This window comes from Budorcas taxicolor, chromosome 6 (genome assembly GCF_023091745.1).
Source record: "Budorcas taxicolor isolate Tak-1 chromosome 6, Takin1.1, whole genome shotgun sequence".
NCBI lineage: Eukaryota > Metazoa > Chordata > Mammalia > Artiodactyla > Bovidae > Budorcas > Budorcas taxicolor.
The window spans coordinates 52,581,398-52,653,486 of record NC_068915.1 but is presented as its reverse complement, the minus strand read 5'-3'; positions in this window follow the sequence as shown (position 1 = coordinate 52,653,486).

Below are 72,089 nucleotides of genomic sequence, written 5' to 3'. Positions count from 1 at the left end.
TTTTAAGGCCAGTATATCTGAATGCATTCTTTGTATCAAACAATATAATCATAATTTCTGGCCAGAATTATGATACTAAAAATGATGAAAAAATAAATGATACATATATTTTACAAGTTCTATGCACTGTTTGAACTCTCTATTTACTGTAACTTCTTTACTCCTGACAATAGCCATTTAAGACAGATATCATTATATTATCTCCATTTTAATAAATGTCAAAAATTAGATATATTTGGCCCATAGTCTAACTGTATAATTAGCTAGATAGTTATAATTTCTTTGATTCTTTGCAACATCTAACAAAAGTATATTTTTCCTAAATCATTATTAACTGTAAACATTTCACAATGCTTCCTTGGGCTCTGTAACTTATTTGGAACTTTTGTACACAATACTACCACTGATTAGAGCAATTTGACTCTTAGATTAGTGAACAAAACATTTTCTTATACTTAAAAAAATTTGTGCTGCAATTAAGAAAATGACTTTCAAATTAATTTGAAAAAAGTTATACTAAACAAGCAAGAAAGAGAAAATTAGCATTCATTCTAAAGAAATAACACAGATTTCTATTAAATGTTTTCAGCTAGATTGCAAATGCTTCTTTGAGAAAATTAATCTTATTCAGAATATACATTTAAAAAATGTAAGCACAGAACCTCAAATACATGGAGAGTTATTGATGTTCTGCATGCTTTATAAAGTTTATTTCTCATATCTGTCTGCTAATATAAAAGAATTATACATTAAAAATATAGAGAGGATTTTAAGATCCTTTAAAATTCATTAAAAGCTGAAATAGCATTATAATTAATTTCTGCTGAGATGAGAATTCAGAACCTTGAAATAACTTGCAGATGGCCATTGTCATCATGAAGAGAACCTTTGTCATCTTCCAATAATTATTTTACTTCCAAGTAAGAATTCAAGGTACATTTATGTCTCACAATCAGGTGAGATTGGTGGCCTGGTTCTTGGAAGAAAGGATGAGTGGCTCCCCAAGTTATTTAATTTCAGTGGCATTGATTGAACTTCAAATGTCTTTCTCATGTTAGTTTCTTCTTTTTAAATGTAAATACTTCTTGGAAAGTGGGTGAGGTTTCTCTAGTTGTGGAGAGCATGGACTATTCTCTAGGCATGGTGTGTGACCTTCTCATTGTAGTGGCTTCCTTGTTGTGGAGTATGGACTCTAGGGCTTCAGTAGTTTAAGCAGCACAAGGGCTCAGTAATTGTGGCTCACAGACCCTAGAGCATGCAGCCTGCAGTAATTGCAGCACACTGACTCGGTAGTTGTGCTGCACAGGCCTAGTTGCTCCTCAGCATGTGAAATCTTCTCAGAGCAGAGATTGAACCCATGTCCCCTGCATTGGTGGGGAGATTCCTATCAACTGTACCACCAGGGAAGACATGTTTTTTGTACCTTGGTTCTTTTTCTAATCATTAAAATAGTGGTAGAGGGCAAGACAATTTAATTCTCTTATAATAACAATTAGGAAAAAAGTTTTATCATGACACATCATGATGAATGTTGTCCTAACATTATACATTTTTTCATTAAAACCATGCATTCAGTTCAGTTCAGTTCAGTCACTCAGTCGTGTTCAACTCTTTGTGATCCCATTAACCACAGTATGCCAGGCCTCCCTGTCCATCACCAGTTCCTGGAGTCCACCCAAATCCATGTCCATCGAGTCAAAGATGCCATCCAACCATCTCATCCTCTGTTGTCCCCTTCTCCTCCTGACCTCAATCTTTCCCAGCAACAGGGTCTTTTCCAATGAGTCAGCTCTTCGCCTAAGGTAGCCAAAATATTGGAGTTTCAGCTTCAACATCAGTCCTTTCAATGAACATCCAGGACTGATTTCCTTTAGGATGGACTGGTTGGATCTCCTTGCAGTCCAAGGGATTCTGAAGAGTCTTCTCCAACACCACAGTTCAAACGCATCAATTCTTCAGGATTCAGCTTTCTTTGCAGTCCAACTCTCATATCCATACATGACTACTGGAAAAACCATAGCCTTGACAAGATGAATCTTTGTTGCCAAAGTAATGTCTCTGCTTTTTAATATGCTATCTAGGTTGATCATAACTTTCCTTCCAAGAAGTAAGCGTCTTTTAATTTCATGGCTGCAGTCACCATCTGCAGTGATTTTGGAGCCCAGATAAATAAAGTCAGCCACTGTTTCTACTCTTTCCCCATCTATCTGCCATAAAGTGATGGGACCAGATGCCATGATCTTAGTTTTCTGAATGTTGAGCCTTAAGCCAACTTTTTGACTCTTCTCTTTCACTTTCATCAAGAGGATCTTTAGTTCTTCTTCACTTTCTGTCATAAGGGTGGTGTCATCTGGATATCTGAGTTTACCAATGTTTCTCCCAGCAATCTTAGTCATTTATTGTTATGAAACAAATTACCCCAAAATTTACAGGCATAAAATAACACATTTATTTATATCACAGTTTCTCTGAGCCAAGAATCTGTGCACAGCTTATCTGCAGTTATCACAAGGTCCCCTCTTTCCGTTTATGCACCTGACTTTTGGCAGAACTTAACTCCTTCCATGGTTTTGAACTGTGTCTTCAGTTCCTTACAAGCCCTTATATGAAAGCTTTCTTTGGTTCCTTGCCACATGGGTCTCTCCGTAAAGAAGTTTATGACATGGAAGCTTGCAACATCATGGTATGAGAGAGGGCAAGAGACAGAAGGCTGGCAAACAGAAGTCACAGCCCTTCATAACCTAATTATGGAAGTTATATCATATATGGCACATTTGTGGAGCATATGGCACATTCTGTTCATCAGAGGCAAGTTGCTAGGTCCAATACACACTAACAAAGCAAAGAATGCAAGGAGAAAAATTCATTATTAAGAGTTATTTGGAGCCGCCTACTGTAGTCTTGCACATTTTCTGTCCCATTAGATGGTTTGTGAGAATTTCATCAAACGTTAACACATACCTTGTCTTTGACAAAAATAACACATACTGCCAGAAATAACTTTATCACCAAATGCTGATTTTAGTACTACTGCCAAGCACATTAGTTGTAAAATTACACACATTCTACTAACTACTATTTTGGGGCCATATTATTGGAAACAGATGATTACTGAAGGTGTTGTGATTTTTCTAGCATATTGTTTACTCAATATTTGATGTGTTACCTATACCTACCTGGAACAGAAACAATGAAGACAGGTATGCAATATTTGGCAAAATTTTGTGATAACATGTGAAATATTTTGACAGGAACTAACTATAGAGAGAAAGCTATAGCGACAAAAAACAGGATCTTCTAGTCAGAAACTATTGTGATAAATGAAGCTATTTTTTTACTTTAAACAGCTAGATAACCTGAATATATTTTCAAGTTCTGGTCAGAACCTTGATCTCTATTTATCCTGAGGACATCATTTTGGGTACTGAAATAGTAATTTCAAAATATTAATAGGAGTGGCTTTTGAATTCCTTTCTGTGAAACAGTTTTCATATACACAGCATTTCATCAGTATTTTCTGGTAACATATAACACACTATCCTTTGTAATATTCTTTTGTTATTTTTTATATACATGTTTTTTCTTTTCTTCCTCTCTAGCAAAGAATCAGGATTTTGAGGTCACAACATTCACCTTATAAGGAATTCTCCGATCCTCAGTTTCCTGATCTCTGAATGTGGATGTTGGATTCAATGACCTATAACTTCCCTTACAGATGTATATATTCATTATAGTATAAGCATCAGTCCTTTCAAAGAAAAATCTCTATAATTCTTATGTTTATTCTCTAATGGGGATTTAGTATGTAATAGTACCAAATAAACATCTGAATAAGAAGGATTAAATTTAATATGCATTAACATTATTTTGATTTGGATTCATTGTTTTAGAAATTTAATTAATCATATACTTCAACAGGTTTCCTGTTTCATAAATTTTGTGTTCTCTATTATTTTGGCTTGAACTTATTTCATTTAGGTAATTTTAAGCCCAGAAATATATTTTCATTCTTATGATAACTTTTATTCTCAGATTTAGTTTTTTTTTTAAAAAGCAAAACCAAAAAAAGAAGCCTTATTTTAGCCTGGTTTTATATTCTACTTCAGGAAATTGATATTTGTGTTTTCCAAAACTGACTTCATTGTTGGTGGCTAATTACCATTTCTTTAGGACTAAGGTTGTGATAGATGCCAGCAACTAGAAAGGTTTCAAATTCACAATTCTCATAACATATTCTAATCAATCAGTAAAATAACAGATGCACGAAACATGTTCCTACACAAGCATATGGTAAGTATCACAGTTGTCTTAACCTCATGTTGAAAACAGTTTTTAAAATTAAAAAAACAAAATTAAAAACAAATTTACCTGCTGTTAGATGTTTTGAAGTTCCTCAGGAAATTTTAATTCCTGCTCATCAAATATTTAATTAAAAATTACTGCCAAGGCAATGTTGCAAACCATAATCTCTCTTTTCAAGCATATAGAGAGGAAGAACATTAACTAGTGAAAAGTTGAAAATATAATTTAGAACTCCAGTTTCAGCTCCAACATATAAAGAACCTGGAATTCATCATTTTCATGCCTACAATTTTGAGAATTCCTAATCAAAAACGAGGAAACAAAGAAGTCTAAGAAATTGTCACTGCCAAGAGGAGCCTAAGGAGACATCAGTACTAAAAGTGATGTGGTACTTTAGGTCAGATCCTGGAAGAGAACAGAGACATTACATATAAACTAAGTAAACCTAAGTAAACTAGATACTTTAATAATACTGTATTTGTTCATTAATTGTGGCAAATGTATCATATTTTATAAGATGTTCATACTAGAGGAGACAGGGTGAGGGTATATGGGAGATCTATTAACCTTTCAGTTTTTCTAGGAATCAAAAACTCTTCCAAAATTTAAAGCTTACTGAAAAGCAAGCAAAATCTTTTATTTTATTCATTTAGTTATGAAGAATGTCCTTTGCTTAACCTTTCTTTTTCAAATAATTTTTAAATTTTATAAATTCATTCATCTTGAGTAAAACTTGTTAGGAAATATTTCAACAGTAGAAAATTAACCTTTTTTCTCTGAAATAAGTACATTTGAGAGGTATGAGTTTATCATATGAAACTTCAGTCTTTTTTTTTTTTTAACTTTTCCTCAGCTAGAGAACAAAATCAAAAAACAAACCCTGTTCTTACATATTTCTCCACATCAGCACATTCTTTTTTCTTGTACTCACAGACATGTCACAATTATAAAACATCAAATGGTATAAAAGGCAAATCAGCAATCAAGACAAATTCTTCCTTTCCACAAAACTGAACACAAGTGTCACTTTATAGAACTGCCTTAAGAATTCACGGTCAAAACATGGTGTCTTTAATTGATAAGTGCTGTCCAACATGATTAAATAAAAATTACGTCTAAAATTATAAAAACATCCTTCAGATGCAAGCAACATAACCTCCCCAGAGATGCTGGTTTTGCAAGTGACTTCAGTTTTTCTGAAAAGTAAGAAGCAGTGATTTCCACGATTTTCACAAATTTTTCCAATTTTTAGTAATATTTGTGTTAATCTCACCCAGTTAAGTTGTTTTCTTTCAAGAATCACATTTTCTCTAGTCTGAACATATACCTCTACAGTGATGCTGATAATATGAATACACTATGTGGCATAACACTGCATGAACACTCACAAAATATAATATCTTTCTAAGTTATTTGTAAACATTCTTTGCAATAAAGGATGCACCACTATAATTCCTATTTTATACACTGTGGAAAGAGAAGATAAAAACATGGCACAGACGCAGTGAAATAACAAACATCAACATTTTATAGTGTCCTAGATAAGGTGGAGGACTAGAATCTGAGAATGTAGCAGATCTAATGCTCAAAATTCTCCAAGCCAGGCTTCAGCAATATGTGAACTGTGAACTCCCTGATGTTCAAGCTGGTTTTAGAAAAGGCAGAGGAACCAGAGATCAAATTGCCAACATCCACTGGATCATGGAAAAAGCAAGAGAGTTCCAGAAAAAACATCTATTTCTGCTTTATTGACTATACCAAAACCTTTGACTGTGTGGATCACAATCAACTGTGGAAAATTCTGAGAGAGATGGGAATACCAGACCACCTGACCTGCCTCTTGAGAAACCTATATGCAAGTCAGGAAGCAACAGTTAGAACTGAACATGGAACAACAGACTGGTTCCAAATAGGTAAAGGAGTACGTCAAGGCTGTATATTGTCACTCTGCTTATTTAACTTATATGTAGAGTACATCATGAGAAATGCTGGACTGGAAGAAACACAAGCTGGAATCAAGATTGCCAGGAGAAATATCAATAACCTCAGATATGCAGATGACACCCCTCTTATGACAGAAAGTGAAGAAGAACTAAAAAGCCTCTTGATGGAAGTGAAAGAGGAGAGTGAAAAAGTTGGCTTAAAGCTCAACATTCAGAAAATCAAGATTATGGCATCACTTCATGGGAAATAGATGGGGAAACAGTGTCAGACTTTATTTTGGGGGGGCTCCAAAATCACTGCAGATGGTGACTGCAGCCATGAAATTAAAAGACGCTTACTCCTTGGAAGGAAAGTTATGACCTACCTAGATAGCATATTACAAAACAGAGATATTACTTTGCCAACAAAGGTCCACCTAGTCAAGGCTATGATTTTTCCAGTAGTCACATATGGATGTGAGAGTTGAACTGTGAAGAAAGCTGAGCGCTGAAGAATTGATGCTTTTGAACTGTGGTGTTGGAGAAGACTCTTGAGAGTCCCTTGGACTGCAAGGAGATCCAACCAGTCCATCCTAAAGGAGACCAGTCCTAGGTGTTCATTGGAAGGACTGATGCTGAGGCTGAAATTCCCAATACTTTGGCCACCTCATGTGAAGAGCTGATTCATTGGAAAAGACTTTGATGCTGGGAGGGATTGGGGGCAGGAGGAGAGGGGGATCACAGAGGATGAGATGGCTGGATGGCATCACCGACTCAATGCGCAAGAGTTTGGGTGAACTCCGGGAGTTGACGATGGACAGGGAGACCTGGCATGCTGTGATTCATGGGGTCGCAAAGAGTCGGACACGACTGAGAGACTGAACTGAACTGAATTGAACTGATGATAAGAAAAAGATCTTCTACTGAAAGAACTAGGTCATAATTGGAATTTCATGTCAAATATCTACACATATGGGCTTCCCTGATAGCTCAGTTGTAAGGAATCTGTCTACCAATGCAGGAGACATTGGTTTGATCCCTGGATCAGGAAATGACAACCCACTCCAGTATTCTTGCCTGGGAAATCCCATGGACGGTGGAGCCTGGCGGACTACTGTCCATGTGGTCATAAACAGTCAGACATGAACTATGGACTAAGCAAAAACAATCCATCCTTATGAGAATAACATGAAGACCATGTGGACCTGGTATAAGTACGGGCCTGGTTACCTGACTGATGTCAAGTTGCTAGAATTAAAGGACTAGATGAAAATAGAAATTCAATGGTTTCGAAAACTTTGAATCAACAAATAGTGGTGAGATTTCAACAACTGGAAGTTAAGTTGCCCTAAGTGAGAACAATGAAAGGGTGTGGAGGCTGTTAGTTTTATGATTTATTTCTTGAAAGAAACCATTTTCATGAAAAAAAGATACATTTGGATAGACACAAAATCAATTTCAAGTAGTTAAATATAAATCTTGATATTTTACCTGAAACCAGGAAGAAGTAAATGATTCTGAGTGAGTGAAAGTTGCTCAGTCGTGTCCGAGTCTTTGCAGCCCCATGGACTATACACTACATGGAATTCTCCAGGCCAGAATACTGGAGTGGGTAGCCTTTCCCTTCTCCAGGGGATCTTCCCAATCCAGGGTAGAACCCAGGTCTCCCACATTGCAGGTGGATTCTTTACCAGCTGAACCACAAGGGAAGCCTTAAATGATTCTAGTTAGTTACAAATTAGAATCTATTTATTAGTGAAGGTTACAATACTTTTATCAATGAAGAAAAATTAAAATGTGTAATGTCTAAGTATAGGATGATAAAGCACCATTAATCAAAGACATAATTAAATAGAATAAATGGTTAAAACACCTTGTTAAGTAAAATGGAAACAAAAAGTAAATGCATCTATAATGTGATGTAACGCTTGTTTGTGGATTATTAAGCAATCTAATTTTTAAAAAATTAGAATCATTAAACACTGGGTACAACAAAAAGAATTAAGTAAACTTGCTCCTAAACTTTAGCTGAAATTAATCAGTTTCAAATGTCATGGGGAGTTTATAGTAAATAAACAACGTCTAGAGTCTCATAATAAGACATGCATTTATATAAAATAATTATTATGTAGATAGGCATTTTGGTAAACCATGCAATTTTAAATTATGCTACATATTTAATTGTATTTATAAACAAAGAAGCATAGGGCAGGTAAGACAAAAACATGTTTTTCAGAGAACTGAAAATATTAAAGGTATAGTAAAATGTGTACAAATATGTGTTATACTGGCTATGTTTATAGTATAAATTCATTTCTAATATGCATGCTATATATATATATGATATTTGTTATTTAATCTAAAACATACTATGTGTTTTTTGTTCCAAGTTTTTAAAGATTTTTTTAAGTCTGAAATAATCATTTGGATAACTGCTATAAATAGTTTACTTTAATGTAATGGCAGTAAATTACATTGGCATTGTAATTATTCTTTCATACTCTAGTTTACAATACTTTAAAAGTGCTGTGCACATAATAGATCAATAAATATATGCTGTGTGAATGAATGAATGGATGAATGAATGGTTTGATGAGGTACTAAGGCTGCTTTCTCTATGTATAATACACTTCTAATTGCTAGTAACTAAGTCCTCATCCATTTTTTAAGGTTCATCTTTACTGGCCATTTTTCTCTGAAAATTTTTCTCTTCCTTCGTATACCACCTCACTGTTTTTAAGCTTTATAACCCTTTGTATCTTTCTTACATAACTCATATATCTCTGTTTCATATGTTCATTCCAATCTATTTTGGTCACTCATCTTTTAAAGAACTTGGCTTATTTGGGTTCACTACTGCTGCTAAGTCACTTCAGTCATATCCAACTCTGTGTGACCCCATAGACGGCATCTCACCAGGCTCCCCCATCCCTGAGATTCTCCAGGCAAGAACACTGGAGTGGGTTGCCATTTCCTTCTCCAATGCATGAAAGTAAACAGTGAAAGTGAAGTCGCTCAGTTATGTCCGACCCTCAGCGACCCCATGGACTGCAGCCTTCCAGGCTCCTCTGTCCATGGGATTTTCCAGGCAAAAGTACTGAAGTGGGGTGCCATTGCCTTCTCTGAAATGTTCAGTAGCAATATTGAAAAATAAATAGCAGCCTCAAGTATCCATTTATAAACTTTGATTGACACACAGTTCTCAATTCTTGCATTTCCTTTTTAACTCCATCCTTTTTTATCTCTGTATTCCATTCTTGTTCCAATACGAGTGCATCCATCTTGTTTTGATCATTCAACAATTTCTTCTGACTTGGCTCTGGTATCCTCAACTTACTTCCTTAGCAGAAACTTTGAGAAGAGTTCTTTAGTCATATGACACTCAGCAATGGGTGTAACACTTCACAGCACCCACTCACTGACATTACTCAACACCTTGAATGCAATAGACACTTTCTACCATCATTTCATATTTGTGTGCTCATTTCAGAGTCTAAATCATTTCTACTCTTAGCTCTGCTGTATAAACTTGGGAAATTCTAATTTCTACATTTCAGTTTTTTCCTTAGCAAAATGGTAAACAATACACATACTGATGCAAGGACCTATCCATTTCAAGTAGTATCTGGTACAGGTTAAGTGCTCTGTAAATGTTTGCTGTTATTAACATTTAAAATCAACTCAAAAGCTCACTTCTATTTTAAAGAAAACCTGTATCCAGTGTCAGAGTCAAATGAAATATCTACAAATAATTTCCAAAAGACTTCAAGCATAATCAGTTAGGTGCTTGGAAACTGCCAAACTATATCCATTTCACAGTGACGTTTCTGGAAAAATATGGTTATAGCCCACATTTTTCCATACTAAGCCAACTCCAAGAGGACTCTCTTCTATGTAGTTTCATTGAGACAGGTTGTTGGTGGCTGTCCTCATGCTTAAGCTGATAGCCAATAACTTGTGTGTGTGTGTGTGTGTGTGTGTGTGTGTGTGTGTGTGTGTTTTCCAAGTAGGCTATTTTTAAGAGTCAATTTAGGTTCATAGCAATGTTAAGTCACAGGTACAAAGATTTCTGCACACCCTCTGTTGTCAGGTATGCATCAGTTCAGTTCAGTTCAGTTCAGTCACTCAGTCGTGTCCGACTCTTTGCAACTCCATGAATCACAGCACGCCAGACCTCCCTGTCCATCAACAACTCCCGGACTTCACTCAGACTCACGTCCATCTAGTCAGTGATGCCATCCAGCCATCTCATCCTCTGTCGTCCCCTTCTCCTCCTGCCCCCAATCCCTCCCAACATCAGAGTCTTTTCCAATGAGTCAACTCTTCGCATGAAGTGGCCAAAGTACTGGAGTACCTTCCAAAGAAATTCCAGGGCTGATCTCCTTCAGAATGGACTGGTTGGATCTCCTTGCAGTCCAAGGGACTCTCAAGAGTCTTCTCCAACAGCACAGTTCAAAAGCATCAATAATTTGGCGCCCAGCCTTCTTTACAGTCCAACTCTCACATCCATACATGATTACTGGAAAAACCACAGCCTTGACTAGATGGAACTTAGTTGGCAAATAATGTCTCTGCTTTTGAATATGCTGTCTAGGTTGGTCATAACTTTTCTTCCAAGGAGTAAGCGTCTTTTCATTTCATGGCTGCAGTCAACATCTGCAGTGATTTTGGAGCCCCCCCACTGACACTGTTTACCCTGTTTCCCCATCTATTCCCATGAAGTGATGGGACCGGATGCCATGATCTTCGTTTTCTGAATGTTGAGCTTTAAGCCAACTTTTTCACTCTCCTCTTTCACTTCTGTCAAAAGGATTTTTAGTTCCTCTTCACTTTCTGCCACAAGGGTAATGTCATCTGCATATCTGAGGTTATTGACATTTCTCCCAGCAATCTTGATTCCAGCTTGTGTTTCTTCCAACCCAGCATTTCTCACGATGTACTCTGCATAGAAGTTAAATAAGCAGGGTGACAATATACAGCCTTGACATACTGCTTTTCCTATTTGGAACCAGTCTGTTGTTCCATGTCCAGTTTTAACTGTTGCTTCCTGACCCGCATACAGATTTCTCAAGAGGCAGGTCAGGTGGTCTGGTATTCCCATCTCTTTCAGAATTTTCCATAGTGTATTATGATCCAAACAGTCAAAGGCTTTGGCATAGGCAATAAAGCAGAAATAGATGTTTTTCTGGAACTCTCTTGCTTTTTCCATGATCCAGCAGATGTTGGCAATTTAATCTCTGGTCCCTCTGCCTTTTCTAAAACCAGCTTGAACATCAGGGAGTTCACGGTTCACATATTGCTGAAGCCTGGCTTGGAGAATTTTGAGCATTACTTTACTAGCATGTGAGATGAGTACAATTGTGTGGTAGTTTGGGCATTCTTTGGCATTGCCTTTCTTTGGGATTGGAATGAAAACTGAACTTTTTCAGTCCTGTGGCCACTGCTGAGTTTTCCAAATTAGCTGGCATATTGAGTGCAGCACTTTCACAGCATCACCTTTCAGGATTTGAAATAGCTCAACTGGAATTCCATCACCTCCACTAGCTTTGTTCATAGTGATGCTTTCTAAGGCCCACTTGACCTCACGTTCCAGGATGTCTGGTTCTAGATGAGTGATCACACCATCGTGATTATCCGGGTCATGAAGACCTTTTTTGTACAGTTCTTCTGTGTATTCTTACCACCTCTTCTTAATATCTTCTGCTTCTGTTAGGTCCATACCATTTTTGTCCTTTATCGAGCCCATCTTTGCATGAAATGTTCCCTTGGTATCTCTAATTTTCTTGAAGAAATCTCTAGTCTTTCCTATTCTGTTGTTTTCCTCTATTTCTTTGCATTGATCTCTGAAGAAGGCTTTCTTATCTCTTCTTGTATGCATAGCCTACCTGGTTATCAACATCCTCTTCCAAAACAGTAGATCTATGACAGTTACTGAACCTACATTGACACATCATCATCACCCATAGTTTATATTACAGTACACTCTTGGTGTTGTGCAATCTATGAGTTTGGGCAAATGTATAATAACAACCATTGTAGTACCACTGCTGCTGCTGCTAAGTGGCTTCACTCATGTCCGACTCTGTGCTACCCCATAGACGGCAGCCCACCAGGCTCCTCTGTCCCTGGGATTCTCAAGGCAAGAACACTGGAGTGAGCTGCCATTTCCTTCTCCAATTCATGCTTGCTCAGTCGCTTTAGTCGTGTCCGACTCTGTGCAACCCTATGGACAGCAGCCCATCAGGCTCCTCTGTCCACGGAATTCTCTAGGCAAGAATACTGGAGTGGGGTGCCAATTCCTCCTCCATATAATACCACACAGCATCCTAAAAACTTGCTCCCATTCTTCCCTTCAGAAACAGTTTTCTTTGTCTTTTGTGATACTGTCAATACATAGCTTAATTTCCCCCCCTATGTCATTACCCTCCTTCAGTTTTCTTTGCTGGCATTCACTTCTTCATTAATCACCAAATTTCTGCCTTCATATTATTTTTATGTTTATCACTAATAAATACCTTCAAATTGCCATATGCAAAAGGTACTATTGATTTCCTTTAAAAAAATGCTTCCACCAAAATACAGTCTACCTATGTCTTCTCCAACTCATTAAATGTAGAGTCTATTCAGTTTAATAACTAAATCCTGACATCATCTTTGATTCCTCTACATCCTTTGTATCCTCTCTAATTTCAAAATACATCTCTAATCTGACCAGCCCCCACTGCTAATATTCAACACATTCTGGTCCCAGTCTACCCTCCAAATGCATCTCCTTCTAAACTAACCCTATGATTTTATGTATCACAGCAATTGTGACCTTTGTTTGTTTCTGAATAGTCCAAATATTTCTTATTTTTTGTCTCGTAATTCACACTTTATGGCTCTTTCTTCTAGGAATACTCTGTCTGCAAAATTAAATAGTTTAATTTCTTATATTTGGGTCTCAAATCAAGCATCTTCTTAGAGAAAATACTTTCAGACTACTAACTCACACAGCTCTACAACTACTGTCATCCATGTTATATATCTTATCCTCCTCACAACATTCTCAAAGTCAGAATATTATGTTTTCTTTTTTTTCCAAATAAGTATTATTTATCTGATCTATCTGGAGTATGGGCTTCCCAGGTGGGACTAGTGGTAAAGAACCTGCATACCAATGCAGGAGACATAAGAGACATAGGTTCAATCCTTTGGTACAGAAGATTCCCTGGAGAAAGAAATGGCAACCCATTCCAGTATTCCTGCCTGGAGAATCCCATGAACAGAGGGGCTTGGTGGTCTACAGTCTGTAGGGTCACAAAGAGTCAGACACAACAAAAGCGACTTAGCATGCACACATCAGAAATTGTGTCTGACACATAACAGGCGTTTGATAAATATTTGCTGACTGACGAAAATGAGTAGGAAGTGGATTAGAATGAGATGTTAATGGAAAGGTTTTAGTATGAGCAGCTTTCTTCTTGAAACCAATTATTTCTAAATCAAGTACTTATTTTAAAAACATTTAGCAATAATATTCTATTACCTTAAAGAATGGTGAGGAAAAAAATTTCCTATAGAAAATTGGATTTAAAGATACAAACCTGGCAAAATAGGTGCTGAATAAATGCTGGGTGTTTTTTGTTTTTTTTTTTTTTTTTTCTCCTCAGATCCTGTCTACTTTCCCAAAAATGTACCTGTAATCCAGATTGCTTCTACCTCCTACTAGACTTCATATTATTAATCAGTTTATTTTTACTATCTCTTTAAATTTTCTCTCTTCCTTCCTTTCTTTCTACAGACACTTTCAAAAGTCTCTCATGCTAAAAACAGAATGATAATCTATCTTCTCTTTGAATATACCCTTCCTTCTTCTGTTCTTCTTCACTGTGCTCCTTGAAAGAAGAAACTACACTAGTTCCATCATTATCCTTCATAATAACTCTCTTTTTTAATATTTATTTTATTTTATTTATTTGACTGTGCCAGGTCTTAGTTGTAACACATCAGTTCTTTTAGTTGTGGCATGCAAGCTCTTAGTTATAGTGTGTAGGATCTAGTTCCTTGATGAGGGATTAAACCCTGGCCCCTTGCATTTGGAGTGTGGAGTCTTAGCCACTGGCCCACTAGGGAAGTCCTGTAATCAGTTCTTACATAGTCAAAATATCTGTAATTTAACCTGTCTATTTAAATCCCAGTTGCTTCATTGTCAAAAACCATTTGTTCTCTGTGGCCAACCTACTTCTAACTCTGTCATATTTAACACCATGGATTCCTCTCTATGCACATACATTTTATTCTATACTGAGATTTGTAAAAATTCTCTCTTTCCTTGGCTTCGTTTTATACTCATTTTCTTATTACTCCCTTTTGTCTCAAATTCAGCAAACTTTATAGCTTGACTTTGCTCTGACTGTACATTCTGGGGATCCCCTGATGTATTTATCACCTGTTTTCTTCTTTTCTTGGCTCATATGCCATATATTTCCATGGAAGAAATGGATATACAAGGTCTAAACTCTGAGTCATAAATCTTTATTTCCCATTTCAGTAGCTGCTGCATACACAAACTCCCAAATCCCAAGTGGATATCTTTCCTTGGATGGAAAAAAATCAGACGTTTAAAATGCCATACCCAGTTTTTTGTGACTCCATGTTTTTTTTTTTTTTTTTTTCCTAAGTCTATGGATTTTCTTTTGGAATCCATAAAAGACTTCAATATTTACTTTCCCAGTTTATATTCAATAACTTTTATTATAACATCTAATTGAAAATTATATATGCTTTGAATATTAACCATACCCATGACTGAAAAGGCTGTAAGAAATTTGAAGATACTGAAGACTTTATTTCAACCCCAATTAGTTTCTAACATCATAGCTTGCCATAAGCCACCAAGGAGTAAATTTCCTGAAGTGGAACATGGCTAATTATTTTTGCTGTATCTTCTATATCCATTAAATTTTGCCACAACAAAGTCTAAGAATTCTACACAATTAAAGCATTTTAGAATAATCTGGCCTAAGATAATATCAATGGAATTCTCTAATGATTTCGATCCAGAAAAATGAGACATGACAATGTCACAGTAAAGTAATATCCCAAATTCATACAACATTAGGTTTTTACAAGTGTTTTCATAATATGTATTTCAAGTCAGAATAATTTCAGATAATGTATTTCAGGTCAGAATCATTAACTAAATCAATATTTCAAAGCATTCTATTGCATTCTGAATCATGATCAGCAGTCTCTCTGATTTTAAAGACATAATATATCTTTAACATATAATATGTTGAAAAGTTGTTCCATCTATAGCATGGGTTACTGTTCACTAAGGTAATGCACAAAACATGTCAGTGTGCCAATTTATAATGGAAAAGTGTGGGTAAGACAAAAAGAACTCTATGCAACTATTGTCGCATGCTTTTACCTCTTCCAGTATTCCATAACGTGCCTGATGTTTACCTGCAGAGAGGAATTGTGTTTCTGATAATAGTAATCATGTCCTTGGGATCAGGTTAAAAACTGATCACATACCAGGGGAACAAAAGCACTTTTTGGAAGTAGAGTTCATTTCTTCACATTATTGACACGATAATGAGACTTTTAGGGTGATATTTGGGCTTATTTTGCTTTACAAATTCAGTACACTGTGGCCTCCTTGCCTTCATTAGGACCTTTTTTAACACTGGTAACATTGCAACAAAAAGTCAGTTATTTTTTCATTAAGAAGTATTAATAAAATTCATGGTCCAAAACTGCAATTGTGTTTGCACCAACCTAATAAATGAAAGAAGTTCCAGTATATGTTGATCATTAAAGACATGCTTCATAATATTCATGTGCAGAAATCAGTTTGTCAATAATTGACTGACAGATACCTCAAGGCTGAGACATAGCTTCCTTCAAGAAAGTATGTGATTACTTATTCATTTATCACTTTTTATTATTAACTGGGGATGCTAATTGATTTTGCCTCTAGGTAAATACAAAGAAATAAACTCAGTGTAACCACTCACTCCTCTGCCTGGTTGATCCTTTTATGTCCTTAAGACAAAAGACTAAATAAAAGGAAGATTTTATGCTTTGATTCATAGGTCAAGTCTCACGTTCTTATTCTCTGAAAAGCAATTTCAAAGCTATGAAGTCATCAGTAGAGACAACTCTGCCTCCCTATAGAATGCACCTGCCAATGCAAGAGATGTAAGAGACATGGGTTCAATCCCTGGGAAGATCCTTGGAGGAGGAAATGGCAACCCACTCCAGAATGCTTGTCTGGAGAATCCCATGAATAGAGAAGCCTGGTGGGCTATCCTTACGGTGTGGTAAAGAGTCAGACACCACTGAAGCAACAACACAGTTACATTGAAGAATTTACCACGTGCTAAATACTGCTCTAAGCTATTTTTCAAGCTTAAATGATTTAATCTCCAAGGCAATCTCATGAAGCACTGTTGTTCCCATTTTAAGAATAAGGAAACTGAGACACAGAAAGGGCATGTGACTTTTCCAGCATTGCTTCCCTAATAGAGTGAAAGGCTCAATTGGTACTCACATAGGCTGCTTACAGATCTTATAATAATCAATATCAAATTTTAGTTTCAAATGTCCCTGAGATGTTTCAGGGCACTATGTATGTCCTGTATGGAACATAGAGTTAGTGCCTATAACTAATCCATTTGTTTTCCATACATGATTATTTGGTTCAGTCTGACTTCAATGCCTTTCTTTGGATCAAAATGAATATTCTGACATCTTAAATCAAAGGCCATTGGCATTAAATTTTACTCTTCTTCAACTCTCTGACAGAGAAAATTACATGAATTTTATCAGGAATTATACAAGCAACTATTGGCTTGGTTATGTTCATGTTACAATATAAACTTCCTAAATTATCTTACAAAAAAATAACATTTGTGTTTAACTATCAATTAAGCAACAAGTTTTTTCTCATTATTCTCATGAAGACTTATGAATGCAGAAGAGTTACAAAATTGAAAGTACACATTAATTTTCAAACATACATGATAGTATACATGATAGAATGCCATTCTCCCAAATCATCCCACCCTCTCCCTCTCCCTTATGTCTGACGCAGGGAGCAGAATGCTTGGGGCTGGTGCATGGGGATGACCCACAGAGATGTTATGGGGAGGGAGGTGGGAGGGGGGTTCATGTTTGGGAACACATGTAAGAATTAAAGATTTTAAAATTAAAAAAATAAAATTAAAAAAAATAAAAATAAAAAAAAATTTCAAACATATATAGGGTGTATTTGAAAACTTTAATTTCATTGTATAAAAGCAAAAGAGACACAGATGTATAGAACAGACTTTTGGACTCTGTGGTACAGGGAGAAGGAGGGATGATTAGGGAGAATGGCATTGAAACGTATACTATCATGTAAGAAATGAATCGCCAATCTATGTTCGATACAGGATACAGGATACTTGGGGCTGGTGCACTGGGATGACCCAGAGAGATGATATGGGGAGGGAGGTGAGAGGGGGGTTCAGGATTGGGAACTCATGTACACCTGTGGCAGATTCATGTCAATGTATGGCAAAACCAATACAGAATTGTAAAGTAAAATTTAAAAAAAAAAAAAAAAAAAGTGAAACCGGAAAAATAAATAAATAAATAAAGGAAGTGATTATTCTTGGGAAAAAAAAATAAAACAGATCTTCACTTTCAAATTTTGAGAAGTTTGTGATTTAGAAATAGGAAATTTAATGATATTTATAGTTAATATATCAATTATGCTTTAAATTGCAATGTAGTTAGTTTTAGGATGTGAAGACTAAATAAAATTTTCAAAACTATATATAGTTTCCTTGCAAGATGGAGTCCCTCACAAGATGACAGAGTAGAAGGACGTGTGCTCACCTTCTCCTGTGAGAACTCCAAAATTGCAACTAGCTGTTGAACAACCATCAACATGAGAATGTTGGATCCCACCAAAAAAATAATAGCCCATATCCAAGACAAAGGAGAAGCCCTAACAAGATGGTTAGGAGTAGTGAAATCATGTTTAGAATCAAACCCCAAACCTCCCAGAGATGCTCAGAGGGCACAAACAAAACCTTGTACACACCAGTACCCAGAGGCCCCCACAGAGACTGATACAGATCTGCCTTTGAGTATTTGAAGATCTCTTGTTGAGGCATGGGTCAGCAGTGGCCTGACATGGGGACAGGGGCTCTGGTTTCAGGAGACCTGGGACATGCAGCATATGGCATAAACTCTCTTGGAGAAGGTCGTAATTAGCCCCACAATAAAGCCACCAAGCAGACAATCCACAAACTGCAGAACAATTATACCAAAGAGATCCTCACACTGTTAATAAAATTCTAGGACCCACAACTCATTTCCTAACCTGGGGATCCTGGAAAGGGACTGAGAACCCCCCAGGGAATTTGACTTTGGAGGCCAGTGGGATTTGATTACAGAACTTCCACATACTGGGAAAACAGACTGTTGGAGGGCACAAACAAAACCTTGTGCACACCAGGAGCCAAGAAAAAGGAGCAGTGACCCCACAAGATACTGAACCAAACTTGCCTGTGAGTGTCCAGGAGTCTCCAGTGGAGGCATGGGTCAACAGTGGCCTGCTGCAGGGTCAGGGGCACTGAATGCAACAGTGTGGGGCAAAGTCCTTTTGAAGGAGATCTCCATTACCTTACTGTTATTACCCCAACTATACATAGCTTGTCCTCAGGCCAAATAACATGGAGGGAACACATCCCCACCCATCAAAAGAAAATTGGATTAAAGATTTACTGAGCATCAGAACAAGACCCAGATTCCGCCACAGTCAGTCCCTACCATCAAGAAGCTTCCACACGCCTCTTATCCTTATCTATCAGAGGGCAGACAGAATGAAAACCATAATCACAGAAAAATAATGAAATTGATCACATAGATCACAGCTGTCTCTAACTCAATGAAACCATGAGCCATGTCATATATGGCCACTCAAGATAGATGGGTCATGTTGGACAGTTCTGACCAAATGTGATCCACTGCAGAAGGAAATGGCAAACCACTTCAGTGTTATTGCCTTGAGAACCACATGAACAGTATGAAAAGGCAAACAGATAGGGCACTGAAAGATGAACTCCCCAGGTCAGTAGGTGCCTAATATGCTACTGGAGATCAGTGGAGAAATAACTCCAGAAAGAATGAAGAGATGCAACCAAAGCAAAAGAACATCCAGTTGTGGATGTGACTGGTGATAGAAAGAAAGTCCAATGCTGTAAAGAACAATATTGTAAAGGAACTTGGAATGTTAGGTCCATGAATCAAGGTGAGTTGGAAGTGGTCAAACATAAGATGGCAAATAAGAACATCGACATTTTAGAAATTAGGGAACTGAAATGGACTGGAATGGGTGAATTTAATTCATGTGAGTGTTTTATCTACTACTGTGGGCAAGAATCCCTTAGAAGAAATGGAGTAGCCCTCATAGTCAACAAAAGAGTCTGAAATGCAGTACTTGGGTACAATCTCAAAAACGACAGAAAGATCTCTCTTCATTTCCAGGGCAAATCATTCAATATCACAGTAACCCAAATCTATGTCTCAACCACTAATGCCAAAGAAACTGAAGTTGAACAGTTCTATAATGACATACAAGACCTTCTAGAACTAACACCAAAAAAAAAAAAAAAAAAAAAAGTCCTTTTCATCATAGGGGACTAGAATGCAAGAGGTTGAAATGAAGAAATACTTGAAGTGACAGGCAAGTTTGGCCTTGGAGTACAAAATGAAGCAGGGAAAAGGCTAACAGTTTTGCCAAAAGAATGCATGATCATAGCCAACACCCTGTTCCAAAAACACAAGAGAAGACTCTACACATGGACATCACCAGATGGTCAATACTGAAATCAGGTTGATTATATTCTTTGCAGCTGAAGATGGAGAAGCTCTATCCAGTTAGCAAAAACAAGACCAAGAGCTGACTGTGGCTCAGATCATGAACCCCTTATTGCCAAATTCAGACTTAAATTGAAGAAAGTAGGGAAAACCCCTAGACCATTCAGGTACGGCCTAAATAAAATCCATTACGATTATACACTGGAAGTGACAAATAGATTCAAGGGATTAGATCTGATAGAGTGTTTGAAAAACTATGGAAAGAGGTTTGTGACATTGTACAGGAGGCAGTGATCAAGACCATCCTGAAGAAAAAGAAATGTAAAAAGGCAAAGGGATTGTCTAAGGAGTCTTTACAAATAGCTGAGAAAAGAAGAGAAGTGAAAGGCAAAGGAGAAAAGGAAAGACTTACCCATCTGAATGCAGAGTTCTAAAGAATAGCAAGGAGAGATAAGAAATACTTCCTCAGTGATCAATGCAAAGAAATAGAGGAAAATAATAGAATGAGAATGACTAGAGATCTCTTCAAGAAAGTTAGAGATACCAAGGGAATATTTCATGAAAAGACGAGAATAAAGGACAGAAACGATATGGACCTAACTGAAGCAGAAGATATTAAGAACAGGTGGTAAGAATACACAGAAGAACTATACAATAAAGATCTTCATAACCCAGATAACCACGATGGTGTGATCACTCACCTAGAGCCAGACATCCTGGAATTCGATGTCAAGTGGGTCTTAGGAAGCATCACTACAAACAAAGCTAGTGGAGGTGATGGAATTTCAGTTGAGCTATTTCAAGTCCTAAAAGATGATCTTGTGAAAGTGCTGCACTCAATATGCCAGCAAATTTGGAAAACTCAGCAGTGGACTGAAAAAGGTCAGTTTTCATTCCAGTCCCAAAGAAAGGAGGTGCCAATGAATTTTCAACTATTGCACAATTTCACTCATCTCAAAAACTAGCAGCAAAGTAATGCTCAAAATTCTCCTTGTGAGTCCCCAAAGTACGTGAACTGCTTGATTTAGAATAGGCAGAGGAACCAGAAATCAAATTGCCAACATCCATTGGATCACAGAGAAAGCAAGAGAGTTCCAGAAAAAAATATTTATTTCTGCTTTACTGATTACAACAAAGCTTTTCGTTGTGTGGATGAGAGCAAACAGTGGAAAATTCTTAAAGAGATGGGAATACCAGAGCACCTGACCTACCTCTTGAGAAATCTGTATGCAGGTCAAGATGCAACAGTTAGAATGAGACATGGAACAACAAACTGGTTCCAAATTGGGAAAGGAGTATGTCCAGGCTGTTTATTGTCACCTGCTTATTTAACTTATATGCAGAGTACATCATGAGAAATGATGGGCTGGAGGAAGCACAAGCTGGAATCAAGATTGCCAGGAGAAATATCAATAACCTCAGATATGCAGATGACACCACCCTTATGGCAGAAAGTAAAGAGGAACTAAAGAGCCCTCTTGATGAAAGTGAAAGAGGAGAATGAAAAAGCTGGCTTAAAACTCAATATTCAAAAAACAAAGATGATGGCATCCTGCCCCTTCTGTTCATGGCAAATTGATGGGGAAATGGTGAAAACAGTGACAACTTTATTTTCTTGGGCTCCAAAATCACTGCAGATGGTGACTCAGCCATGAAATTAAAAGACGTTTACTCCTTGGAAGGAAAGCTATGGCAAACCTAGACAGCATATTAAAAAGCAGAGACATTACTTTGTCCTCAAAGTTCTGTCTAGTCAAAGCTATGGTTTTTCCAGTATTCATGTAAGGATGTGAGATTTGGACCATAAAGAAAGCTGAAGGCTGAAGAATTGATGCTTTTGAACTATGGTGCTGGAGAAGACTCTTAAGAGTCCCTTGAACTGCAAGGAGATCAAACCAGTCAATCCCGAAGGAAATCAGTCCGGAATATTCACTGGAAGGACTGATGCTGAAGCTGAAACTCCAGTACTTTGGCCACCTGATGTGAAGGACTGACTCCTTGGAAAATAACCTAATGCTGGGAAAGATTGAAGGCAGGAGGAGAAGGGGACAATAAAGAATGAGATGGTTAGTTGGCATTAGTGACTCGATGGACATGAGGTGAGCAAGACCCAGGAGTTGGTGATGCATAGGGAAGCCTGGCATGCTGCAGTCCATGGGGTCCCAAAGAATCGGACACAATTGAGCAACAGAACTGAAAGTATAGTTCCACCCCCTTACATGCATAATCTCCCCATTATCAACATCCACCACCAGAGTGGTACCTTTATATGATTGATAAACCTACTTTAGCACATCATAGTCATCCAAAGTCCTTAGTTTACATTATTGTTCACCTTGGTTTTGTATCTTCTATGTTTTTACTGTGGGAACCTGGTCAAGGTCCTTTAGATAAATCCCTAGTATTCTTCCTAGAGGAAGCTTCTCTAGGTCTTGGTCTCCATAAACTTTTGTTTTAAATTAGTTTATTTTGGGCTGTGCTGAGTCTTTGTTGCTGCATGTGGATGTCTCTAATTGCAGTGAGTGGGGCTTACTCTCTAGGGGTGGTGCACACACTTCTCACTGCAGGAGCCTTCTCTTGTGGAGCATGGACTCAAGGTGCACAGCCTTCAGTAGTTGCAGTTCCCAGGCTCTGGAGCATGGGCTCTATAGTTGTAGTTCATTGGCTTAGTTGCCCTGTGGTGTGTGGGAGCTTTCCAGACCAGGGATCATACCTGTGGCCCCTACTTTTGCAGGCAGATTTTTAACCACTGGACCACCAGGGAAGTCCTCCAAATAGAATTTTAACTGTCAGAGTTGTCTAAAATAATTCCCTAGCAGTTCATCCATTACAGTTTAAATTGTCCTGTCCTGACACTGGTTGCTATTATGTCTCCCTCTTGAGTCTCTGATCCACTAAGCTGTGATTCCCTGAATTTACCTTTCTATCCAGTCTTGGGGACAGTGGTCTGCCCTGTATTCTCCCTTATTTTACAGCTATTGGAAAAATTGTTAATTTTTTAGTGAAAGTGTTACTCACTCAGTCGTGCCCAACTGTTTGCAATCCCATCGATTGCAGCCAACCAGGCTCCTCTGCCATCAGGCTTCTCTGTCCACTGGACTCTCCAGGCAAGAATATTTCAGGGTTAGCCATTTCTTTCTCCAGGGGATCTTCTTGACCCATGGATCAAACGCGGGTCTCCTGCACTGCAGGCAGATTCCTTACCAACTGAGCTAGTTTTTTAGTTGTCTTTAGAGCAGCGTGGTGGTTTCCAAGCTTTTTACATCTGGGACCAGAAACCACAAGTTTTCCCAAACTTTTGGCAAAGGAATTGAAATATAAAATATCCTGTATTTTCTCAGGCTAAATGTGAAGGATAGAAATGAAGGAAAGCTTTTTAAACCCTTTCATGGAGAACTGGAAACCAGAGATCTCCCAACTAGATTTTTCAGTGCAGATCTTTTGATACTTGTACACTATTCTGGTTTCATTTCCATTTGTGTTTCAGCTCACTCAGTTCAGTAGCTTAGTCATGTCCAACACTTTGTGACCCCATGGAATGGAGAGCTCCAGGCCTCCCTGTCTATCACCTACTCCCAGAGTTTGCTCAAACTCATGCCAATCGAGGTGGTGATGCCATCCAACCATCTCATCCTCTGTTGTTCCCTTCTCCTCCTGCCTTCAATCTTTCCCAGCCAGCATCAGTGTCTTTCCAATGAGTCAACTCTTCACATCAGGTGGCCAAAGTATTGGAGTTTCAGCTTCAGCATCAGTCCTTCCAATGAATATTCTGGACTGATCTCCTTTAGGATGGACTGGTTGGATCTCCTTGCAGTCCAAGGGACTCTCAAGAGTCTTCTCCAACACCACAGTTCAAAAACATCAATTCTTCTGTGCTCAGCTTTCTTTATAGGTGCAACTCTCACACCCACACACGATTACTGGAAAAACCATAGCTTGACCAGATGGACCTCTGTTGGCAAGATAATGTCTCTGCTTTTTAATATTCTGTCTAGGTTGGTAATAAATTTTCTTTCAAGAAGCACGCATCTTTTAATTTCATGGCTGCAGTCACCATCTGCAGTGATTTTGAAGTCCCCAAAAACAAACTCTGTCACTGTTTCCCCATCTATTTGCCATGAAGTGATGGGACCAGATGCTATGATTTTAGTTTTCTGAATGTTGAGCTTTAAGCCAACATTTTCCATTTGTGTTTATCTTGTTATTCATTCTGTAAATATTGACCAGATGCTAAAGTATAATTCTGCTGATATTTATATAGGCTATGTAACTGTATAGGATATGCATCTCATTTGACCAGTCCTAATTTTGATACCATGGAGAGCCTTTACATTATGTAACGTCCAGTCCTCAATTCTGGCTCTAATTATATACCAACTTTGCTTTTCAGCTCTTAAGAAAACATTCCTTGTTTTTTGCATGTTTTTGCACATTTGCATTTTTCTACTGTCAAGACACTGAGTTGAATCTAAAAACTTATTGAGAGCTATTTAATGTTTGACATTAAACATCTTTTCTAGTTTAGCATTAAAATATTCCCCTGCTACTTGTATTAAGTGCAGATCATTTGTTTCTTTGCCTTGAATCCATCTCATTAAATAGCTATTCCTAGGGAAACTCTCAAAACAAGGTTCCTTTGAGTCATTTATTCTTTGATCTTTATTATTCCAGGTCAAATATGAACTAAAAGTATGTCTGTATACTTTTTTTCCCCCTTTTCCCATGTCATTTAATATTTTGTCTTATTTAGATTTAGATAGACTCTAAAGTTGTGTGGTCTTGGGTAAGTTAGTTATCTATTTCTTTATTTGTAAAAATGACACAAATGTATCTGACCGTATTGCTGAAAGGCAATGGATATAAAATGCCTAGCAATCTAATGCACGTTAGCTAGGGGTGATATTTCAAATGGGAAATTTTAAAGCTCAAGAGGGTCAATTATCTAGAAATTTTTAATGTGAACTGAAAAATGAGTGTGGAAACAATATAAGTAGGAAATGTTTCTTAAAACATAGTCTCAAGTGCAAACTATCAATTATGTTTCATTTCATTTGTTTCCAGATTATTTTCTACTGAGATGAGTAAAAATAATATAATTTTAGCAGTGGATCATATAAAAGAAGCACAGTTTCTTTCAAGTCACAACTTCACAGTTAGTAATTTTTCAATGCCACCATATTATTTCTAGAATAAACCTTATACTGGAGTCCCACTAATTCTTCTAACATTACATCCCACCAGTGCATCTTCACACACTTTTTTATTTTTTTCTTTCCCTACTCCTCAAATAAACACCTCTGTGATGATTAATTGTGTGTTTCAACTTGACTAAGCCATAGATTGCTCACATATCTGGTGAGACATTTTTCTGAGAGTTTCTATGAATCTGTTTTGGATGGGATTAATATTTTAATTAGCAGTGTACTCAGTCACTCAGTCGTGTCTGCCTGTGACCCCATGGAGTATAGCCTGCCAGGCTCCTCTGTCCGTGGGATTTTCCAGGCAAGAATACTGTAATGGTTGCCATTTCTTACTCCGAGGATCTTCCCAACCCCAGGGAATGAACTAGTGTCCCTTGTGTCTTCTACATTGGCCAGAGAATTCTTTACCACTGAACCTCCTGGGAAGCCTGGAATTAGTCAGCACAGGAAAGAATATTGCCCTCTATACAGCGGGTAGGCTGTATCTAATCAATTGAACATTAGAATAGAAGAAAAAGACTGACCCTCTCCCATGTAAAAAAGGAAAAGTATTTTCAGCAGTTTGCCTTTCAACTTCACTTGCACCATTGTCTTTCCTAGGTCTTAAGGCTGTCATTCATCATAATAGAACTGTACCATTGACTCTAATGAGTCTTGGTGGCTCACACTTCAGATTTGGACTTGTCAGCCACCATACTCACATAAGCTAATTGTTTATATGATTTTTCTGGAGAACCATGACTAATACAACCACTCTTAATTACTGTAGTGCAAAATGAATGTTCTTACAACATTTACCATGATCTGGCAACATTTGAACTAGTTATAATCTTGAACTAGGCTACTAATTTAAACTTAACTGTCACTCTCTTCTTAAAATATAAAGCACTGATATTTCATCTTGACTATTAGAATTTATATAAATACTGTATTTCCTATGTGCAACAGATGTGTCCTAGAAAAATAATGCAAGCTCCGAAACAGTTATTTCATCATAGTATTATATTACCTTTCCACTGTCCAGTTTGTAAGCATTATGGATTTACCTCAACACTTTTTCTTCATGTACTGTCTTTTTTGATACAATAATATATCCTAAATTTTTTTCAGTTTTCCTTTTTTGCTTTGAGTTATAATTTTCTATTTATATTCTCTTAGTGGTTAGGCATGATTTTTAAATACTTGCTAGAATAACAAATGAAATGCTCATCAGTATCACTTGTTCCATGCAATAAAACAATCTGAAATTTTTATCCATTACTCTTTTTGATTCTTCTAATTGTGCCTAGCACTTTTATTCATGCTTTTTATACAGTCAAACCTTTAGGAAATTGGACATATTGAGGATACCTAGTTAGCATCAGCAATAATGCTTGTTAACACATTGTAGCACCAATTAGAGAAACTTAAAATGTTTCTTGAATCTACATAAGTTCTCAGTGTGTGTGACAGGATCAACCTAAGTAAAAAGATCAGGAAGAATCCAGAGGAATTCAGAAATTGTGTCAAATCTTAGAGACAAAAAGAGACAAGGAAGCAGTTTGAACACTGAACTCTTATCACTAAGCTTATATTCTTTCATATAGCACCATGTTAACAAATTATGTCTTAATTTCATAATTAAACGTAATATAAAACTTAGTAGTTTGAGCATCACATTGAATGCTGGTACATATTTTCAGACATTGAATATGTCTAGATTTTAGACATTATTATTTCAATGTTTTGTTTTCCTTTTATTTTACACATGCAGTTGCTTTCAGTCAAATTTTGAAAAGAAAATTGAACTGTAAAAAAGTAAAACATATATTCCAACACTGAACAAAAGGCTTTAAAAAGAAAACTCTATCAAATTGTTAATTAACAACAAAATTATACCTGTTAATAATTTATTATGGAATTTATGTTCCGTAGTAGAAAAATATGATTTTGTCTTCTGATAAGTATACATTAGCTGCTGCTGCTAAGTCGCTTCGGTCATGTCCGACTCTGTGCATACATTAGCTACAGCATTTCAACTACAAATATCAAGTTAAAAGTCTATTAAATGTGTTAACAACATATAAGGCCAAAGAGTTCACTATTCATGTTTATATATCCACCTCTTTTAACCAAGCAAGACCCTATGGGGGTCTTTCTGAGACAGAGCTCCACCCCAGTCCTCTGCTTGCCTCTTGTTTGTGGAAAGTCTTTAGCTTCCAAGGCCTTCTTTAACTTCCAAAGAATAAATTTAATCAGAGAAATGAGCAAATGCAGGAACAAAGGAAAACAGTCAAGCCAGACAAAATAATAATGGTTTAACCATTAAACCATTAAAGTCAGGGATCCTTAGTTCCTCCTTAAAGATTATAGGTAATGTTTTGAGACGTATCTTTGGAGTAGTTTTGCAGCTACTGAAATTCCTACCAGATGGGAGAAATAAACAGAGACACCAGATTAGTTGGAAGCACAAGGTTATTTATGTTTACTCCTGATGACCTCACTATAAACCAAGAAGAATGTCTACCAGTTAGTCACATACCTCACAATCCCTCCCTCAACCTGTCTTTAAAAATCGTTCCCTGAAAACCACCCAGGAATTTGGACTTTTTGAGTGCTAGGTGCCTGGATTCTTTGCTTAATGTTCTGCCTTAAATGCTACATGTTTCTTCACCACAATCTAGTGTCAGCTGATTGCCTTTACTATGTGTGAATGAGAAGACCGAAGTTTGATTCAGTAACACTGATTTATAAAATCATAGGACTTAGAGAATCTAGAATAAGTGCAGCATATTCAATAAAGGATGTTCTAAATACTAGATGGCATGCAAGTGATTTAATAGATCAAAATTAACTTCAGTAACATGAAAAAATTTTAAAATGGTAATTTCTTATGACCTGTAACACAGACCTTTTCCTTCTTTTGTTTCTGCTGCTTAACTCCATCAAGGTCTTTGATAACTGGTAGCTAGGTTTTAGAAATTTATTATAAACTAAAGGAATGCATTGAATAAGACAGGATATTATTTCTCAAAGGAACTTATAGATGTCATGATGCTCAATAGTGTTAGTTTGGATTGTGTTTTTCCCTTTTGCAACTCCCTGAATATTCAACATGTCTATATACACCTGATCTTCCTCTTAAGAAACCTGTATGCAGGTCAGGAACCAACAGTTAGAACTGGACATGGAACAACAGACTGGTTCCAAATAGGAAAAGGAGTGCTTCAAGTCTGTATATTGTCACCCTGCTTATTTAACTTATATGCAGAGTACATCATGAGAAATGCTAGGCTGGAAGAAGCACAAGCTGGAATCAAGATTGCCAGGAGAGATATCAATAACTTCAGATATGCAGATGACATCACCTTTATGGCAAAAAGTGAAGAACTAAAGAGCCTCTTGATGAAAGAGAAAGAGGAAAGTGAAAAAGCTAGCTTACAACTCAGCATTCAGAAAACGAAGATCATGGCTTCCGGTCCCATCACTTCACAGCAAATAGATGGCGAAACAGTGGAAACAGTGTCAGACTTTATTTTTGGGGCCTCCAAAATCACTGCAGACGGTGACTGCAGCCATGAAATTAAAAGACGCTTACTCCTTGGAAGGAAAGTTATGACCAACCTGACAGCATAGTAAAAAGTAGAGACATCACTTTGTCAACAAAGGACCATCTAGTCAAGGTTATCGTTTTTCCAGTAGTCATGTGTGGATGTGAGAGTTGGACTATAAAGAAAGCCGCATGCTGAAGAATTGATGCTTTTGAACTGTGGTGTTGGAGAAGAGTCTTGCGAGTTCCTTGGAATGCAAGGAAATCCAACCAGTCCATTCTAAAGAAAATTAGTCCTGGATGTCCATTGGAAGGACTGATGTTGAACCTGAAACTCCAATATTTTGGCCACCTGATGTGGAAAGCTGACTCATTTGGAAAGTCCCTGATGCTGGGGAAGATTGAAGGCAGGAGGAGAAGGGGATGACAGAGGATGAGATGGTTAGATGGCATCACTGACTCAATGGACTTGAGTTTGGGTGGACTCCAGGAGTTGGTGATGGACAGGGAGGCCTGGCATGCTGCAGTTCATGGAGTCGCCAAGAGTTGGGCACGACTGAAAGACTAATCTGAGCTGAACTAATATATAAAGAGATACTAAAAAAAAAAAAAAAAAAAAAGAATAACTGTCTTTCTCTTCTTGTTGTTTCCCAGGAGAGGAGTTGTTGTTGTTTAGTTGCTAAGTCATGTCCAAATCAAAACCACAATGAGGTACCATTTCACGCCAGTCAGAATGGCTGTGATCCAGAAGTCTACAAGCAATAAATACTGGAGAGGGTGTGGAGAAAAGGGAACCCTCTTACACTGTTGGTGGGAATGCAAACTAGTACAGCCACTATGGAGAACAGTGTGGAGATTCCATAAAAAACTGGAAATAGAACTGCCATATGACCCAGCAATCCCACTTCTGGGCATACACACCGAGGAAACCAGAATTGAAAGAGGCACGTGTACCTCAATGTTCATTGCAGCACTGTTTTCCAGGACATGGAAGCAACCTAGATGTCCATCAGCAGATGAATGGATAAGAAAACTGTGGTACATATATGCAATGGAGTATTACTCAGTCATTAAAAAGAATACATTTGAATCAGTTCTAATGAGGTGGATGAAACTGGAGTCTATTATACAGAGTGAAGTAAGCCAGAAACAAAAACACCAATACAGTATATTGACACATATATATGGAATTTAGAAAGTTGGTAACGATAACCCTGTATGAGAGACAGCAAAAGAGACACAGATGTGGCCTCTGTGGGAGAGGGCGAGGGTGGGATGATTTGGGAGAACGGCATTGAAACATGTATATTATCATATGTGAAACAAATCGCCAATCCAGGCTCGATGCATGATACAGGGTGCTTAGCACTGGTGCACTGGGATGACCCAGAGGGATGGTATGGGGAGGCAGGTAGGAGGGAGGTTCAGGATGGGGAACACATGTACACCCGTGGTGGATTCATGTCAATGTATGGAAAACCAATACAATATTGTAAAGTAATTAACTTCCAATTAAAATAAATAAATCTATATTAAAAATAAATAGATAAAAATTACACAGTTAATTTAAAAGGTGATAGAATAAGAAGACCAATATATAAAGTAATTTAAATAAGTAGACAAATAATGCAAAGTATGTCTTCTTAATAATTTAGGAGTTATTTATGTGAAATAGGAAGATCCTGAATAGTTTTCATCAGAGAGGTAATAAAATACATTTTACTCCATCAAAAATAATACAGAAAGAAGAAACAAAGAGTTGGGCTGGGGAAGCATTTGGTAGCTGATTGAAAGCATAAAATGGCTTTGGTGGCTGCCCAAAGACTGGATTAAGGAGTCAATTTGAATTTTGGAGCTATATTAGCAGGCTACTGCTGTAATAAATAGATGTAAGTAAAATGTCTGCATTAACAACTCAGCTAACATAATAAATGTAACAGGTCCTTGCTGTATCTGCACATTTTCTTTCAAAATTAAACAATAATTTGATTCAGACTATTCTCAAATTAATCAATGCCTCAGGGTATTTTCAGACTCTATGCTATATATTTGAGTTTAGAACATTTATCTTCCACACAAATAGCAGTGAAAATTCCTTCCCTATCTGTTAGGTGTCTGAGGCTGAAAACCTTCTACCCTCAGTTAAAAAAAAAAAAATCAGTTCCTTTGGTATATATAATATTTTCATTTTAATTAATGGAAAATATAAAGTGACAGATAAACTTTAGTAAAACCATTATCTCAGGTTGACTTTCAATATTCATTTCGTTACACATTTAAATTTGATCACAGATTTCCTTTCAGACCATGGTGAAGTAAGAAGGACTGGGTTTAGTCTCCTGCTTTAGACAAGACACATGGAAAAAAAAAAAAAAAAGATTCAGACATTGGATAATAGACAACACAGAACAATGGCTGGGAAAGATGAAAAAAGGTGATACCTACAATTTCTTTTTTATTGCCTTGAGAGAGTCCCCAAGCCAAAAAACTGCGAAGGGTAATCCAAATAGAACCCTGAAGTCTCACTAAACTGAGGACATTAAAGTGAGATTTTCAGCTTCCCAGATGTTCAGATGTTACAGAGCAGATCTCTGTGAACTGTGAAGAGAGAGAACTGCATGGAGAAGTAAGAGCTGCACAGAGAGCTGGCTCAGGAGAGCTACAGAGCATTTCCTTCTGGACTTCAGTTGAGTATTGATCAGCACACAGCTATGAATATACATGCTCAAGGTAAGAGAGTATTGAGAGGATACACCAAAAAAAAAAAAAAAAAAAAAAGAGGGTGAAACAGTCATCAGAGCTCACAGGGCTGGAAATCTGTGTTCCTATTAGCAAGGGTAGGAAAAAACTTGAAATAAATAAATGGGACTTCAGGTAGAGTGCTTAGAAGGCTCACTGGTGTGTCCATGCTCAGTCATGTTCAACTCTTTGTGACCCCATCTACCCTGTAGGAAAATATTTGCAGACTTAGGTATAGAATTATATTAAATTATATCTGAGTTTAATGAAAATGTCCCCATTTGAAAAAATTACATATGAAGACATTAGTAATAGTAATCCCTGCTGAAAATGATTGAAATTAAATTTAAATGAGAGGAAAATATAATCAAAATTCAGTAAAATATATTTGCTCATTTATTTCAAAATTTTACATTTTTTGTTATCTTAAGAGGCTTTATTTCCTGAAAAACTCAATAACTTGTTGCAAATTGCCCCAAACACAAACTGAGCTAATTTTTGGCATTGGTTAGTTAAACTTCAGTAACTAACAAAATGCTAATCCCAAAGCTTTCATCAGACCAGTTTTTGTATAACTCCCTGATATGAAAATGTGGCATGGTAATGCCTCACCATAGGGGGAAAATTATGCAAGATTAAAATTTTTATAATTTTAATATTTAATTTTATAATTAAAAAATCAGTTCAGTTCAGTTGCTCAGTCATGTCCGACTCTTTGCAACCCCATGAACTGCAGCACGCCAGGCCTCCCTGTCCATCACCAACTCCCAGAGTTCACTCAAAGGCTTAGGCCTGATCAAATATTTGTAAAACTTCAATGTGCAGTAATGAAAACAAATGCATCTACTGTTGATAGGAATCTTGTATTGTGATGACATTATGGGCTCAGGTATTAAAGTCACAGAAACTTGGATAGTGCTTCAAAATGTAGGGACTATTTGTATTTTTTTAATGTTGACTTGTAAGAGTTCCTGTATAGTTTGGATATTAACACCTTATAAGATAAATAATTTGCAAATATTTTCTCCCTTTCAATAGGTAGCCTTATCATTTTGTTGACAGTTTCCTTTGTTGGGAAAAAAAGTTTTAGTTTGATCTGGTCTCATTTGTTTATTTTTGCTTTTGTTTCTTTTGCCTGAGGAGACATATCCAAAAAAAAAAAAAAATGTTACTATGGTAGATGTCAAAGAATGTACTGCCTATATTTTATTCTAGAATGTAGGAGACAGGAAGAATAAAAGAAAAGCAGGCCCTAGCAAGGGCCACAGAAGAAATTTATAATTATTGATAAACTGGATGCTATAAGGCATGAGGCTCTTGAACAAGTCCAGAGGGAACAGTTCATAATCTTGAAAACAAGTCCAGAGGGAACAGTTCATAATCTTGAAAACAGGCCCCAGACTGTTTCTCAACTGGCGTCTCAGAGTCACATGTTTTAAGTATCTGCTGGAAAATTTATAGATAAGAATATTAGTTTTAGTTACTGATTTGTTATTGATTACTGTTTCCTAATTACTTAATGGTTAATGATCGTTTTGTTCTTTGGTCCTGAAGGCCATATGAGTTATAGTTTCACTCCCCGCATATTCTTCATTCACAGTTGAAAGTATAATAAACTTGGCTTGGATTCAGTTTCGGCACCTTAACCTCGGAGCGATGTTGGTTCCCTGATTCTCGCTTTTCTCTGAAATCTTGTGTCTCATTTCTCATTCTCTTGCCATATCGCACTTTTGGAAAACCTGCTTGTCGAGCTGATCTCGACACTAGAAGTCATGAATTCGGGTCTTACATAGAAATATTTAATCCATTCTGAATTTACTTTTGTGCATGTTGTGAGAGAGTAGTATATTCTTTATCATATTGTTTTCAATTATAGGTTTTTATAAGATATTGAATACAGTCCCTTGTGTTATACAGTAGGTCCCTGTTGTTTACTCATTTTACATATAGTAGTGTGTATCTGTTAATCCCAAATTCCCATATGTTAATCAAAGATTATGATTTTGAAAGGTTTTATTTAGACTATATGGGAAATTAATATGTCAGTTAATGAAACTGATTTAATATGTTAAGGAAAAAGTACAGTAATTAAAAAGTACAGTAATTAAAAGATCTGTGTTTGTCAATCAGGAGGATATTGATGACTCTTGATGTTAAAGTTTCACATGTGTGGTAGAGGAAGAGGCCAGACTGCAGTGGATTGAGAATGAAAAAAATAAGAAAAATTAAAAGAATAGAAAGGAAACTAGGGAAATGGGTTTAAGACAGTCAAGAAGATTGTCTAAAAAAGGAAAGAGAAACAGAATATGGATGAGAGAAGACACCGGTTCAAAGGAGTTTTTGTTAGACTTCTTGTTTATTGTTTTGTCTTTAAAAAAAATTAAGTTCTCAAAAGCATTTGCACTGGTTTAGATCAAGTGGAAATAAAGATATTCTTCAGTAACAGAAAGAAGAGATAATTACTGGTTTATCAATCTATATCTATAAACTGAAGAATTACACTTGAATAATGCAAAGAGTTCCATCAACAAGATTAAAAGGATGTTTTGGTACAACTTTTCTGACTTGTCAAGGGCCTATGTAGCCTGCCAGGCTCTTCTGTCCATGGGATTTCCCAGGCAAGAATATTAGATTGTGTTGCCATGCCTTCCTCCAGGGGATCTTCCTGACCCAGGAACTGAACCTGAGTCTCCTTCATTGTAGGCCAATTCTTTACCATTTGAGCCACCAGGGAAGCCCATAGTTGTAATTAGTGCATAAATATTTTCTGTACTCTAGAATGTATCATATCCAAATGCCAAATTCACCTACCATGTCCCCATTTTAGGAAAAGTAAATGAATACTGAGATCTCACATTTTTAACAGAAAATTTTAGACATTCTCAAATTTGAGAAGTGTTATTTAGACATTCTTAAATTATAAAAGATTCCATGAAAGTATTTAGCAGGCAGACAGTTCAGATAGTAAAAACCTAAATTTTGTTCTTTTAACCAGAATTTATTGTCACTGAAGACTTGGATTAATTATTAAATATCCCTCTGTTTCTAATCTTTACACCTTTATATAAGTTTAAACATAAGTCTCATTTCAGTTAAGTTCAGTCACTCAGTCGTGTCCAACTCTTTGAGACCCTATAGACTACAGCACACCAGGCTTCCCTGTCTATCACCAACTTCCGGAGCTTGCTGAAACTCATGTCCATCCAGTTGGTGATGCCATCTCATCCTCTGTCATCCCCTTCTCCTCCTGCCTTCAATCTTTCCCAGCATCAAGGTCTTTTCCAATGAGTGAGTTCTTCACATCAGGTGGCCACAGTATTGGAGTTTCAGCCTTAGCATTAGTCACTCCAATGAATATTTAGGACTGATTTCCTTTAGGATGGCCTACTTGGATTCCCTTGCAGTCCAAGGGACTCTCAAGAGTCTTCTCCAACACCACAGTTCAAGAGCATAAATTCTTTGGTGCTCAGCTTTCTTTATGGTCCAACTCTCACATCCTACATGACCACTGGAAAAACCAGAGCTTTGACTCGATGAAACTTTGTTGGCAAAGTAATTTTTCTGCTTATTAATATTCTGTCTAGGTTTGTCATAGCTTTTCTTCCAAGGAGCAAGCGTCTTTTAATTTCATGGCTGCTGTCACCATCTGCAGTGATTTTGGAGTTCCTGAAAATAAACTCTGTCACTGTTTCCACTGTTTCCCCATCTATTTGCCATGAAGTGATGAGACTGAATGCCATGATCTTAGTTTTCTGAATGGTGAGTTTTAAGTTAGCCTTTTCATTCTCCTCTTTCACTTTCATCAAGAAGCTCTTTAGTTCTTCACTTCCTGCCATAAGGGTGGTGTCATCTGCATATCTGAGGTTATTGATATTTCTCCCAGAAATCTTGATTCCAGCTTTTGCTTCATCCAGCCCAATGTTTCTTATGATGTACTCTGCATATAAGTTAAATAAGTAGGGTGACAATATATGGCCTTGACATACTCCTTTCCCAGTTTGGAACCAGACTGTTGTTCCATGTCCTAGTAACCACCTTTATTTCCTTACTGTTAATACATGTCACCTACTAGAATCACTAACTTGAGAATCAAATAAACAAGTAGGTGTTGTTACACAACATCCTGCAGCATCTATTAGTACTGAATAGTTGCACAGATAATAAAACTTCTCACATTATATTGCCTTCAATCACACATGGGAGACCCAAAGAAGTTACTGAGCAGAATTTCATCTTAATTACCAACTAAGCCCTGTGATTTCTACCAAAAATTATAATAATAATAAAGCTACTGAAGTGTTTTTGGTCTATTCCAGTTCAATTTTTTGTTTTCTCTTTCATCACCAAAGAGAGGAAAAGGAATCATGTTAAAGAGAAAGGTGTTTGAGGAGCTATTTTACTCATGAATATTAGATAAATGGGAGATAAATTTTAATTAAACTCTCTCTAGCCTCATCAGATTAACAGTGTTTAAAGCTGGCTTGTTTATTGGGAAGGTCTGTTTTAGCTTTTCTGGATTATCTCAGTCATTTTCATTAGTGAAATCTTTAATCTGCTCTTCATTACAAATGAAAGGGTAGAGGTCCATATCTATTGGATCTGAGATATAATCTTGTGTTTAAGCTGCTTGGTGAATTATTTAGGCACAAGCATATTAGAAAGTTTAAAGACTCAGAGTCCTAGAATAATAATAGATTCATTCAGATTTGACACTTTTAATAACATTTTGTGTAATATTATAGAATGTAGGAGGAGAGTGAACGTGTATCTGTGTGTGTGTTTATAAATATCTGGACATATTTTTTATACTGTCTTTCCAAGTTAAGAAATGTATACAGATTTTAGTAAATCATATATAAAGGATTACTTTTACAGAATTAACTAAATTTGGGAAACATGCAGTATATTTTTATTATTTTTGCTTATGGTTCAAACATTATAAGCCCTTTCATTTAATTTTCCCTCGCAGAAAATTATTTAGTCTGATGTCCATTAAGTGAAAAAAAAAAAAAAAGTGGAAAAAAGTGTTAGTCACTCAGTCATGTCCAACTCTGTGACCCCATGGATTGTAGTCTGCCAGGCTCCTCTATCATGGAATTCTCATAAATATTTTTTCAAATCTTAAATTAAAATTCACTGTAGAATACACTCTGAATTGATTCATTTTATAATAAGTACTTGTTATATGATAAAATTTTAAATGTCTATGCATACTACTTAGAACAATTATTGTATAAGCTCATTGCTGAAGCCAGAAAGATTTTCCTCAGAAGAATTAAATCTGAACAATTCTAAATTAAGTATGGAATCAATAATCTAGAATTTAAGTTATTTTATTGTTTGCTTTCTTAGGTTTTGCCAGGTTTTGGCGAAGCCACTGACCATCTCTAAGTTTATAATTCATCATTTTTAAATGAATACAAAGACCTGCTTTATTTATAGGAGGGTTACAAGTAGTCAATAATTGAAAAAGAAAATGACTTTGAAGTATTAAAAAATAATGCTTTATAATAAATATACTGAGATAATTTTTATAATTGTATTTAATATATTTTGAACAGCATATATTTAAACAGATACCTGACCAGGGAAAGTATTTTTATTTCAGTTTCTGGAAGGTGCTTGGTACATAAAAAATGGTAAGATACTAACATAAAATTTTTATATTAGTTATCATGTTTGCCTATTGATTCATAAATAAGTGACACATGAAAACACCAATATCTACAAGATGCTGAAAAATATACCTGATTTAGTCTCAGTGGATCTAATATTTTATGAAAGTCTAAGAGTGCTTTAAAAAAAGAAGCTATTTTTCCTATTTTCCCTCCTATCCCACGATACTTTCAGCAAGTATGTTCTTTTTTTCTCTCCTCTATTACCCTTTCTTTACTCTTCCACCAGCTATCTGTGCAGTTATGGGCAGATTAGTTCCCATTTTTATGTCTCACTAACTTCACAGGTGCAATAGGGATACTCATTTTATTTCACAGGGTCGTTTTGAGCAATAGGTAAATTAGCACTGGAAATCAATTAGGACAGCACTTGACAAGAATGAGTTCTTGATCATTTTCAGATAAGTACTTGTAAATCCACCATCATATATTATTATTATTATTATTTCACACCATCATACTAATTATGTGAAAAGAATCACTTTATTTCTCAGAGATATATGAGAAACTTCAAAAAAGTCCATGCATGTCTCACTCTACCAACATGTTTTATTCTGTTTCCTTAGGCAGTCATTATATTTTTATGTACCTCACTATGTTTGCTGCTCATTTGCCAATAATAAACAATTCTGTGTCCCGAGCAGTACGATATCAGAATATTCATGTAGGAGATGATTTATCCAAATTGAAATCTCCATTTCCCCTAGTTATTTTTCCTCTTGGTTCTTCATGTAGTTTTCAGCAAAGTAAGTTCTGAAATCTTGCCCACAATTAGGATGTTAAATGAGATTATACACAATAAATTAATGTGTTCATTCTAAATAAGCCACCCCCCTAAAAAAAAAAAAATATCCGGGGACATATTTGTTCTCATTTTTTAAAAGAAATTTTCTGCAAGGAAAATTCTTAATGAATAATTTTCTACCTTAAATAAATTGAATCATGGGTTTACACATTTTTCTTTTAGTAAAGTGAAAGTGAAGTCGCTCAGTCGTGTCTGACTCTTTGCGACCCCATGGCTTGTAGCCTACCAGGCTTCTTGGTCCATGGGATTTTCCAGGCAAGAATACTGGAATGAGTTACCATTTCCTTCTTCAGGAGATCTTCCTGACCCAGGGATTAAACCCAATAACAGAAGTGATTATTATCATGTTCTTTTAGCAATAAAAAATTATTTGAAGTTCATTAATATTTCCTCTTTCCCTTTTTCTTCCTTTCTCTCTTTCTTTTCTTTTCTTTCTTCATTTTTTGTCACCTAATATCACTGATTCCATTTTTTCCTATATTATAATGACCAATCTATGGCTAAAGGCCTAACAAAGTTAGAATAGATTTTCTCATTTTAATGACTCTTACAAGAATTTAGTTTATAATTTTCATAAGCCAGGAACATAGTCACTCAGTATATAACTGTTGAGCATGTCAAGGTGTAAAAATGAAAACCATTTCATTCTTAATAGATTTTATATCATAGGCTGTGAGAGACAACACTGCTGTGATCATTATCCCTTCTTGGAGTACCTCGAATTTTCCTGACCCAGCAGCTTAGAACAAATTAACTTTTTTCCTTCCTACACTACCTTTTTCTGAGGAGATCTGCAGGTCCTTAAGTAGAACTAAGAACTAGACTTAAATGGTGAAAATTTTATATCTGCATCAGTCAGAAGGGTGGAGGAACAGGGCTATAACTCCTGGGATTAGCTTAAAAACATATCTAAACATATCTGGTCATTCTAACCCTTTGTAAAAAGAGCAAGTCCCTGAGTAAAATTCTGCTTATCTCAGATGAATCAAAATGTACAGAAAATGCAAGAATGTTTTACAAGTCTCCTTACTTCTACAACCACTATTAATTAATGTCTTAGGTTTATTACCACTTTTTCAGTTTTAACAATGTCCTATTTAGTTCATCATCTGACTCTAGCCTTTACCCTCATTATCAGACAGGACAGGCAAAGCAATACAGATCCACAAATATCCAAATTCTTCCTAATGAATATAAGTCAAGTCAATGTGATTTTCCTCAGTTTTGCAACTGTATAGCAAGTCCATTTAAGGTTTCTTCAGCAGTCATCTGCTTTGCTATATACACTTATCTGAAACTCATCTCTAGGATTTTTTTTTTTCAATGTACTGTAGCTAAAAAAACGTTTCTTTTTCTCTAATTGCAATTGATTTTATATGCTTATACTTATATGCTTATATTATTATGATCAGGAGAAGAGGCAGGCTCCTTTGTTGTTCTTCAGTCGTTAAGCTGTGTCCCACTCTTTGTGACCCCAGCAAACCCTGCAGCATGCCAGGCTTCCTTGTCCTTCTCTGTCTCCCTGAGTTTGCTCAAATTCATGTACATTGAGTTGGTGATGCTAGCTATCCAACCATCTTAATCTCTGTCACTCTCTTCTCCTCCTGCTCTCAGTCTTTCCCAGCATGAGGGTCTTTTCCAATGAGTCAGCCCTTCTTGTCAGATGGCCAGAGTATTGGAGCTTCAGCTTCATCATCAGTCATTCCAATGAATATTCAGCACTGATTTCCTTTAGGATTGACTGGTTGGATCTCCTTACAGTCCAAGGGACTCTCAAGAGTCTTCTTTAACACTACTGTTCAAAGGCATCAATTTTTCAGTGCTCAGCTTTCTTTATGGTCCAACTCTCACATCCATAGATGACTAGTGGAAACAGCTTAGCTTTTTCTATATGCACTTTTCTCTGTCCATTTGTCTGCCAAATGTTGTCTCTTCTTTTCAATATGCTGTCTAGGTTGGTCATAGTTTTTCTTCCAAGGAACAAACGTCCTTTAATTTCATGGCTGCAGTCACTATCTGCAGTGATTTTGGAGCTCATGAAAATAAAGCCTGTCAGTGTTTCCACTTTCCCTTTCTATTTGCCATGAAGTGATGGGAGTGGATGCCATAATCTTAGGTGAATGTTGAGTTTTAAGCAGCCTTTTCACTTTCCTCTTTCATCTTTACCAAGAAGGCTCCTAGAACATAGATAGTCAGGAGTAGTTCTTGATGTAATGACTGCTGGAACCTCTATAACTATTTAACCCTTAACTGTGTTCTTGACTCAGCACACTTACTTTATGAGTTTCCTGAAAATATGCAGGAAAGTAAATGTTCTGTAGCCCTCATTTATTCTCATGTTCTGGCTGACCTACAGACTTTTCTTAAATCTAATAATACGGCTCTTTTTTTTTTTTTTTTTTTCTGTTACTCACTACAATTTTTCCTGCAATGAAATAGATGCCCCATTATGATCTTTACTGCCTATAGTGGATTGAATTACGGTCCCTCAAATGATGTCTGTCAGGAAATTGTGAGTGTGACTATTTATAAAAATGGCCTTTTAAGGTGTAACTAAATTAAGGTACTTAAGATCAGATCATCCTAGATTTAGGATGGACATTAAATCCAATGAGAGATGTCCTTATAAGAGAGATGTAGACAGAGACTTGAGACACAAAGTCACAAGGGAGAAGGCCATGTGAAAACAGTAGACATTAGATTTATGCCACCAGAAGCCGAGGAATATATGAAGGTATCAGAAGCTAGAAGAGGCCAGGATGGACTTTTGAAGGAAGTATGAGTCTGACAATATCTTGATTCTAAACTGTCCTCCTCAAGACTGTAAACGAATAAATTTTTATTATTTTAAGCCACCAGACTTGTGGTAATATTACAGAGGCCTATGACACTGGTACATTGCTACTCTATATGAAGATTATTTGATAGATTATGATTAAATATATACATTAAAGATAACAAGAAAAATAGTGACCAAAATGTACACCGTGATTCTTGGCAAAGATCTGCTTCTGAAATTACTTTTGTACATTTAATATTCAATTCTTTGGCAATTATAACTGTAAAAAATGTGTATTTACATATTTTTGCACCAATTTATTGGAAAAAGTTATATGAATGCTAGACTGGAACAGAAAAATGCAATAAAATCATAAAAGATACAAGAAATTACAGTAGGCTCTTATAACTCATGGTATAAAACCTGTTGAAAATGCAGTTGCAAAAATCTTTACTCAGTGATTTACTCAACAATTATGTATGGAGTAGCTATGTTCTTGGTTTATAGATCTTTATGATCAAATTTGTAAGACAGATGCAATGAGAAAGCCAATTCTAATTTTTGGAAAGAATCATGGCTCCACAGAACATATGTTGGTTTGTCAACATTTTATCAGTGACATATATATGTGGAACAGAAATATCTGTTTAAAAAGGTACATGTTTTTACAATACAACAAAGCATTTCACCTTTATTGCAAACATAGACAAACATAAATTACCACTACACACCTAGGCAAAAGAATATCCAATCATGTACCATTTCCTTTGAACATTCTTAAGTACAGTTTCATGCTTGTCCTTGGTAGCCAAACACATTCTGAATAAACAAAATCCACTTCAGAAACATTGCAATTGATGACCCAAGACTTGCAGTTTTGTATTTATGCATGTGTTTTGTTGTTGTTCAGTTGCTAAATCATGTCTGACTCTTTGTGATCCCATGGACTGCAGAACATTAGGCTTCCCTACACTTCACTATCTCCCAGAGTTTCCTGAAATTTATGTCTATTGAATCGATGATACTATCTAATCATCTCATCCTCTGCCACCCTCTTCTCCTTTTGCCTTCAATCTTTCCCAGCATCAGGGTCTTTTCCAATGACTTGGCTCTTCATATAAGGTGGCCAAAATATTGGAGCTTCAGCTTCAGCATCGGTTCTTTAATTGAATATTCAGGACTGATTTCCCTTTAGGATTGACTGGTTTGATCTCCTTGCAGTCTAAGGGACTCTCAAGAATTTTCTCCAGCACCACAATTTGAAAGGATTGATTCTTCAGCACGCAGCCTTCTTTATGGTCCAGTTCTCACTTTCATATATGACTTCTGGGAAAACCATAGCTTTGACTATGCGGACTTTGTCAGCAAAGTGTTGTCTTTGCTTTTTAATATGCTGTCTAGGTTTGTCATATCTTTCCTTCCAAGGAGCAGTCATCTTCTAATTTCGTGGCTGCAGTCATTGTAAGCAGTGACTATGCACGTGCTGTGTGCTGTGCTCAGTCATGTCTGACTCTTTGCAAACCCATGGACTGCAGCCTGCCAGGCTCCCCTCTCTATGGGATTTCCCAGGCAAGAATATTGAAGTGGGTTGCCATTTCTTCCCCCAGTGGATCTTCCCGACCCAGGGACTGAACCTGCATCCCAGCATCTTCTACATTGGCAGGTAGATTCTTTACTGCTGAGCCATGTTGGGGGAGGGGAATGAGCCTGCAATTATGCATGTATATCACTCATTTACAATAATAGTTAGGTTTATAAATTGTATGCATCTTCTTGAATTCATTGGGAAATCTGTTGCTTCATGCTGCATTTGGGATTCAAGCAAGGTCTCTTAGTTTATTGTCCAAATGAGTGAAGAGCTTCTTTTACACATAAAAGAGGAGTGTTAGCCACTACCCTGTGTTTTGACTGTGAAATGTTAATCTGTTTGTTGTTGATAGAGATTACAGTAGGGAGAGCCAGGGCAGTTACAGTTAGGTCCTGACACCCTGGCGCACAGCATGACTGGATATTGCAGAGCTTTAAATCTGCCTGTCAGGAGATAGGACACAAAGGTAACAACTGCCAGTTAAATAAAATTGCTTAGAGTAAATTGGACAAATTTTGTTAGCCCCTTGCCTAACCTGGCCCAGAGCCACATCAGCAAGGGCAATGATGTTAAGTTTGGGATTGAACTTGTGGCTGAAGAAAACTAATTCAGCAGTTGCTTCCAGCAACTGTGTTAGGCTGATTAAAAGCAGCTCCATGGTCAACTCAAATTGTTTTATATATTGATGTTTTGTTGCCACCAAATGAGTTGTAGTTTCCTGGAGAAGAGGATAGAGGTTCAAATAGTGCTTCATCTGGGATGTGGAACAGAGTGCTAGGCACATAAAAATGCTCAATTATATGCTTGATTGGAATTGAGCTAAATTGATTCTTTAGTTCAGACAAGGTTTGTTCACTTAGACTTTCTCATTAATTACAAAATTAGTGAAATAATATTCAATGTAAGCACATATATATGTATATATACACACATATCTTCTTAATTCATAGTCATGTAGCAATCTGGCATACTCTTTATCAGTTAAGCTGCCTAAATCCTTAAAAACATAAGCTATGACAGGAGATTCAGCTCCATTAATAATATTTTTTCTTAGGAATCTATTCTTATTGTTGTGATAAAACTCCTTCTGGCAAGAAGGAAACAGGACTAAAATGTACTTTTTCTTCTCTATTACTTATACATCACATTTTAGAGATGTCAACTTATTCTCATGATTTTTGGAAAAAAAGTTTGACTAGTCAGTTACTAATGAAAATGGTAGATATTCATATATTCACTTACTTCTACAGTAATTATTCAGGACTTCTAAAATATATTTATATTTATTATTTTTTTAAACGAGTTACATGGGACAGGAAACAAAATTCATCTATCTTTTCCAACAGAATTAACCAAATGAGTTACCATTTAAGGTGGGCCCAACAACATAAGTAAAAGTACCTATGGTGAACTGGGCTCTTCTGAGGTCAGAGACATTCTTCTTGCTGGCTTTGAAGAGGCAAACTACCATATTTGAAATTGTCAACAGAGATGGTCATGTTTGGGGTCACTGTGGGTGGCCTCTAGAACAGGAGAGCAGATTTTAACTAGGGGGTGAGAAGTGGGATCTCTTAGAGATATTACTGTGAGGAAATTAACTTTACCATCATTCTGCATGAGTTTAGAAGCAGATTCTTCCCCAGTCAAATCTCCAGGTGAGAACTCAGTCCTGCCTTGCTAGTCCCTGATCAGAGGACCTAGCTAAGCTGTGCTCAGACTCCTGACTCATAGAAAATCATTAAAGCTTTCAAGTCAAAAGTGAATTATTTAGATATTGGTAGCAAACATCTTGATCCATAATTCAGAAATGTTTTGTTCATTTAACAGATGTTTTACCCACTCTTCTAGGCAATTGAGATACATTAGTGATTATGGAGCATATATTTTGGATGGGTCAATATCTTTATAAAGAAGATAAATGGTAAAATTATTAAACATAAAGACAATAATCAATTTGTACAGTGTATTAAAATATATTAAGTGCCAGTCTTAAGAAAATGTCAAGTAGAAAAAAAATCAGGACTATAGAAGGGTGCAAGAGTATTAAATACTAATAAAAGTTCATTATACTAAGTATAAGTTACTTTGACTACATACTTGAAAGATGTTGGCTGAGGTTTTTCAGTAGAGGTAATAGCGTAGAGCAATGACCAACTAAGTATTCTGTTTTGCATATTCAAGAAACAAGGCCAGTGTGGTTGGAAGAGTGTGAATTATGAGAGAGTTGTATGGATATCAGGAAAGAGGGCATTCAAGGTGTGAGAGACAGTGATTATTACAACAGATCATAGCCTTAGACAATGGAAGGCTGATTGATGTTAATTGCTATGTGAAAAATAGTCTTTCCTTTTGTGGAAAGACCAGACATTCAGTTTTGGATATTGCTACAGAAAGAACTGTGTACTCCTGAAAATTGTATGTTGAAGTTTTAATGCCCAATGTGACTGTATTTGTAGACAGCTTTTAAAAAATAATTGAGGTTAAGTGAGGCTTACTAGTGGTGGTAGTGGTATTTCCTAGTCTTATAGGATTAGTGGCTTTATAAGAAGAAAAAGACTGATAAAGATATCTCTCCATGCTCATACACCCCAGAAAGATTATGTGGGGACACAGCGAGAACAGTGACATCTAAAAGCCAGGAGGCAGATCCTTACCAGAACTTGATCTAGGACTTCCAGCCTCCAGAACTGAGAAATAAATTTTTGTTGTTTAAACTACTCATTCAGTGGTATTTTGTTAAAACAGTCCAACTGGATTAATACAAACATTTTACAGTTTAGATAATTATTAACTAAATGAATATGTTAAGTAAATCATTGTTTATGATAATCCTCTGCCATGCAACAAAATTATTTCAAACAAATCACCTGAGATGTATTCTTTTATCTTCTCCAGTGAATATCAGCACATCTTTATATTGGTGGCGGGCCAAAACATTAATATTAAATGTAGGAGAGGCAGTACTTTTCAGTGCATTTGAATTTCCAAAGTGAGTTGTTTATGCAGTGTTCATTTGTCCATCTTTATAAGTAGAGAACAAAAGAAAGATATGGACCTTGGCTGTAGTAAATCTTCCAAAGAGCAGATTTTAATTGTCACAAAAAAAATGATGTTAACCTGGATGACATTTGAAGCTGAGTAACAGAATTGGTTAAATTCAAGAACATATATTTATTTATATTGCTATAATTTGCCTTGATAAAAGCTCAAATGAATAAACAGAGGAGCAAGTGTAGGATCTTCAGAAGATTACAGGATAATATCAATAATCCTCATGTTAAAAATAAAGATCTTGGGTAGTGGAGACACATATAGGGAACAAGAGAGAGTACAAACATTTATGGAAAGATTCTTTCCAGTATTAATTCAGAGAATCTTATCTTCAATTTCAGGTTTGACAGGTAATCTTATGAGAATAACCTTATTGTTCCTCTGGTTCCTTTGGGTGCTTTGCTGGAAATAATTTTGCTAGAAGGCCCAGGGACTGAGCATAATTTTACTGAGTCTTAATCAGGAAGACAAGAGTATTTACAGACTTGGATGGAGTCGTTAGCTGGATGCCAATCTCCAGTGAGATTTTCTTCTGTTTTGTTTTCTGACCTATACAGACCTTTTCCTTTTTTTCCTGTTTTTATTATGATATCTTATGTCACAATCTTATGAGAAAAACCTTATAGATATTTTTACATAAGTTGTTTCTAATTTTAGAGCTCAGAAGAGGTTACAGCATGCACAGTGGCATAGATACTTATACAATTATGGGCTAGAAGAAGGGGAAGATTATATCATTACTGAAAGTTACAATCAAACAGGTTAAATCAGTCAAGTAAGACCAACTGAGACAATATAGGAATTTAAGGTTTTGTTTTCCTAAAAGTGGTGTCTGGGGAAATCATTCCTGTGTTGTGATAAGAGCTCCCTAGTTTTTAAGGGTTGGCAAGACAGAGAACACCTGCAATGTAGGAGATCTGAACATTGCCAAATGTGCAGAGTTCTGAGACTTATATTCAAAGAAAATTTGAAATATGAGACATGGCTTGCGAAAAGATGGCGGAGGAATAGGACGGGAAGACCACTTTCTCCCTCACAAATTCCTCAAAAGAACATTTCACCTCCGAGCAAACTCCACAAAACAACTTCGGTAGGCTGGCAGAGGTCATCAGGCATCCAGAAAAGCAGACCATTGTCTTCAAAAACAGGTAGGAAAAAATATAAAAGACGAAAAAGGAGACAAAGGAGGTGGGGAGGGAGCTCCGTCCCGGGAAGGGAAGCCCGTCCCGGGAAGGGAATTTTAAGAAGAGAGGTTTCCAAACACCAGGAAACACTCTCCCTGCCGAGTCAGTGGCGAATCTTGGAAACACAGAGGGCAACATAACAGGAAGGAAAAATAAAGAAATAATTAAGACCAAGAGATTACAAGCCCACCAGTAACTCCCCCAGCGGAAAAGCGGCACAGACGCCTGCATCCGCCATTGGGAAGTGGGGGCAGGGCAGGGACGCGCGGGAGGCGCGGGCTGCAGTGCTTTGTAAGAATCGGGCAGGAACGCCCCACGCGCAACCAGAACGATCTAACTTGCGCTAGCAAACCAGACTGTGGGATAGCTACCACGCGAAAAGCTCGAACATAAGACAGCACCAGGACCCCGCACAGAACAAAGGACGGAACGGAAAAAGCCGGCTGCAGACCATCCCCCGCCGGGGACAGGCAGCCAGAGCCGTAAGGACTGGAAAGGGGCAATTGCAGACCCGGAGAGACTTTACTTACCTAACTGCAAGCAGGCCTCTTTGCTAAGACTTCTGGGGGTGCTGGACACTCACAATCTGCCTCACGGGGGACGCCAGCGGTCCACCCAGAAAGCTGAGCAGCAGCGGCAGAAAAGGTGACACGCTGCGGCGATCGCGCTCGCCAAACTCCTGAGCTACTCGGACCTGGGAAGGGCACAAAACGCAGTCCCAGCCGAATCTGTGCCTCTGAGGGCGGCCTGAGCGGCTTGGACCGGGGAAGTGCACGCAGCCTAGGGCCGGCCCCAAATGGTTCCCGGCGGAGCATCCTAGAGCCGGAGCGGTTTGTACGCCGCAAGAAGGGACAAGTCAGGCGGGGCTGAGACACTGTGCACACGACAGTGCTATTTGTTTGCAGCATCCCCCCTCCCCACAGCGCGACTGAACTAGTGAGCCTAAAAAACCAGCAAACAGAAGAAGTTAAACAGAGGGAACCACCTTGGAAGTGATCCCACACGGCCCAAAACATCAGAGAACGGCCAGATATATTTTTAATAATTTTAAAATCATTCCTTTTTTTTTTTTTCTTTTTTTTCCTTTTTTTTTTCTTCTTTTTTTTTCTAACTATTTTTTTAATTGTTAAGTCTTCTATTTATCCTCTAATTTTTATTTCTATAACCTACTATTAATATTTTAAAAAAAAAAAAGACTTTTTTTTTTTTTTTTTTTTTTTTTTTTTTTAAGGCAAACACCATATATAGCCTTTGGATGGTTGGTGGTTTTTTGTTTTTTTTTGGTTTGTTTTGTTTTTTTGTTTGTTTGTTTTTTAAATAATTCTTGTGTGTTTTTTTTCTTTCTTCCTTTTTCCTTCTGCTTCTTTTCTTTAATATTGTATTTTTTAAAATCCAACCTCTACTCTAGATTTTTAATCTTTGCTCTTAGGTTTCTGTTGTCAATTTTGTACATCTAAAAACCCAAACTTCACTACCCAAATTTACCTGAGAGCGAGATTACTGGCTTGACCACTCTCTCCTCCTTTGGACTCTCCTTTTTCTCCACCAGGTGGCCTCTGCCTCTTTTCTCCCCCATCTCTTCTCTATCCAACTCTGTGAATCTCTGTGTGTTCCAGCCAGTGGAGAACACCTAAGGAACTGGTTACAGGCAGGATTTGTCTCTCTCCTTCTCATTCCTCTCTCTTATCCCCCTGGTCACCTCTGTCTACTTCCTCCCTCTCCTCTTCCCCGTATAACTCCGTAAATACCTCTGAGCGGTCCAGACTATAGAACACACATAAGGAAGTGACTACTGGCTAGCTTGCTCTCTCCTCTTTTGATCTCACCACATCTAATTCCAGTTACCTCTAACTACCCCCTCCATCTTCTCTTCTCCTTGTAACTCAGTGAACCTCTCTGAGTGTCCCTCAATGTGGAGAAACTTTTCATCTTTAACCTAGATGTTTTATCATCGGTGCTGTATAGTTGGAGAAGTCTAGAGGCTACTGTAAAAATAAAACTGAAAACCAGAAGCAGGAGGCTTATGTCCAAAGCCTGAAAACATTAGAGAACTCTTGAATTCAGGGAACATTAAGCAATAGGAGCTCATCAAATGCCTTCATACCTACACTGAAACCAAGCTCCACCCAAGGGCCAACAAGTTCCAAAACAAGACATACCACTCAAATTCTCCAGCAACACAGGAACACTCCCCTGAGCTTCAATATACAGGCAGCTCAAAATTATTCCAAAACCCTTGATGTCTCATAACCCATTACTGGTCACTCCACTGCACTCCAGAGAGAAGAAACCCAGCTCCACCCACCAGAACTCCAACACAAGCCTCCCTAACCAGGAAACCTTGACAAGCCACTGATAGAACCCCACCCACAGTGAGGAAGCTCCATAATAAAGAAAACTCCACAAACTACCAGAATACAAAAAGGCCACCCCAAACCCAGCAATATAACCAAGATGAAGAGACAGAGGAATACTCAGCAGGTAAAGGAACAGGGGAGTTGCCCACCAAACCAAACAAAAGAGGAAGAAGTAGGGAATCTACCTGAGAAGGAATTCCGAATATTGATAGTGAAAATGATCCAAAATCTTGAAATCAAAATAGAATCACAGATAAATAGTCTAGAGACAAGGATTGAGAAGATGCAAGAAAGGTTTAACAAGGACCTAGATGAAATAAAAAAGAGTCAAAATATAATGAATAACGCAATAAATGAGATCAGAAACACTCTGGAGGCAACAAATAGTAGAATAACGGAGGCAGAAGATAGGATTAGTGAAATAGAAGATAGAATGGTAGAAATAAATGAATCAGAGAGGAAACAAGAAAAACGAATTAAAAGAAACGAGGACAATCTCAGAGACCTCCAGGACAATATGAAACGCTCCAACATTCGAATTATAGGAGTCCCAGAAGAAGAAGACAGAAAGAAAGACCATGAGAAAATCCTTGAGGAGATAATAGTTGAAAACTTCCCTAAAATGGGGAAGGAAATAATCACCCAAGTCCAAGAAACACAGAGAGTTCCAAATAGGATAAACCCAAGGCGAAACACCCCAAGACACATATTAATCAAATTAACAAAGATCAAACACAAAGAACAAATATTAAAAGCAGCAAGGGAAAAACAACAAATAACACACAAGGGGATTCCCATAAGGATAACAGCTGATCTTTCAATAGAAACTCTTCAGGCCAGGAGGGAATGGCAAGACATACTTAATGTGATGAAAGACAATAACCTACATCCCAGATTACTGTACCCAGCAAGGATCTCATTCAAATACGAAGGAGAAATCAAAAGCTTTACAGAGAAGCAAAAGCTGAGAGAATTCAGCACCACCAAACCAGCTCTCCAACAAATTCTAAAGGATATTCTCTAGACAGGAAACACGAAAAGGGTGTATAAACCCGAACCCAAAACAATAAAGTAAATGATAACGGGATCATACTTATCAATAATTACCTTAAACGTAAATGGGTTGAACGCCCCAACCAAAAGGCAAAGACTGGCCGAATGGATACAAAAACAAGACCCCTCTATATGCTGCTTACAAGAGACCCACTTCAAAACAAGGGACACATACAGACTGAAAGTGAAGGGCTGGAAAAAGATATACCACGCAAATAGAGACCAAAAGAAAGCAGGAGTGGCAATACTCATATCCGATAAAACAGACTTTAAAACAAAGGCTGTGAAAAGAGACAAAGAAGGCCACTACATAATGATCAAAGGATCAATCCAAGAAGAAGATATAACAATTATAAATATATATGCACCCAACATAGGAGCACCGCAATATGTAAGACAAATGCTAACAAGTATGAAAGGGGAAATCAACAATAACACAATAATAGTGGGAGACTTTAATACCCCACTCACACCTATGGACAGATCAACTAAACAGAAAATTAACAAAGAAACGCAAACTTTAAATGATACATTAGATCAATTAGACCTAATTGATATCTATAGGACATTTCACCCCAAAACAATGAATTTCACCTTTTTCTCAAGTGCTCATGGAACCTTCTCCAGGATAGATCACATCCTGGGCCATAAATCTAAACTTGATAAATTCAAAAAAATCGAAATCATTCCAAGCATCTTTTCTGACCATAATGCATTAAGATTAGATCTCAATTACAGGAGAAAAAATACTAAAAAGTCCAACATATGGAGGTTGAACAACACACTTCTGAATAACCAACAAATCATAGAAGAAATCAAAAAAGAAATCAAAATATGCATAGAAACTAATGAAAATGAAAACACAACAACCCAAAACCTGTGGGACACTATAAAAGCAGTGCTAAGAGGAAAGTTCATAGCAATACAGGCATACCTCAAGAAACAAGAAAAAAGTCAAATAAATAACATAACTCTACAACTAAAGCAACTAGAAAAGGAAGAATTGGAGAACCCCAGAGTTAGTAGAAGGAAAGAAATCTTAAAAATTAGGGCAGAAATAAATGCAAAAGAAACAAAAGAGACCATAGCAAAAATCAACAAAGCCAAAAGCTGGTTCTTTGAAAGGATAAATAAAATTGACAAACCATTAGCCAGACTCATCAAGAAGCAAAGAGAGAAAAATCAAATCAATAAAATTAGAAATGAAAATGGAGAGATCACAACAGACAACACAGAAATACAAAGGATCATAAGAGACTACTATCAGCAGTTGTATGCCAATAAAATGGACAACATGGAAGAAATGGACAAATTCTTAGAAAAGTACAATTTTCCAAAACTGAACCAGGAAGAAATAGAAAATCTTAACAGACCCATCACAAGCACGGAAATTGAAACTGTAATCAGAAATCTTCCAGGAAACAAAAGCCCAGGTCCAGACGGCTTCACAGCTGAATTCTACCAAAAATTTCGAGAAGAGCTAACACCTATCCTACTCAAACTCTTCCAGAAAATTGCAGAGGAAGGTAAACTTCCAAACTCATTCTATGAGGCCACCATCACTCTAATACCAAAACCTGACAAAGATGTCACAAAAAAAGAAAACTACAGGCCAATATCACTGATGAACATAGATGCAAAAATCCTCAACAAAATTCTAGCAATCAGAATCCAACAACACATTAAAAAGATCATACACCATGACCAAGTGGGCTTTATCCCAGGGATGCAAGGATTCTTCAATATCCGCAAATCAATCAATGTAATTCACCACATTAACAAACTGAAAAATAAAAACCATATGATTATCTCAATAGATGCAGAGAAGGCCTTTGACAAAATTCAACATCCATTTATGATTAAAACTCTCCAGAAAGCAGGAATAGAAGGAACATACCTCAACATAATAAAAGCTATATATGACAAACCCACAGCAAACATTATCCTCAATGGTGAAAAATTGAAAGCATTTCCCCTAAAGTCAGGAACAAGACAAGGGTGTCCACTTTCACCGCTACTATTCAACATAGTTCTGGAAGTTTTGGCCACAGCAATCAGAGCAGAAAAAGAAATAAAAGGAATCCAAATTGGAAAAGAAGAAGTAAAACTCTCACTGTTTGCAGATGACATGATCCTCTACATAGAAAACCCTAAAGACTCCACCAGAAAATTACTAGAGCTCATCAATGAATATAGTAAAGTTGCAGGATATAAAATCAACACACAGAAATCCCTTGCATTCCTATACACCAATAATGAGAAAGTAGAAAAAGCAATTAAGGAAACAATTCCATTCACCATTGCAACGAAAAGAATAAAATACTTAGGAATATATCTACCCAAAGAAACTAAAGACCTATATACAGAAAACTATAAAACACTGATGAAAGAAATCAAAGAGGACACTAATAGATGGAGAAATATACCATGTTCATGGATCGGAAGAATCAATATAGTGAAAATGAGTATACTACCCAAAGCAATTTACAAATTCAATGCAATCCCTATCAAGCTACCAGCCATATTTTTCACAGAACTAGAACAAATAATATCAAGATTTGTATGGAAATACAAAAAACCTCGAATTGCCAAAGCAATCTTGAGAAAGAAGAATGGAACTGGAGGAATCAACTTGCCTGACTTCAGGCTCTACTACAAAGCCACAGTCATCAAAACAGTATGGTACTGGCACAAAGACAGACATATAGATCAATGGAACAAAATAGAAAGCCCAGAGATAAATCCACACACATATGGACACCTTATCTTTGACAAAGGAGGCAAGAATATACAATGGAGTAAAGACAATCTCTTTAACAAGTGGTGCTGGGAAAACTGGTCAACCACTTGTAAAAGAATGAAACTAGATCACTTTCTAACACCACACACAAAAATAAACTCAAAATGGATTAAAGATCTAAATGTAAGACCAGAAACTATAAAACTCCTAGAGGAGAACATAGGCAAAACACTCTCAGACATAAATCACAGCAGGATCCTCTATGATCCACCCCCCAGAATTCTGGAAATAAAAGCAAAAATAAACAAATGGGATCTAATTAAAATTAAAAGCTTCTGCACAACAAAGGAAAATATCAGCAAGGTGAAAAGACAGCCTTCTGAATGGGAGAAAATAATAGCAAATGAAGCAACTGACAAACAACTAATCTCAAAAATATACAAGCAACTTATGCAGCTCAATTCCAGAAAAATAAATGACCCAATCAAAAAATGGGCCAAAGAACTAAATAGACACATCTCCAAAGAAGACATACGGATGGCTAACAAACACATGAAAAGATGCTCAACATCACTCATTATCAGAGAAATGCAAATCAAAACCACAATGAGGTACCACTTCACACCAGTCAGAATGGCTGCGATCCAAAAATCTGCAAGCAATAAATGCTGGAGAGGGTGTGGAGAAAAGGGAACCCTCCTACACTGTTGGTGGGAATGCAAACTAGTACAGCCACTATGGAGAACAGTGTGGAGATTCCTTAAAAAATTGCAAATAGAACTCCCTTATGACCCAGCAATCCCACTGCTGGGCATACACACCGAGGAAACCAGAATTGAAAGAGACACATGTACCCCAATGTTCATCGCAGCACTGTTTATAATAGCCAGGACATGGAAACAACCTAGATGTCCATCAGCAGATGAATGGATAAGAAAGCTGTGGTACATATACACAATGCAGTATTACTCAGCCGTTAAAAAGAATTCATTTGAATCAGTTCTGATGAGATGGACGAAACTGGAGCCGATTATACAGAGTGAAGTAAGCCAGAAAGAAAAACACCAATACAGTATACTAACACATATATACGGAATTTAGAAAGATGGCAATGACGACCCTGGATGCAAGACAGGAAAAAGACGCAGCTGTCTATAACGGACTTTTGGACTCAGAGGGAGAGGGAGAGGGTGGGATGATATGGGAGAATGGCATTCTATCATGTATACTATCATGTAAGAATTGAATCGCTAGTCTATGTCTGACGCAGGATACAGCATGCTTGGGGCTGGTGCATGGGGATGACCCACAGAGATGTTATGGGGAGGGAGGTGGGAGGGGGGTTCATGTTTGGGAACACATGTAAGAATTAAAGATTTTAAAATTAAAAAAATAATAATAATAATAAAAAAAAATAAAATAAAAGAACCCAATCTCCAGACTCAAAAAAAAAAAAAAATAAAAATTAAAAAAAAAAAAAAAAAAAAAAAAAAAGAAATATGAGACAGACGAGAACTCAGAGTCAGACACAAATATGAATGACCATTAAAAGTTCCTCAGCATAAGGGCCAAAAAATGCAAACAGCTATGAATATTCAGTTTCCAGACCTTGAATTAGCAAAAGAATAAAAATGAATTAATCATACTCCATGGCTTGGAAATGTATCCTGTAACTATGGAAGATATGGAGCCATGGAAAACCTTTGTTTTGTTTGTTTGTTTGCTGAATAGCAGGTGTATTGAGACATATTTCAATTACAATTTATCCATTTAAAGTATACAATTCAGTATATTCAATTCAACACACTCATCAAATAGCATAATTATCACTGTTACCGGTCACTCCCCATTTCCTCCTAATTCTCTTCAGTCCTAGGTAACTACTGACCTACTTTCTGTCTCTGTACATGTAACCTATTCAGTACAATTCTTAAATATCAAATCATGCAATGCATGCTCTATTGTATCTAGATTTTTTCATTTATCATAATGTGTTCAAGGTTCATTAATGTTGTCAGTTCAGTTCAGTTGCTCAGTCATGTCTGACTCTTTGCGACCCCAGGAATTGCAGCGTGCCAGGCCTCCCTGCCTATCACCAACTCCTGGAGTTCATGCAAACTCATGTCCATTGAGTCAGTGATGCCATCCAGCCATCTCATCCTCTGTCGTCCCCTTTTCCTCCTGCCCCCAATCCCTCTAGCATCAGGGTCTTTTCCAATGAGTCAACTCTTCGCATGACGTGGGCAAAGTACTGGAGTTTCAGCTTTAGCATCAGTCCTTCCAAAGAACACCCAGGGCTGATCTCCTTCAGAATGGACTGGTTTGATCTCCTTTCAGTCCAAGGGACTCTCAAGAGTCTTCTCCAACACCACAGTTCAAAAGCATCAATTCTTCGGCGTTCAGCTTTCTTCACAGTCCAACTCTCACATCCATACATGACCACTGGAAAAACCATAGCCTTGACTAGACGGACCTTTGTTGGCAAAGTAATGTCTCTGCTTTTGAATATGCTATCTAGGTTGGTCATAACTTTTCTTCCAAGGAGTAATCGTCTTTTAATTTCATGGCTGCAGTCACCATCTGCAGTGATTTTGGAGCCCCCCAAAATAAAGTCTGACACTGTTTCCATTGTTTCCCCATCTATTGCCCATCAAGTGATGGGACCAGATGCCATGATCTTCGTTTTCCGAATGTTGAGCTTTAAGCCAACTTTTTCACTCTCCTCTTTCACTTTCATCAAGAGGCTCTTTAGCTCCTCTTCACTTTCTGCCATAAGGGTGGTGTCATCTGCATATCTGAGCTTATTGATATTTCTCCCAGCAATCTTGTTTCCAGCTTGTACTTCTTCCAGCCCAGCGTTTCTAATGATGTAGTCTGCATAGAAGTTAAATAAGCAGGGTGACAATTTACAGCCTTGACATACTCCTTTTCCTATTTGGAACCAGTCTGTTGTTCCATGTCCAGTTCTAACTGTGCTTCCTGACTTCCATACAGGTTTCTCAAGAGGCAGGTCAGGTGGTCTGGTATTCCCATCTCTTTCAGAATTTTCCACAGTTTATTGTGATCCACACAGTCAAAGGCTTTGGCATAGTCAATAAAGCAGAAATAGATGTTTTTCTGGAACTCTCTTGCTTTTTTGATGATCCAGTGGATGTTGGCAATTTGATCCCTGGTTCCTCTGCCTTTTCTAAAACCAGCTTGAACATCTGGAAGTTCACTGTTCATGTATTGCTGAAGCCTGGCTTAGAGAATTTTGAGCATTACTTTACTAGCATGTGAAATGAGTGCAATTGTGTGGTAGTTTGAGCATTCTTTGGCACTGCCTTTCTTTGGAATTGGAATGAAAATTGACCTTTTCCAGTCCTGTGGCCATTGCTGAGTTTTCCATGTTTTCTGGCATATTGAGTTCATTCATGTTGTATCATGTATCAATTAGTTGTGTTATTTTTATTGTTGAAATTTCCAGGATATAGATATGTACAGTTTGTTCATTTGTATGTTGATGGTCATGTGGGTTTTTCCCTACCTTTTGGCTATTATCAAAATACTGCTAAAAATAATCATGTATAATCTTTTGTATGGACATATATTTTTATTTCACTTGGGTTTATAACTACAAATGGAATTTCTGGGTCATTCACTTGTAGCTCAGCTGGTAAAGAATCCAACTGCAATGTGGGAGACTCCAGTTCAATTCCTGGCTGGGAAGATCCCCTGGAGAAGGGAATAGCTGCCGCCTCCAGTATTCTGACCTCAAGAATTCCATGGACTATATAGTCCATGAGGTTGCGTAGAGTTGGACTGTACCTAGTGACTTTCACTTTCATTCAATTTCTGTTTAACCTCTTGAAATAACTACCAAACTCCTTTCAGAAGGGGTTACATTATTTTATATTTTAGACAGCTGTCTGTAAAGGTTTCAGTTTCTCTACATCCTCCCTCAAACTGGTTTATTTATCATTTTGTTTATAGCTACTCCATTTCAGTGAGATGGTATCTCATAGTTTCAATTTATACTTCCCTGATGATTAATAATATTGAGAATAATTTTTTATTTTTTCTTAATAACTTTATTTATTTATTTATTCATTTGTGGCTGTGCTGGGTCTTCCTTTCTGTGCTGGAGCCTTCTCTAGCTGCAGAGAGTGGGGGCTATTCTCTAGTTGTGGTGCACCAGCTTCTCATTGTGGTGACTTCTCTTGTTGCAGAGCATGGGCTCTAGAGCACAGGGGTTTATGTACCTTCTTTAGAGAAAGGTTTGTTCAGCCTTACGATCATTTGAAAATTGGCTTATTTGTTAGTTTATTATTGAGTTTTAAGAATTTTAAAGATTTCTTTATATATCAGCATCTTCTTTTTTTTTTTTTTAAGTAGTAAGTTCACAGTAAAATGAGAAGATAACACATTTTTTCATGAACCATTTGCTCCCATAATCACACAGCTTCTTCCCCTATTATCAACATCCCCCACCAGAATGGCACATTTGTTATGCTTGATGAACCTATGTTGACACATCATTATCACCCAAAGTCTATAGTTTACTTTAGGCTCAATCATGATATTGCATATTTTATGGATTTGGATAAATGTATAATACTTTCTTCAGGTGAGTTACTTGCTGGATGATCCACATGTTAAAAAGAATACAATAAAATCAAGAAATATATCATTTAACACAATGATTCATTTTAGCAAGTCTTAACTTCTGAGGTTTAAACAAAATTTTGATGTTTAAATTATGCCAATCAATATATCAAAGTAAATCCTGAAGCAATCTTCTTTATTTTTCTTTAAAGAGTAGCAGTTATTAAAAAAAAAAATAAAAAGTCTTGGTTTATCTTTTCCAACAGCTGTATTTGCATATCTCTGTTTAGCTTAAAGCACTTGAATTTTTATTTAGATGGAAGCAAATGATAAATATCTAAATGTAAATGCCTAATCCTAAAAAGCAAGGAACTGTGCACTATTTACATATCATCTTTCCAGAAAAAAAAATATAGTAAATAATTCTGTAGTATACCATAAACTCTCTACTCAATATATTGCATTATAATTAAATTAAGGAGCTTATTTTTACTATATATTGCCTGAAATAATCTTATAGGATATCTTTCTTAAAATGAATGACAACTAAGGTTTTTGTCCCCAAAATGTGTCTTTAGATGCATAGTATTTTAATAAAGTTCTTGAAAATTTTAAGACCTATGTTAACAAAGCTCTTTTTGTGATCAGCACTTGTCAAGCAACATTACATAACAGGTTTCAATATTTAAAACAGTGATGTATGAGATAAAAATGTAAATATTAGCTTTCATAAGACATTTAATTTTTATAACCAAATATTCCTAAATAAATCCAACACTTTCATAATATGCAGCACTGCATTTTAATATCTATTTTACATTAAAAATAAAATTTTGATATATTTATAAAGAACTAAAACTATTTTAGAACTGCTTAGGTTTTCTGTTTGTAAATGTGCTATCTGGATGTAAAGCAAGAAAAACTAGCCTTTATGAAATCTATGGGTCTTCCTGGAAAGGTTTTGATCATCAAATCATGCAAATTGTTTCCTGATTTAGTTTATCAGCAATTTGTTTTAACTTTACATGTAATGACTAATAAGCAAATATTATTGAATACTTTGGTAATAGTGATAGCTGGAGATATATAAAAAGTCATGTTCCATAGTCATAAATTGCTTATAATCTAGTGAAAAGTATTGAGACTGGAAGTAAAATATTAAAGTTCAATAAAAAGTAAAGGGAAGAATGTTTTACTTGTTCACATTAGTGGAAAGGTACTCAATCTGAGTGGTCTGTGAAAACTTTCCTATGAGATGATAACAGAATTGAGACTTGAAGAATGTGGGGAGTTTCAATAATCAAAACAAATAATTGCACAGCATAGAATTATATGATGAACGTGCAAAAATACTCATAACTCTGAAATATGAGGCAGAAGAATAATCAGTCTGACAAAGTGAAATAGAGTTGAAGCTGTCAGTACTGAGAAAGGGAAAGGACTGAGCGCAACAATCCAGAAATTTTGGAGACAAAAAGCAGGCCAATTTTAATATTGATGATTGGAAAAGGATAAACTTAATAAAGTTTGGAACTAGAATTAGTATTGGTCATGGAAAGGGAAGGAAGAGATTGAATGTGACAGGTGAAAGTACAGTGTCTGGGGTGAAACTAAATTTTCTAACTTAGTCATATGATTAAACTATTCATCAACAAAGAAAAATTAGGAATAGAAGCATATCTGCTAAGCAAATGGAAAGTGCATTTTTGAGACCAGATGGGTATAGTTCATATGGGACAAAGAGGAAAATATATGCAACATACTGAATGTACAAAACTGATAGTCAAGAGAGAAATAATGGTTAGAGACATGATTTGGAACATTTAGTTATAAAACAGTGGCCCCCAAGTGGATATTCTTCATGTATTGATTTTGCATTACAGGTAAGGAACACAGCAGTTAAGGAACCCAGCACTTAAGGAACTCAACTCTTTTATAAGAGGATAAAAGCGAATCTGCTGACTATTTTCCTAAAGGAATACATTATCTGTCATATGACAGTAAGTTTCCAGTTACTTTACAAAAAAATACTCTTTTCTTCAAAGTTGTTCATTATATCGACACTCTTAAAAAGGCAGCCAAAATGAAAGGCATTTAGAGCCTCTGCATCATAGGACTTGCAGAAATTTTAGAGATCCATGGAGAATTTTGGAATTTTCTTCTAATTCATAACAGCCAGTTGCTCTCAATGTAGGAAATATGAATTTTGTTTGGAAATGAGTGAATTCCTTGAAGTTCCAAGTAAAATGAAGAAAAGCAAAGAAAAACTTCTTGATAAAAGCTATAAAAATAAATGTTGAGTTTGTTTGAGGAGAAAAGTTTAGATTGCCTCTTCAGGTGAGGAGCTCTGTTTCATGGCAAATGTTAATGGGAACAGAGAACTGGTAGCAGAGGGAAGAAGTTACGATAATCAACTACAGGCTTGAGACCAATTGCGAAAGCAAGGATTATGGCAGCTCTATGCATTTCATATAAATTAATTTCCCCACTTCCTTCCTACTACCTATGAGTAGTTTCACAATTTTAATTCTAAGCGGGTATGAGTTAATTAACATTAATGATAAGGCAGCTGATAGAAGTTTGTGTTTTCTTTGTATGAGCATGTCTTTATCAAAGGAAAGAATGCATTCTGAATGGACAAAAGGAGTGTATTTTGCTTGTTATTCTTAATTTGCTTCATCCCTGCTGCTGCTGCTGCTGCTAAATCGCTTCATCCCTACTCAATCTCTATTCAATCTCCCTTTATCCTGTTCTATACCCTAGGGGCTAACCTTCACAGAAGCATCACAAAAATTCCCTCTCTTGTAGGCTTCAAGCTGGATTCAGGGAATGAGAAACACTTTTTAAGATATCAAAAACAGAAGGAGTAAGAAGTCAGGATATCTGTTCCCCTTTCCTTTCCTAGTTTTATTTTTGTGCCACTGAAAATAGCTTTAACCCTCCATGGTTACAACGCCTGCAGTATGGTACCTCCTCCACTTAACTCTGGTCTGTTCTCCACTTAATTCTGGCCAGCAATGGTGACATGATTCCCTCCCCTAAGGCTCTAGGAGTGGCCATGTCTTTCCATTTTTGCTAACCTCAGGGGTCTCAAAAATTGCTATTTGTTTCCCTAGGTCTATACACACCTTACTAAAAGTTCCTTAGAAGTACATAGATAATTATTCCCTAATGGTTTCTTTTTTTTTTTTTAAGTTTTTTATTTTTTTAATTTTAAAATCTTTAATTCTTACATGTGTTCCCAAACATGAACCCCCCTCCCACCTCCCTCCCCATAACATCTCTGTGGGTCATCCCCATGCACCAGCCCCAAGCATGCTGTATCCTGCATCAGACATAGACTAGCGATTCAATTCTTACATGATAGTATACATGATAGAATGCCATTCTCCCATATCATCCCTAATGGTTTCTTAAGTAACTGTTCTCAAAGCAGATCAATACATCCTCATTATTTGAACCATTCCAGGTATATGCTCGGAGAAGGCAATGGCACCCCACTCCAGTACTCTTGCCTGGAGAATCCCATTGACGGAGGAGCCTGGTAGGCTGCAGTCCATGGGATCACTAAGAGTCGAACACGACTGAGCGACTTCACTTTCACTTTTCACTTTCATGCATTGGAGAAGGAAATGGCAACCCACTCCAGTGTTCTTGCCTTGAGAATCCCAGGGATGGGAGAGCCTGGTGGGCTGCCATCTGTGGGGTCACACAGAGTCGGACACGACTGATGCGACTTAGCAGCAGCAGCAGCCGGTATATGCTGGATCTTGAATATAGGGTACAACTAAGGGTCACATCTGGCTAGGAGAAATACGCTTTCCATCCCGCTTGGAAAAAAGTGCAAAATAATGTGTAAAACAGTTGCTAGTTTTGTATATTTGTGAGCAATTAAATGAGGGAATTCACATTTGGTGGTTTCTAGTTTCTCAGTAACAAGAAGATCGTCAGATAATGGTGAGTAGAATGAAAGAAAGAATAGTGGTTTTAATGAGTGAGAACACATACAATATTTAGTTCAGAGACTGAAAAAAAGAAGTCAGCCTACTATAGGATCATGGTAGAATTTTCAGTCATAAATGAATGCCCAGGTGTAATTAAATCTATAAATCTCTGGATGGAGAGTTTTGTTGAATGTCTGAACAGGCCCAATCTAATTATATGAGTTCTTAAAAACAGAGAACCTTCCAATATATTGTTAGAGAGAGAGAGATGTGACTGAGAGAAAAGATGTGATATAAGAAGGATTGAGCCACTACAAGCTTTAAAAATGGAAGAAATACACCATGAATCATGGAATGAGGTAGCCTTTGGAACCTAGGAATGACCATCAATTTATAGTTAGAAAACTAGGATCTTGATCCAAGAACGGCAAGAAACAAAGTTTGCCAGCAATTCAAATGAACAGAAGTGAATTCTCCCCTAGAACCTACATAAAAGAACATAACATACTGCCTCCTCAGTTTTTAGCCCAGTGGAATTCATATCTGTTTTCTAACCTATAAACTATAAGGTAATAAATCTCATTGCTTTAAGCCACTAAGTTTATAGAAATTTGTTATAGTTGTAACAGACAGCTAATACTACTTCCTTCTGTGGCTTCCTCCATGGACTCATGAAGTACCTTTCCCACTATTATGGCATCTGCAGAAAACTGCTTCTGTTCAGTAATTTTTTTCAAAACAAAGAAGGCACAATGATGATGTAATGTCTCTTGGATTGGCTTGTTTTTTCTTTAAATTCCATAATCTAGAATCTGATGAATTACCACAAATGTTTAATGGCTTATTAAAGACTCAGTGTAGCACCAGCTGGGATATAAGACCTTGAAATAACGGAGTTAATAATGTCTTACATGTGCATTATATACTTTGAATCAGTAATGAAGATGTCTCACTTGTAGCCAAGTGAACAAGACTAGAAAGCAAGGAATGAATGTGAAAGTACTCCTCTACTACTAAAACTATTAACACCCTCACAAGATTATTGTTGTTTTTTGTTTGTTTGTTTGTTTGCTATTGTTGTTGTTCAATTCCTATCCTGGTAAGTTTTAATTCTCCTAGTTTGGAGGTATTAGATCCCAATGGGGGGATTCTTTCATTAAATAATTCCATCAAATTTTAAAATAAGACTGACACCTGGCCATTTGGAATCCTTATGTTGCCAAACCAACAGGAAAGAAAGGGACTACTCTACTGATTAGAGTGATTGACCATAATTCCCAAAGGAAATTGAGGTACTTCCTAAAAAACAAAGGTAAGGATGACAATATCTGAAACTAAGGAAATTCTATGGACTTCTTTTTAGTTATTTTTTGTGCCCAATAATTACAAATGAAAACTTGTTCCCATCCCAAATTCAGGATTATAAAGGATTTAAACCCTTCAGGAATGAAAGCTAGGTTGAGCCCAGCTGAGATTCTGATAGAAGGCAAGGGAAACATGGAGTTAATAGTAGAATAAGACAGAAACAAAAACTGTAAAGTTTTCTCTTCTTGTTATGTGTACATATTTTTAAATCAGCCAGTTTTTGACTTTTTTTTTCCCCCCTTCTTGTATGAACAAGTTACTGTAGGTTAACCTTAAAATATTCAATGGGAATGTGGCTGGATTTGAAAAAGTCAGACATAGATTCAGTGATGGTTAGGAATGTGTCTCCACTTTTGGGGGGAAGAAATATGAGAACTTCTTTATCCGTATGAAGGATTATAGAATCTTTAGTGGAACTTAAGTGGTTTAGAAAGGTACATATGGCAACTTAACAGCCAATTGAATGCTCTATTCCAGTTTTCAATTTATTTTCTCACAGCTCCAAATGCACCTCTTTGCTCTACTTGTGCAATGCTAGACTTTGTCAGTAGAAGGTGCTAGAAGGAAACTACATGACCAGAGTAAATGAATGAGCTTATGCCCATTTTCCTGTGGTGCAGTTGTCAGCAGAAGGGTATGCAGGACACCAAGTGTTACTTAACCCAGCATGGACTTAATAAAAGTTTATGCCCTACTTGTCATCTCCAACAAGTTTCTTTGTGATATCAGTGGGTTTCTTGGTGATACTGTGTCTTCTGTCCACACCATCTGGTAAGTTTACTTGAAGGTTGCATTTTCCTGGATCAGTCAGCCATGTCCTTGAGGTCTGAATCCCAGTTTTAGCAGGCTTTTCAGTTCTTAATTTCTTCCATATTTACTTGTATTTAGTTCCTGAAGCAGTAGCTACTACATGCATTTGCAATTTATTCCTAGGATTCTTCCTTTGTCCTTTTAAGAAAGTCACCTTTTATTGTTAATCATTCATTGCATTAAATTTTACATGTTTTAATTACTAGCATAGTTTTGTCTTCTGGCTGATACACATGTGGATTGGCCAGAAAAAAAGATAGTAAGATATTCTAGAAGAATTTATTAATAATTTTAAGTTATCTAATCAAGACTAAGAATTGTTGCATTAGTAATTAATATTTTAAAATTTGATAACTAAGCCTGATAATAAATAAATTAAATATATAAACATATACACAATTCAAATTATGTTATAATTATCATAATATACATTATAAATTTCAGTTTTCTGTCATTCCCTGACAAAATGTGAGAATCTGGAGAAATCACAAATTGCAAGTAAAACAATGTTCTAGAAAAAATTGCAAACCACATTTTTGCAATCAATTACAATTCCATTAGTTTTGTTTTGTTTTTGGATTTCAAATATCTCCAGATATTCTTTGACTAAAATAAGTGTGTGTTGCATACATTGTCAATCAAAGTGTGTCAAATGCAATGATCAAAAGATGAAACATGATAAAGATTGTCAGAGATGACATAGTGTTGAGACTCCAAGGAACAATATGACAACCCCTTGTCAATATCCAGGATGAAGTACTTTTAGTTATTTTTATTACAGTTCATTTGTATACTTATTTATTTTATAAGCTTTCTTCTTTTTTTTTTTTTGTCTTGCTAGGAATACATATAAATATTATTAGGACAAGAGTTTGGTATTTTACCTCTTTTCAGGTAAAATAAGGTGAGACAGCTTTATAGATATTACATTAAAATCTGAGTTAATAATATGACAGTTCAAACTATCAAAAGTCAGTCTGAGTAAAAAGGAATGATTGAGGATTCATAGTATTTTACTGCATAGTTGGACCATCCATTAACATGGAAATATGTATCCTTCCCTAAAGGAGTTTATGGCCTAATTACGAATACAAGAGAGCCCAGTAATCAACACAAATATGTGCAGGTAAAGCAAATTATGAAAGAGTAAATTGAAGGGGATCTAGGGATTATGCTGGCAGATTAAAGAAGGAGCAGAAAATGTCAAGAAGAATGAATAGAATACTGTGGAATAAATTTTCACAGTTGATCAGATACATGCATTTATGTGTCATTCACAGGCATTCTGTATATCCAAAATTCTGTATAAGCAGAATTGAGCAACAAGATTCAAACGTAGACACTAAAAGTTTTATTCAAAGCATATTACCTTCCTAAACTTCACATATGGGAAAAAATAATAACAAAAACACAAGGATCAAAGAATAGTAGGGTTTTCAGGGTTTTCACAGAAGTAGAACTTGCAAGTGTATACCTTCACATTTTAATGAGCTATCCATACACTTTCAGTCTGGCAAACATCTACCACTGGTACCCTCGTATTCTCGTATCAGGGCATTATCTATTCTCCAATAAATGACCAATCTGAAATAACCTAATTACAATTAACCTGTTTCTGTTGGATGAAACTTACATAGCTTGCTTTCAGTAATTCCTTCATCTTGGGTCATCAAGATCTGAAATGTACAGCTTATTTTAGTCAAAGTATTTTTTCCCACTAAAAAAAAAAAAAAAAAAAAACTCTCTCTCACATCTCATACTCCTAATAGATGGGTTTCAGTAACTCTGTGGTGTCATAACCATAAGTGTTATTTCCTAATAGCCCCAAACCCAGAAATATTAATTATTCAACATATCTTTATAACACTAATTAACTAGCAATGACATATATTTAATTTTCTAACCAGTAGAAATCAAATAAACATTTTACTTTTATCATCATCATGATTACTATAAAACAAATCTTTATGTGACAGAGATTGTTGGCTATTTATAATGTCTTTCTTTCCTGGTCACCATGTAAATCTATATTTTTCAGTCTCCCTTGTAGTGTTACAGTTAATGAGAAGGGAGAAGTCACATCCACCACTGACTGGAATGGATACTAAAAGTTTCCTTTGTCAGCTCTTCCATCTTTTGACTAAGGAGATTAAGGCAATCATGGAAACCTTATATTAAAGATGATCAGTGAGTCTAGGTCCTGAGGGGTTGCATGGAGCCTCTCCCCCACCCACCCCCTTTTTTTTTTTTTGACAGAAAGTATCATTGTTCTAGGGCTTCTCACGTGGCACAGTGGTAAAGAATCTGCCTGCCAATGAAGGAGATAGATGTGATTTCATCCCTAGGTTGGGAAGATTCTCTGAGAAGGAAATGGCAATCTGCTCCAGTATGCTTGCCTGTGAAATCCCATGGACAGAGGAGCCTGGCAGGCTACAATCCATGGGGTTGCAAAAGAGTCAGACATGACTTAGTGACTAAAACAACAAACAAAAACAATAATCTCTACCTACTACTAAACACAGAGTACAACAATCTCTACTTACAACTAAACACACTAAAGTACAACTTCTTCATTTTGATACATCTCATTTTACATAAAATATCAGCATGAATTCTAGCTTACATGGCTCTCAGTGTGATCTGAATGGATCATATATTCATGCATATATCACTGACCCTCATTTATCAGGACAGACTTGGGTAGTTCCACTATATTTCAAACCTCTTTCCTCAGATTGAATTTTACTCATTCCTTCCTTATACACATGTTGTTTTAGAGCAACATTGCCTTCCAGAAATACTAGGATGCCCCAGGCACATTCTCTTCCCTGTCCCAAAACCCATGACTTGCTACTTCTCAGGAGGCCCTGGGCTTCTATAGTGAGGAATAGTGTAAAGACTTGAATTATTGGCACAGGGGAAAACAGGCAAAAAAAAAGGCCATAGTTTGTATCATTGCAGATGCTACTGGATAAACACCTGACTCTCAGAGAATACATTACCATCAGGCAGATTTACTGATTCATATTTATCCCTATCAAATGGCCCTATTTTACAACCATTTTTATAGATAATATCAGTGTTCCAGGGACAGGAAGAATCCTTTAAACTTTATATTATTGAGAATTAATTCATTTTACTAATCTCAGTTCCGTTAAGACTCTCCCTTTACATATCAGTTTTTTTTAAAGAAAAACAAGCACTTATATTTATGAATGATTTGGAATACGCTAAAATGAAGAAAAACTGTTATGTTACATATAACTACTGAGACCTAGAAAAGCAAACAATGATTTAAACCAGTCTGTATTTGAACTCAGTTCATCAGATTCTGAATTCCCATCCTATTTCTAATGTATGCTATTTCTTAAATTGTCCAGTTCATGTCAGAAGGGTGTTCCTTACTTGCAGAGGTATATTGATCTTCATTGACATGATGTTAACCACATCATATCTCCAAGGCATGTCCTGTCTTCAGGCCACTATTGCTGAGCATGCTAGATTTTCACCTATTTAATAATCAATGTCTTTGTCTTGAGTGTTTGGTTATTTTTCCAATCTATCTATCTGTTAGGTCTGACCATGTATGGATTCTGCCAATGGAATATAAAGAATATGTTGTGCTTTCTCTCAGTCAGAGTTTTCAAGAAGCAGATATCACTCCTTCACACATTTTTTTTTTTCCTTGTATACGCTGAATACTGAACACAGCTCAAAGAATGATATCCTCTCAAGACAAAAATATCCTTTGTTCCTTCATCACTACACAGAGGAGAACCAGTTTCTGACAAAGATGATCTGTTTAGGACTGACATATGAGTGACACAGTATTTGAGATGTTATGTAATTTTTAACATATGTGTCATTCCTGCATGTACAGAACATTCTAATACAATTTCCTACTTTTAATTCCATACTACTGGTCTAAGATTATCCTTTCACCCACTTTATATAATTTTTATTGTATACTTCTTTGAAGATCTCTCTTTTTACTTTTCCTTTGTTTTCTTGGCTTCCAGCTTCACTTCTCTATCATGTGACAAACCCCATATCATCACATACAACATGGGATTTCCATCATATAACCACAAAACTATTAATTATCCTTAACAATAATAAAAACACTATTCCATTTAACTGCAACATATGCAAAAAGCAATCCAGGAGTTAGTTGTATCCAAATGTTTTGGAACTGTGATCACAGTTTCAACTTTCACGTCAGAAAAAGAAGAGTACAAATCTGTGTCCCATAGAAGAACTTTCATATGGCATTTATAGAAGTGAATGCTCCATTTCTTCATCAACATGATAATTCACAGCTTCAGAAATTTCAGTTCTAAAACATTTATTCAAGCATAATTTTACTTGCCCCAACTTAATATAATATCACAACTAATGTGGCCACAATATTGTCTAAATAAATTAAAACCAATTTAAGCAGTTAGTTATATAATTTTCATGTCTAAATCCACAAGCAAAATCATATGGATCAATTGCTTTTGAGTGCAAAAGTCTAGATTTCTCATAAGTGATATATTTTATATCTACTTTTCCCAATTTTGCATTACATGGTGACTGCACTCTGAGTCAACAGAAAAAAGCAACATAGAGAAAGCTGTAGCATAAATTCTTTGGCAGTCCATTGGTCAGGACATCGAGTTTCCACTTCAAGGAGCATGGGTTCTAACCCTGGTCAAGAAACTAAGATCCTGCAAGCCATGTGGATAAAGAAAAATCTCTAGCGATCAAACTGCAACCCCTTTGAGTAGAGGTTGTGTTATTCTTCATCCATGGCAAGTCATAAAAATCTGATAAATTACAGATAAGTTTATTGATCCCCACATAAAAGTAATGGGTAAAGACAAAGTTACTTTTCAAAATTACTTAAATTTATGTTGGATTTCTACCAGAATTTTGGTTAATTTATTCTAAGTTGCACTGGACTATTAAACTGTTATAATTTGCCAATGCTATGCACCACTCTTTCTTTCCTTCTCTTTTTTTCTTGTAGCCACAATTTGTCTAGCTCTTATAATTTCATTTAGTCACAATTTACTGGGTTATTCAAAAGTACAAAATTAATTTGGAAGCTTTTTCCTTCTTTGCATTAGTTCTTCAGAATCTGTGAATTCAAACTCATATATTAATAATTAAGTTATACTTTATTTATAAGATGCATATTTGTTTGCCTAAACAAGTAGTGTTAAATGACCGTTTATATGGTCATAGTACAGGGAAATGTTTCTTTGAAGAAGTATTTTGCTTGTTAGATAATTTAACAGATGTTACTTATTCTCTAGGAATTTAATGTGAGAAGTCACTCCCCCTACAATGTTTTACAGTTTTCATTCTCTTTCTAGGTTTGAATTCTTCAGTATATTTGCTTTTAAGTAGGCTTATCTCTCTTTGGAGCCAGAGTTTCTTCCTACTTAATCTCTCTTTGGAGCCAGGGCTCTTTCCTCCTTAAATACTCAACGCCCTTTAAAGAATCCGTGTGCAATGCAGGAGACCTGGGTTCAATCCCTTGTCAGGAACATCTCCTGGAAGGAAATGGCTCCCCACTCCAGTATTCTTGCCTGGGAAATCCATGGACAGAGGAGGCTACTGTCCATGGGGTCACAAAGAGTCAGACCAACTGACTGACATTATAACACGTTCACTTTCAGTATGTTTAATGAATACTCCCCAAATCTCACCTTTTCTCTTCTGATCTAGTAACCTCCAGTATTCTGGGTACTGGTTCCCAATTTCCCACACACATCATAATTCAAGAAGATTTTTAAATGTGTCTCTTTTCTTTCTTTTACACATGTTTGATACCTAAGTCTGCTAGCATATCACCTGCACCCATGCATCTGCAAACTGGGCTTGCATTTATACTTTGCACTCAAAATCACCTGTTTCAAGTCTGCACATTTTTGAACTGCTGACTAGAACTTATGAATCTCATGTGTTATATTTTATCCCTGACTGACCATAATATAGAATAATGGAATTGAACATTTGGTAAGGGCACATTCATTAGACTTTACTAGCTACTAGAATTCTTCAGTTCCTATATTCATAATTTACATTGTGGGTGGGTGATTACTGGGTTGCAGAAGGACCCGATAGGTATCTGAAAAGGTTACTTTGTAAACCTGGGTTTATAATTCTATTAGATTTTCCACTATGCTAGTCCACAAAATAAAATGTATATTTCCCTAAACCTGCAACAGGTCTGTATTAGAGTTTAATCCAGTTTTTCAAGAATATTATAAACAGTGTAAATTTCTTTTGTGAAGTACATTTTTTCCTGTTAAAACCTTCTTTTTCTATCCCAAATAGTTATGGATAGATTGAATAAGTTTTTGTTTTTCCTTAAACAAACAGTTACATTGAAATCTGCAGTCCCCTTTAAACAAAAATGCTGGCACTATGGCTGCAGCTTTTCCTAATACCTTCAGGCAATAATATTATTTTAACTACACATGGAGTTCAACATGCATATACCTGTGTGCATTCATATAATAACCCTTGCTATTGTCAACTTGGTGGTACCCTTGTTGTTGTTCAGTCACTAAGTTGTGTACCACTCTTTGCGACCCCAATGTCTGAAGCACACCCGGCTTCCCTGTTCTTCATGATCTACTGGAGTTGGCTCAAATTCATGTCCATTGAGTCAATGATGCTATCTAACCATCTCATCCTTTGCCTTCTCCCTTCATTTTCCTTCAGTCTTTCCCAGCATCAGGGGCTTTTCAAATGAGTCAATTCTTAGCATCAAATGTGGAGCTTCAGCCTCAACATCAGTCCTTCCAATAAATATTCAAGCTTGATTTCCTTTAGTATTGACCAGTTTGATCTCCCTACTGTCCAAAGGACTCTCAAGAGTTGCTCCAGCACCATAATTCAAAAGCATGGATTCTTCAGTGCTCAACTTTCTTTATGGTCCAACTTTTACATCCATATATGATTATGGAAAAATCCAAGTTTTGACTACATGGATCTTTGTCTGTCCATTTGTCTGCAAAGTGATGTCTCTGCTTTTTAATATACTGTCTAGGTTTGTCATAGCTTTCATTCCAAGGAGCAAGGGTCTTAGTTTCATGGCTGCAGTTACTGTCCACAGTGATTTTGGAGTCCAAGAAAATAAAGTCTGCAACTGCTTCAACATTTTCCCGTTTTATTTGCCATGAAGTGATGCCATGATCTTAGTTTTTTGAAAGTTGAGTTTCAAGCCTATAATTCATTAAAGTATTTTTTACTTTATAAATAAATAAGCAAGTACTTATTCTGAAAATGACTATTAACTAAAAAATAATAATAGTAAGTTTTGGAGAATCTACATGCACATATTTTGCATCTATAATATCTAATTCTCACACAATTCTGAAAGTTAGGTGTTATCATGCATATTTTCTAGTTAAACTGAGTCTCAAAGAGTTGAAGTATTTAACTCTAATGACATGTCTAATGAATGATAGCAATGGGGTTGCAAACCATATTTATTGACTTCAAAGGTCATTTCCACCCCTCAACAATTTAACTCTTATTTTCAAAGAGGAAAACATGTAATCACAGTTAAGTCTATATATTATTTTTCCCCCTGTTATTAATGTACTCTCTGATTCATTCAGAGCTAAATATCAGCTGGTAGTTTCTAAGTTAAAACATGCTGATATACTCTGAAATGTTTGGAAATGAGATGCTCTGAAACTTAACACTTTATCCCTGTATCATTTTCCTCCAAGTACAAGGTTATTCTGACATTTACTATCCATTTTACAAGAAAAGAATTTAAAGAGGCAATTTGCATATTTTCTGATTTACCTGAGAGTTAGAAGTTCTCTACTGTTAGTCATTTAGAAAGTAGGTGTACCTATTTGAAATGACACTTTTTTCCTTCATAATATTTTCTGGTATACACTTCCTGACACTTCATTAAGGGTGAATTACCTTCTCATTACTCATTTCAGAGGATAAAATAAAGAGGCATAATACAGGGCACATGCAGGTGTAGATCTGGGGAAGGCAAAGAATGTTATGCTCTAAAGAGAGACCTTTTTGCCACTAGTGAGGAAAGTTATTCAAAGTTTTCATTTAACTTAATTGAGAAGCTTAATTTGAAATAGATATCTTATTATATATACATCACCATAATAATAATAACATCCTCTGAAATAATTAGAAATATATAAATATTATAAAATTTCATTTATTAAACTCCTAATGATTTAAATTTGAATAGTTAACTGATGCAATTTAATGAGACAAGAATATGAGTTAATACTATCTTACTATGATTATCATGAGCTTCTCTGCAATTATCATCCACAAATAACCTCTTATAGTTTAAACAGGTATAATGTACAATATCCTTAACCATTGTGCTATCTCATAATTTGAAGCTTACAAACAGTAGACAGTAAAATTCATATTAAATGCTAAAGTAAAAAAAAAATCCAATTCTTTATAAAATCAAGAAGATATGCATGAAAATATTATATTTTTAAATAACTTTGAAAAAGAATTCTGTTATAGTCTCTGGGAGAAAGAACAACAAAAGTAAAAGAACACTAATATAATAATATGTTCATCACTCTAATCAGTTATTAAATA